Source organism: Macrobrachium rosenbergii, chromosome 15 (genome assembly GCF_040412425.1).
Source record: "Macrobrachium rosenbergii isolate ZJJX-2024 chromosome 15, ASM4041242v1, whole genome shotgun sequence".
NCBI classification, from domain to species: Eukaryota; Metazoa; Arthropoda; class Malacostraca; order Decapoda; family Palaemonidae; genus Macrobrachium; species Macrobrachium rosenbergii.
The window spans coordinates 57,939,707-58,011,795 of record NC_089755.1 but is presented as its reverse complement, the minus strand read 5'-3'; the positions used below and the strand labels follow the sequence as shown (position 1 = coordinate 58,011,795).

The 72,089-nt window shown below is 37.0% G+C and overlaps 3 protein-coding genes across 5 annotated transcripts in view; 1 reads left to right on the top strand and 2 right to left on the bottom strand.

Moving 5' to 3' along the window:
- The window catches only part of LOC136846803 (thioester-containing protein 1 allele R1-like), an 80,878-nt gene extending 68,559 nt beyond the window's left edge, over positions 1 to 12,319 (bottom strand). The window contains 1 exon segment of the mRNA XM_067118057.1: positions 12,184 to 12,319. The gene's annotated coding sequence lies outside the window, so the exon portion shown is untranslated.
- A 3,388-nt stretch (positions 12,320 to 15,707) lies between these two features.
- LOC136846802 (rab GTPase-binding effector protein 1-like) lies at positions 15,708 to 57,956 on the bottom strand. Of its 3 annotated transcripts, none has more exons than XM_067118055.1 (23): positions 57,309 to 57,956; positions 45,548 to 45,858; positions 44,097 to 44,318; positions 42,285 to 42,410; positions 40,880 to 41,083; positions 32,404 to 32,534; positions 31,675 to 31,878; positions 27,863 to 28,069; positions 27,249 to 27,392; positions 26,977 to 27,127; positions 26,624 to 26,754; positions 26,406 to 26,491; positions 25,368 to 25,558; positions 24,724 to 24,968; positions 23,931 to 24,080; positions 23,659 to 23,804; positions 22,198 to 22,291; positions 21,587 to 21,697; positions 21,256 to 21,323; positions 20,577 to 20,754; positions 19,486 to 19,638; positions 18,825 to 18,902; positions 15,708 to 18,206 (listed from the first exon to the last, which is right to left on the bottom strand). In XM_067118055.1, exons 3-23 carry the CDS (start codon positions 44,143 to 44,145, stop codon positions 18,039 to 18,041), a joined length of 3,015 nt encoding a protein of 1,004 aa, XP_066974156.1. In that variant the 5' UTR covers positions 44,146 to 44,318; positions 45,548 to 45,858; positions 57,309 to 57,956; the 3' UTR covers positions 15,708 to 18,038. The 3 variants fall into 3 exon arrangements, with proteins under 3 accessions (XP_066974156.1, XP_066974155.1, XP_066974157.1); XM_067118054.1 differs by lacking the exon at positions 57,309 to 57,956 and adding an exon at positions 45,969 to 46,270; XM_067118056.1 differs by lacking the exons at positions 40,880 to 41,083; positions 42,285 to 42,410; positions 44,097 to 44,318; positions 45,548 to 45,858; positions 57,309 to 57,956 and adding an exon at positions 37,394 to 38,261.
- A 7,872-nt stretch (positions 57,957 to 65,828) lies between these two features.
- The window catches only part of LOC136846799 (solute carrier family 23 member 1-like), a 29,554-nt gene continuing 23,293 nt past the window's right edge, over positions 65,829 to 72,089 (top strand). The window contains exon 1 of the mRNA XM_067118053.1: positions 65,829 to 66,450. Within this exon, the coding sequence (XP_066974154.1) occupies positions 66,430 to 66,450 (21 nt within the window). The 5' untranslated portion in view covers positions 65,829 to 66,429. The remainder of the gene's footprint in view (positions 66,451 to 72,089) is intronic.

Here is a 72,089-nt window from a genome sequence, read left to right as displayed (position 1 = left end):
GACTTCTAATCGTTGTTACTTCAACCAGCAACAACCTAAGTGGCCGTGTAAAATATCGTGAATGACACATTTCTGCAATATACTTCGGAACGTGACGGGGAATCACGCGTAACGTCAGTCACGAATCGAATATGTAGGAGGATGTTTACGTAACAGAGTGGATTTTTCTTCTACCGAAATAGATTTGGAATTCATTGCACTGACACATTTTTGCTCGTTGATCGGGAATCGTCACGGATGCCACGATTTTAAGAACAGCAGCCACAGAATATTAACTTTCTGTTGTTTATGCACGTCCTATGATCGTATTTATAGTGAGAAGATTACTGGAATGAAAAAGAATAAAGGAATAACAACATCAAACTAATAGAGGACATAAGGTGTCCTCATCTCATGGGAAAATTAGAAAAGAAGAAGAAGAATGTTCCCGAGGTGTTGCCGTAGAAAAAACAATTGACAGGAACTGCGTGTGTCAGTTTCCGCTCTGAATGTGTCAGGGGAGGATGTAGTTTGGGAATGAATAAAGACAAGTATTGAATGAAAGCAGGCCATAGCCAGGGAGTGCTTGGTGTTTCTCTCTCTCTCTCTCTCTCTCTCTCTCTCTCTCTCTCTCTCTCTCAATGTAAAGACACACACACACACACAGCTGTCGTGATAAAAACAAACAAATGGAAGAAATATGAAATATTTTTCAATATTTTCCACCAGAAAGTGACACTTGTGAATCGGAAAGTACTCATTGATACCTTTAAAGCAACTGCTTTCAATAAATGTATATATTTTATATATATATATATATATATATATATATATATATATATATATATATATATATATATATATATATATATATATATGCAAAACAAACTTAACCATAAAATTCACGAAAAACAAAACCATTGTGAATCACTGTGCTTTCACCATTCACGTGAATATCACTAACGCCGAATCATGACACCCCATTAAAATCACGCCATCCTCCTCTAGAGAGAAACCCAATTTCCCCATTTCCCTCCCCATTACTCGACGACAAGAACCATATGTCACCCAATTAAGACTGATTAAGCTGTAAGGAATTTCCTTGTGACGGGAAGGTAGTGAGACCTTTTCGCTCGGTGATTTTTTGTAGTGACATACTTTTTTTTATCTGAGTTCTCCATTCATCCTTATTTTTCGTTTTTACAGTGTGTTTTAGGAGCAGAAGGCCGTGCTGGCATAAGGCCCTCTTAATCTACAACAGAAACAACAGACATGCAAAAAAAATAAAGTAATAAAGTGAATCGAACAGATGGCAATAATGTAGCTTTTCCAATATGGATTATATTCACCTATATCTAGATACACTCCGCTCTAAAGCTCTACTGTACATTTCGACCGGATAAAAGAGGAGGGTTGAACGTCAGATCAACGCTTTTATCTTACGAGAAAACGTTGAAAAAGCATGCTACAAGCTCTAGGAGCTCGACGTCAGAGCAGAGAGAGAGAGAGAGAGAGAGATAGTACTTCGAACATGGAGTTACTTGCTCATGATTTCTCGCTCCAGTTCTCTACGTGTAGGCAATGTCTGACCAGGCATGGACACCTAGAGAGAGAGAGAGAGAGAGAGAGAGAGAGAGAGAGACTGAATGCTGTTGCAAGTATAGAAAGAGGTGACTGACCAGGCATGGAAACATGACATGAAATCTCTCGAGGGGAGAGAGAGAGAGAGAGAGAGAGAGAGAGAGAGAGAGAGAGAGAGAGAGAGAGAGAGAGAGAGTCCACGACAGAAGACAAAAAACAAAAGTACATGTAATTTTTAAGGCTGTAATGGTTCATCTAAATGAAATGGAAAATAGGTCGGCAAAAATAAAACGAAAAACTAGATTAAACCACGATTTTCGAAAATTTCCATACCAAAATATTCTAACTTTATCCATAATATGCCTTTTAACCTGACTGTGAATTTAGTCCAGTTATAAAATGAAATAAATTTATAATAAATGATACAAAAAACATAATAAATTAGTTGAAACTACAATAAGGCTACTGTGTAGTTCATCATTATAACTAGAATTGAACTGAATTGATATAGAATTTAGACCAAAGGCCAAGAACTAGGACCTATGAGGTCATTCAGCGCAGTAACGGAAATTGACAGTAAAAGGTTTGAAAGGTGTAACAGGAGGAAAACCTCAAAGCAGTTGCACTATGAATCAATTGTTAGGAGAGGATTGAGGAAAATAACATGGCAGAAAAAGAATATGAAAGGAGGTACAGTAAAAGAAACGAAAGGGGTTGCAGCTAGGGGCCGAAGGCACGCTGTAAAGAATCTTAAGTAATGCCTACAGTGCACCGCATGAGGTGCACTGCGGGCACTAACACCTCCTATGGTGGATATAACTATAATAGATTTACAATAATATACTAAACGAAATTTAATATACATGAAATTTTAAATGCAATAACTTATTATAAACTAAAACATAAACATCCTCTTCCAGGTCCAAAGTTCTGGCTACAAAACAGAGAAGAAGACCCAGACATTGCCCAAGTTCCAGAGAGTCAGAAGTGAAGAGAAACAGTTTTAAATTACTAAGAAGGAAATCAGAGCCCGTGGAAGGTCCAAGTGAATGAAGTAGGATGTTGACTAAGGATCACTGTATCGCGTGCAAGTGCGGAGATTTATATATTTATATATACATATCAAACTTACCAATAATCCCACTAACAACACACACACAAACGCACATGCAAGCAGAGAGAGAGACGGATGCAAGCAGAACTGCTACCCTTCCCGGTTGGGTCCCGCTAATTAATTTCAGCAGGAAAAAAAAAACAAAAAAAAACAAAAGCGAAACGAAAGCAGAGAAGAGGAATAAAAAACCGACACGAACAGAAAACAAGATAATTAGTGACACATTTAGCGCCGAGGTTTTTTTTTTTTTTTTATTTCCTGATTGGGAGAGAACTTTCATGTGGTAATGATGCTTCATACGAATGAATAAGTTCAGTCTCTGTGTATGCATTCACAAACACAAACACAAACACACACATGTATATACATACATACATACATATATATATATATATATATATATATATATATATATATATATATATATATATATATATATATATATATATATATACATATATACATATTCACATATATATATAAACATTATACATAAATGTATATTTGAATTATGATAATTTATGGACATACATACATACATACATATACAGATATATGTATATATATAAATATATATATATATATATATATATATATATATATATATATATATATTTTGTATATGTATGTATGTTTGTATGTCCACCAAATTATCATAATTCAAATATACATTTTACACAGTCATGCAGCTTAAAGAGAAGCCTTGAATACTCAAAGTTTGAAGGAAGTGCAAAGATAAGTTATATCCGCTAAGTGAAGGCTCTCAAATACTAGTAATTCTCTCTGTCTATCTGTCTGTCTGTCTGTCTCTCTCTCTCTCTCTCTCTCTCTCTCTCTCTCTCTCTTCCAAAGTTCAGACACGTCCTGATAAATCTATAAAATGATATAATAATTAAGGTGACCCTACAAAAAATAAATGAAATAATTATTTCATTTATCATATTTTAATTATGGCTATGGAAAAAATCTCTCTCCTTGCATATATCTTTAAGATAATCGAGTTGAAATCATGAACTTGATTAAAACGAAGTCAATAATTCCACAGAGTAGAATATGGAATTTAGGACAAAGGCCAAACGCTGGTACCTCTGAGGTCATTCAGCGCTGAAACAGAAATTGACAGATAAAAGGTTTGAAAGGAGTAACAGGAGGAAAATCTCGCAGTTGCACTATGAATCAATTGTTAGGAGAGGGTGGACAGTAAGATGGAAGAAAGAGAGAATGAATGGAGGTGCAGTAAAGGGAACGAAAGAGGGTCGCAGCTAGGGGCCTAATGAAGGAACGCTGCGAAGAACCTTCAGTAATGCCTACAGTGCACCGCCTGCGGTAGTAATTCCACAGAAACTAGGAAAAATTCAAACAAATCTACACAACTAATTCTCGCAGCTCAATTGCATCACCAGTACAAATCTAATTGCATTATCCCTCGCCACAGTTGCAGCAAACCGCAGTTCCTTCTTTAATGGCGTGGGAAGGTAGGGAAAAACGGAGGCGAGGCGCTGTTCAAATGACATTGAGCGGAGGTGTCTTGATCAACACGTGCAACTCGCCGGAAGTCAATTTGGCACGCATTGCGAGTAAGAGATTGAAAGAATAAATGTGGTAAGGAAATATAAAATATGAGTATATATATATATATATATATATATATATATATATATATATATATATATATATATATATATATATATATATATATATATATATATATATATATATAGATCTTGTTTTATTTATACATATATAGACTATTTCACACAGTTAATTTCTTGAAAATGAAATAGCAAAATTACCTATCTTTTTCAATTCAGCGTTTAAGATAATAATAATAATAATAATAATAATAATAATAATAATAATAATAATAATAATAGTGAGAAAAGTGATGGACTCATAAGGAGGCAGGATGCAACCCGGAACCCCACACTATAAAAGCCACGCAGTCGAATAGGATGACTGTGATAGACCAAAAAAAAAAAAAAAGAAATAATAATAATAATAGTGAAAAAACCTTTTTTAATTCGCCGTTTAAGATGGTAATAATAATATAATAATAATAATAATAATAATAATAATAATAATAATAATAATAATAATAATAATAATAATAACAATAATAATGTCATGACATTGCAAGCATCTTTTACCGAAGCTACAGTTTCATGAGTCACATCGTCTCAGTCGGTGGCACAAGTCCAGAGGTCCATACTAGAATTTTTTTCTATTTCCGACTTAAAAACTCTCGCTCTCCCAGGCCGTGGGTCACACTGGGGCCCGAGATTGCATCAGGGTAGCAGTCATTCTGTACAAATAAATCTCAGGAGATTATTTCACCCTGAGATCGTAAGAAAAATGCATTTTTCCGCTAAGAGAATAAATTACGTTTGCATGTCTGTGTGTGTTTGTATGTGCGTATTTCCGGTCTTCGATATCACACTTACAGGCACGAGGTAGGGGAGGGGGCAATGGAGGTGTCAGAGTGTGGGTGTGGGAAGGTTCTTGTGGGCGTGGGCGTGTGGGTGTTCGGTGTTGTAAAGGAAATGCTGATGGGCGTGAAGACATCAGGACGCCCGAATTGTCTTCCTCCGTGAGAGGAGAATGATAATGTCTTTTTCCTCCTCCTCCTCCTCCTCCTCCTCCTTCTTCTTCTTCTTCTTCTACAGTATTGTTCCTCTTCAGGAGTGATGACAAAAACAAACTTTTTTCCTTAAAAGTGATGAATTGTACAGCACTTTTTTCGAAGAAGTGTTGACTTACAATATGCTATATCTCTATCTCACAGGTGATGACAAGTATAGCACTTCCTTATTAGATGTGATGACTCGTAACGCTTTTCTAAAAAAAAGTGATGACGTATGCCACACTCCTGTTGCATAAGTGATGACTAGTAAACGCTTGCAGAGCACTTTATTTTCTCAAGTGATTCATTTTTACCGCACTTTTTATTCTTATGTGATGATTAAACCACATATTCCGTCGCTGGTTCGAGCCCACGGGACGACGAACTTATTATCAGCTAAAAAATTCCCCTTCGGTAACATATAGGCTATGAAAATATATTATTTCCGAGGTAGAGCGAATTGGATATTAAAGGACGTTTGTAGCTTACTGATTGTATATGAATCACGGTGATGTGATAAAAAGTCATATGTATGTATGTATGTATGTATGTATATATATATATATATATATATATATATATATATATATATATATATATATATATATATATATATATATATATATATATATTATATATATATATATATATATATATATATATATATATATATATATATATATATATACTATATATAAATTATATATAATACATACTGTATATAAATTATATTTACTTTACTTTCACATACATATATATTTATCATATCATTATTTACTTCGTGCTTCTTAAAGCATGACAGACATAAACAAACCGTTTCATTGTTTTATGAAGTGAACGTATTACCATGTTTACATATACAAACAGTTTTTCTGAAGTAATATATATATATATTTTTTATGAAAGTGAAATGTTGACAGTGGGGCTTTGTCTGTAATTATTATTATTATTATTATTATTATTATTATTATTATTATTATTATTATTATTATTATTATTATTATTATATTCAGACCACTCCTCTGTTATTATTATTCTCACACAATTTTAACCGTCCATCTGATATTATTATTATTATTATTATTATTATTATTATTATTATTATTATTATTATTATTATTATTATTATTATTATTATTATTTTTGTGATGATAATAATAATAATAATAATTATTATCATCATCACCAAAAATAAACAAATATTCACGCTGGCAAAGAGATAAAACCCACCGAGAAAAAATTATAGTTAAATGGAAGGTGACAAACCATATACCGACCTAAACAGTGATCTCTGGAACCGCGAAATTTACGCTGCCATAACAGAAAGGGCGTGTTTCATTTCCCCTATGGTAAATGAGCGTCCGCGACCTTCACACTATACTCGGTTCGATAGAAGACGCCCAGAATTTGCTGGTTTGTCCTTTGTAGCTCGAAAGTGAGTGGTGATTGGAAACTTTAGTCGGTTGGAAAGGAATGATGAAACATAACTGGAAGGAATGGGTAATAATAATAATAATAATAATAATAATAATAATAATAATAATAATAATAATAATAATAATAATAGAGAATTGGGAACTTTATTCGATCGGAAAGGAATGATGAAACAGAACCATGGAACGGATAATAATAATAATAATAATAATAATAATAATAATAATAATAATAATAATGATGAAACAGAACCATGGAATGGCTAATAATAATAATAATAATAATAATAATAATAATAATAATAATAATAAATAATAATAATAATAACAATAATAACGTGATACGTGCCAATAGACCACACGTGACGTTGATTGACAAAATCAAGAAGAAAGTTTCACTCATTGACGTCGCAAGACCATGGGACACCAGAGTAGATGAGAAAGAAAGAGAAAAACTGATAAGTATCAAGACTTGAAAATCGAAATAAGAAGGATATGGGGTATGCCAGTGAAAATTGCACCCATAATCACAGGAACATTAGGCACGATCCCAAGATCCCTGAGAAGGAATCTGGAAAAACTAGATGCCGAAGTAGTTCCAGGACTCATGCAGAAGAGTGTGCTACTAGAAACAGCGCACATAATGAGAAAAATTATGGACTCCTAAGGAGGCAGGATGCAACGCGGAACCCCACACTATAAAAACCACCCGGTCGAATAGGATGACTGTCATAGACCAAAAAAATAAATAAATATAAAATAAAATAATGATAATAATAATAATAATAATAAGATACATGATAATCATCAAAAATAGAGTTTTATCTATACATATATAAATATATAAATAAATAAATAAATAAATAAATATATGTGTGTGTGTGTATGTGTTGTAGTCATTGCTGAGTATATATATATGCATGGTTATGCATATGCATGTGCATTAAAACGTATATGTATTACATATGCAGAGCATTAAAACGTATAGAGAGAGAGAGAGAGAGAGAGAGAGAGAGAGAGAGAGAGAGAGAGAGAGAGAGAGATCACGGAGAAAACTACTTGCCCAAAGCTCACGGATGTAGGCAGCGAGGCAGTCAGCAATCATTACGAAATACGCAACCCTCCAGAGAGAGTCCACCAAATCTCTATTATAAATTCTAAAACAGCGCCCAAAGGAAGGGAGGACCTGGTGCATTACCCTTCTTTATCTGCGGTTGAAAACAGTGTTTACCACAACGAGATACGTTTAGGTTTAGGCCTTCAGCGGTAAGGTCTGCTTTCAGGGGGTAAACGATATTAAACATGCCACTTTTTGGTGGGTGTCATGATGTCACAGTGGCCAGCAACATAGGTTTTGCGTTGCTTTTAATGGAGAAATTTTTGGTATTCTTGTCCCTTGATATCTCGCCTTTTGGCTTAAGCCATATTTCATTCAATAATAATTTTCTTCAGATTGACAATAAATTTTTTTAATCTCCGATGTTCGTCAAGCGGCGACGTCTAGAAAATTGTTCACAACAAAATTCTTAAGTTTATTTGTGAAGAAAAATTTAAATGGCGTCCATCACCCTAAGGCGTCTAGAAATTTTTGGCAAAAATGGTCTCAAGATTATCTGTCAAAAAATTTTCCACTTTATGAAGTCACCGAAAAAAAAATTTTTTTATAATGTCCTTAAGGTTCGTTTCAAATACAATTTTATCTTTAAATGAAAAAACTAATTTAAATAGATAGTGAAAATTGCTCGCTTTTACGTAAAACATACACATCCACAATCTCGAAATACAGGGTCAACAAAAACTATTTTCTAAAATGATTTCAAAACTACTTTAAATTACCTTATTCACACTCTGTAACATAAGCTTGACTCCGCTCGCAGTGAAAGTTACAACTTGAAATTAAGAGAGATAACATTACGCAGAAACATAAAAACAACTGCTCTACATACGCGCGTAAAATAATTACAAGCTTTTGAGTGCTGCTGTTGCTAGTTCTGCGGCATTACGCTATAAATCCGTAAAAGAAAAAAAGGAAAGAAAATTAGACCGCCATTTAACTTTCCCTCAGATCACTACCTACGCGACGTAGAAATTACCACGAGGTCTGGTGAAGGGGAGAAAGAACTTTTCCTATAAACGTGTGTCTGAGAGAGAGAGAGAGAGAGAGAGAGAGAGAGAGAGAGAGAGAGAGAGAGATTTTCTCAAATAATCCTAAAAATCACTCTTTCGTTTCCCAAGATACCCGACCTCCAACGACAGCGGGGTATTTTCATCACGCGCCTAAGGTCGTCAAAGTAACAGGAGATATTAAGAGGTGCCTGAGATTGTGGTCGGGGGGTGGGGGAGATACCTTCCACCCCCCCCCACCCTCATGCCCACACAGGCACCATTATGTAATACAAAGCCCCTGTGGAAATTATACAAAAAAAAAGTGTAACCAGGAAGAGGACCGGAGGGGCCAAGTAACATTAAAGGAGTTCTCGCGGGGGTAGAATGTGGGCGTTCAGGCAGGGTCACTTCCCTGGCGAGAGCGCGCGCGCGCACACACAAACACACACACACAAGCACAAACAATAATTAAATATATGCAGAACATACATGCTTGTATACATACGTATACACAAACGCCACTACTGAAATGCAAGCATGAAGACCATACGTAGAAACACTCACACCAGGCGAAATGCATACACAAAACGGCATATGTATGTATGTATGTGTATATACATACATGTACATTTAATTAAATGGCAATGGTGAAATTAGTACACGAGGAAAAAACGTACAAAAACGTACACACACTGAAAAAATAAGATCTCACGTAGGGACCTCCGAATATTGCATAATAAGTACATATGCCTCACTGAGATAAGCCTTCGTTTAAAATATGGACTAGAAGATCTGTCCTATTGGGAAGACAAAATTGCACACGGACCATGAGCAGTATTTTTTATTTAGCCTTTATTAATTTATAATAATCTATGGATTTATTTATTTTATTCATGAATAAATCCATGTAAAATTCATATTTTCAGTTCAGTTACCATTCTTAACTTATTTTTTTTTCTTTTTGGGACTGGATGGGGGACGGGGTGGGGATTACTGCGATGTTATTGGGATGGAATAAGGGAGAGGGATGGGTTGATAGTATGGGATATGCAAGACTCACTTCGGGGCCTCTACAAGATGTGCTGTTAAATAAAATCCAGGCTAAATTATCCTGTTTTTTCATTTGCATTTTCTCAAATTTTAATCTCTCTCTCTCTCTCTCTCTCTCTCTCTCTCTCTCTCTCTCTCTCTCTCTGAAACGACACACTTACTCGACGTAGATATTCATCTTTTGGGTGGCCTACGATGGGTGTGGCACAGAAGTTGATGTGGGGGAGCTCATCTGAATGCTTTATCTCAGCCTAACATAATGGGATGTGAATAGCCAATGAGCCTCGACCGTGAGCGCTCTGACAAACGAGCCTCATATTCCTCGAGAGATGTAAAATTGGGTCTGTCGTCATTGGAGAGAAATCAATATTTTCACAAAGATGGCTTAAGTCTTAAGCCATCCTAGTGAGAATACAACGTAAAAAGGTAATAGAAACCTAGATCTTTAACCGCACAAGTAGAAATATTAATCTGTCTTTTATAAAAACGAAATACACAAGGCATATTTTTTGCATATGGTCAAGAATTATATTGACAGGAGAAGACAGAATTATATACCTTAAGCCGTAAGATATAATTGTCTTCTCCTGTCAATATAATCCTTGACCATATGCAAAAAATATGCCTTGTGTATTTTGTCTTCATAAAAGACAAATTAATATTTCTGCTTTTTTAAAGTTCTAGGTTTCTATTAGGTTTTTACGTTGCAAAACACAAAATTCTATTGCATATTTACATATAATATTGCTTAAATATGATCTCCGTATCAGTAAATTATACAATATGTGTAACCCTTGTTATTATTAATACTGTAATCTAAATGATTACACTAAATGCAGAGAATGCTAAATCACTCCTACTGGAAATAGTTCATACTATAAATGAATAAAAAAAATTTAGTTTTACTTGACATTCATAACAGCTAACATCACATTTCGCAACAACATGCAAAGTACTCACTGGTAATAATTGCTTGAAAGAAATCTAAAGCTTTGACTCTTTCGTACCTATGTTAAAAAACTATATAAACAATATAATTATTTTTGGTGAAAGCCGAATAATTCAAGAAAATGAAGTTAGCGAAATTATTCAGATCTAAAGGGAGTGGCAGTGAGTCACATTGAGGCCCGAGAGATGAACAGAGTTGATTAATAAATGGGCTTCTTGCAATGACAGCTCCATCTGATATCCTAAAAGCACGTCACTCTCCAAATGCATTCCATAGATCTCATAAGGATAAATGAAATGGATAATTGAATACAGCCATATTTATCCTAAAAGCACGTCATTCTTCACATGCATCCCATAGATCCCAAAGGATAAATGAAATGGATAATTGAATACGGACATATCTATCCTAAAGGCACGTCATTCTCCAAATGCATTCCGTATCCCAAAAGGATAAATGAAATGGATAATTGAATACGTACATATTTATCCTAAAAGCACGCCATTCTCCACATGCATTCCATAGATCCCAGAAGGATAAATGAAATGGGTAACTGAATACGTACATCTCAAATACACTACCAATGCAAGAGAAACTCGTTTTGCCCCGCCATAGGATGTCCACGAAGGCCAGGACCCACCCCTAAAAGAAACACAGGGTCTACTGTACCACTAAACCTTGTTTCCTAAACGTACAATTCATTCAGAAGCGTTAATGGAATCCCATAGCCATCTCTAGTAGATGTGACCACCTGGTAACTCTCTATTAGGAAAAACAGACATAAGACATTTCCTGCGGACAGACGGGATTCCTAGAACTGGCTAGGTATCCTTGGCGTCCCTGGGCATTTTATATTCACGCCCACATTACTGCCCACAGTCCCCAGGTTAAATCTTCGCCCTAACAATACGTCTCATAAGTGTCCTCCTCCTACGGGACCAAGTCCTTTTCCTAATGAGTCAACTCGTAAGGGAACTTTTATCTTAATCATGCCATACCATACCTTACCCAGGGTAAGGGCGTTGAAGGGGTATGGGGAGGGGAGGGACGGCACTCCTTGCATGCATTATTCGATGGAGGTTAGTTCATATTCTTTGAGGATACATAGAACAAAATGAGTAAGGAATAACGTCAAAATATTATGGGTTTTACGAAGACTATTGAATACCCTCTGAAATACTGCCCAACAAGGATTTACGACCAACGCAATGGGTATCGGAATTGGTGAAGAAAGTTGAAGTTCTTGAAAGTGTAGGTGTTAGCAAACTTGTTTCTCGAAAGCCCTCCAGCTTCGCGATACGGACTTCTTTCCCGCTACACCACCGATTCGCATCTTAAACGCACAACTCACCTGGATCTACGATGGTAGACGTCGATGGTCCTTATTTAATCCGTCCAAAGCACTTCTTAACGACAGGTGTTCGCCCAAGGGCCGCGCGGAGGGAAGAAACAACAACACACGTGCGGACTCGCCGCCAGCTCACGCAATACTGGTTCCCGAACTCGGTCCGAACCCCACCTTCTCTACCTGTCTCAGGTGGGAGGGATTTAAAAAGCAGGTAACCACATAGTACTGTTAGACGAGAGAGAGAGAGAAAGAGAGAGACTGCGACTCTCAATTACGGAGTTAATTGAAACATATTAAACAGAAATATTGAAAATGAAAGTGATGCAGGTTTTATATAAAGCAATAGCTTTTATAAATAATGAAGCGGATAATATTAAAATCATTATTTTCATTATAGAGTTGACACATCACAGCTCTTTTCAGCCTGATGGATTATTTCGAGACCAGAAAACCTCAAGGTCATAGGTCAGCACGAGCAAGACCTAAAGTACCGTACATTGAAAATTGCCGCCTGGTGTCCCAGTCAGGTCATATGCAAATGAGGTGTCAAAAAAAAAACTGTATTTTAACGTTTAAAATAAAACTTCAAAAAAAAAAAAACAAAATTAAAGGCGTCCCTTTATTTGCCATACTATCGAGAATGCTCTTTTTTTTTTTAATTCATTTAATTCAAGAGCAAGCATTGATAATGATTAGGGGATATTCCCTCTGAATAAAATTATAACAATACAAAAAGGTGACTGGCAACAAGTTTGGAGAATCGTTTTTAAAGTAATTAGGAAATATGCATTAATATGACTTTATAAATATACATATATATCTTTAACATAAAGCTTTTCGTATAATATATATATGGTTATATTTATAGTGTATATATATACATATATAATATATATATATATATATATATATATATATATATATATATATATATATATATATATATATATATATATATATATATATATATATATATATATATATATATATATATATATATATATATATATATATATATATATATATATATATATATATATATATATATATATATATATATTCGTATGTTTAAGATAATAAAATGAGTACCTCCTGTTGACTGACATCTCTCTCATTAATGAATACCTACTAACAAAGTAAAAAAAATAAAAACCTCGAAAATATGAGAATGCAAGAATAAAGGAATAATTCAGAGTAACTGAGGAAAGTCAAATGTATGGTAATGGCCCTGTTTTCTAAGTACAAAAAAGACAACAACGTTCAACAAACCTTGGTGGTCTATTGCGAAGGGCAATAAGTCATAGCAAGACTCAAAAAGTAAAAAATGCGCCGATGTTTCTTCGGCGCAATCTGGTTTTCTGTACAGCCGCTACAGCGTATAATCAAGGCCACCAAAAATAGATCTCTTTTTCGATGGTCTCGGTATAATGCTGTATGAGCTGCAGCCCATGAAACTTTAACCGTGGCCCGGTGGTGGCCTAGACTGTATCGTTGCCAGACGCACAATTATGGCTAAATTTACCCTTAAATAAAATAAAAACTACTGAGACTAGAGGGCTGCAATTTGGTATGTTTGATGGCTGGAGGGTGGATGATCAACATAACAATTTGCAGTCCTCTAGCCTCAGTAGTTTTTAAGATCTGAGGGCGGACAGTAAAAATGCGAAAAGACAGACAAAGCCAGCACGATAGTTTTCAGAAAACTAAAAACCTAGACAAAAATAATGGATGGTAGGTGAAATTAACCATCTTACCTTTTGTTTTTACGTCATGATGCAATCAGATACCTTATTCAGGTGCGATGGTAATTATACCACATATAGCGACGATCTTACGACATCTGGTGCATTATAAGGACAGTATACCAAGGTCACTCAGGTAATTATTGCTTCTCATTACTTCACTGTGACCCATCACCGGAATACTAGTGTTCATCCCAGCCTGCCATTTAAAGATGGTAACCTTTCCAAGTGCTGAACAGACCCAAAAGAACGCTTCAGGTTGTTCAAGATTCACACCAAGTGGCGTATGTATTATTGTAGTACGTGGAATATAGTTTTTAGGCCAAAGGCCAAGCACTGGGACCTATGAGGTCATTCAGTGCTGGAAAAGAAATTGAGAGTAGGTAGGTTTGAAAGGTGTAACAGGAGGAAAACCTCGCAGTTGCACTATGAAATAATTGTTGGAGAGGGTGGATAGCCAGGTGGAAGAAGGATATGATTGACGATACAGTAAAAGGAATGAAAGGGGTTGCATCTAGGGGCCGAAGAGACTCTGCAAAGAACCTGCAGTAATGCCTACAGTACACCACATGAGGCGCACTGATGGCACTAACCCCCTACGGGACTAGGACACAGATGACTGCATGAACTCATTTCCTCTGTGGATCACAATTCTCCTGTCATGCTTTGGAATTCTTATATTCTTCGGGTCTGGGCTATTGAAGGATATAGGCTGCTCTTAAGAAATCAGAACATAATTCCCTATAAGAAACTAAATTCTGTATACCAAACCTGAACAATTACCTCTAAGGGAGACAGTATTATGGATGTCTGACATAGCTGGAAATACCATAACACACTACTAGAGTACAGCAGGCAAATTTATGCCCCATATAGGGGTACTGCTTGCAGTAGGCCTTATGCAACACACTGCAGATATAGCCACACTTCCATGATTGACTAATGGTCTGCAATTGTTGGATGATAAGGTTATGTTATTTGATGCAACTTCTATTAATATGGGTTCATTGTTCGATATTTTTATTAAAATTAATCTATTAATGGAATTGGAATTTAAATATAAAATTTGGGCTACAGGCCAAGCGTTGGGCTTATGGGGCCATTCAGCACTGAAAATAACAAGACAATTGTTAGGAAAGGGTGGAAGGTAAGAAGGAAGAAAGAGAATGCAGGACTGTCAGGCAGGTTGCCTAAGAAATTACATAAATTTGAACACAGTCCAGGAAATTCTATTATCCAAGTTTAATTTTGATGAGAACACTTGGGCTTTTAATAAATATTAGTCAGTTCCTTTGTTGCTATTCAAGTTATTTTAGGACTGACATTATTGTTGGTTATATACTTTGTAACTTGCCATCAAGTACCTTCCTATGAACATATATGGATTTATCATTTACTTAGATTTGGAAATAAAATCATTTTTCAAATGGAACTGAACTGAACTGAATCGCCGGGGCGCTGAAATTGAAATTGACAGTAAAAGGTTTGAAAGGTGTAACATGAAGAAAACCTCGCAGTTGCACTATGAATCAATTGTTAGGAGAGGGTGGAGAGTAGGATTTTTCAAATGGAGGGGTTAAAGAGTTCTCCCTTCGACAAATTAACGAGGATAATCATATGTTAATTCCCACTCATGAAGAAAATAAGTAAAAAATGAGATTGAAATCCCCTTCAGAGTAAATACAGATTTGACGTAAATGCATTCTTAACTTGGATCCAATTTCAGCATCTCCAAGACACTGCTCAAATGAAGTAGGAGGAATTCAGAAGAACAACAACAAAGCATCAACAATATTGTTTTTATTGGATTAAAACATGAGATAAAACAAGGATTATGAAACAAAATTTTTAATCAATGAAATGGCTTCATGGCTCCAATGAAATCCTATGGTATGAAAGTTTTCTAACTTGACTCAAAAGTAATTCAAAATTAGAAAAGAGAGGAAAAAAAAGGAATGACCATAGACAAACTAAAATGATAATGAGACTCCTAAATTAAATCCAATTCAGAAGCAGCACAGTCAAAATGAAAGGGACTAAAAAAACCGAACAGTAACTGTACAAATCTAGGAACCAATTTATTATAGTATCAAATATATGGTTGGTATGCCTCTCTCACTCTCTCTCGCCGATCACACTTCTACAAATAATATCTGGAATGATTTTCCCTGGTGCATATAAATACTTAACAGACTCGTATAATGACCCTTCACTCATAAAAGCTACTAGCATGGTGTATGTATAACTATGTGTGTGTGTCTGTATATGTGTAATTATGTACATTCGTTATGTTCTTGTCACGCAACTTTTCATTTTTGCATAAAACACCTGAGTCTGTTACTAAGACTTTAAATGAAGACCATTCAATTTATATACATCACAGTACATAACAAATTTAAAAGATTATAATATCAATTATATTATTTGATCTACAAGATGTGAAAGGGAAAAGGTGCACAATAAAGAAAACAAGACGATATTCGGTAAATGTACAATGCCAGCCACGGCAACCACAGTCACCCTTACTTTAAAACACGGCGTAAATTTATACGTTATACATAAACTCTGAATGGACTCTCACCGAGTACTTTTATTTCCGTCAACAGTAACCCAAGGATAAAAACCAATTTTTCCATGCATCGTTCGCCTTTCGACTCGCAACACTTCTTCCACCATTCCACTAAGAAAAGAGTTCGCTACTACTGTCTCCTTTGGCACATGAAGCATTTTCAGTCTAGAATACAATTCCAGTCTAAAATACAATTCTAACCAATACTGAGTGATCCTCTCTAGACAATCTTCTCCTTTCTCAAATTGCCAGACAATACCTAAAAACCTTTTCTGATTGCTGCTCCTTACAAAGTGCTGAGACATGGCTAATCCCAGCACTAAGCAATCGTTTCTCAACACCCTAAAATTACCAAGTTATCAAAAAACCACTTTAAAACCTCTCCTTATACAGTACCGAGGTGTGACAAAACCCCAACACTGAGTGATCCTTTTTAAAAACATGCTCTTGCCTCTTATCCCAACTCCATCTAAAAACAATTCTGCTTGTTCCTTCAACTGAGGACTGGCAAACCCCGAATAGATTTGTCAAAAAAGCTTCAGACTCATTGCTACTTTTCCTCATATGTTTCTACGGTCATTATAGCTGGATTAGCAACATCGTTCAGACTTTCAAATGTTGGTAATCCACTATAATCTCCAAGCAGTTATTAAATACAATATTGGCAAAGCACACAAGATGCATACATTATAAAATTTCCAAGATTGCATGACAGCAATATGTTCAGACAGGCTTACAAATAGCCGTCCTTGCGGTGTACCATTTTCAAAACCGGGACCCCTATTTGTAAGCATAAACGACAATGCATAAAACATGTGAATAAAAGAAGTTCTATTTTCATATAGGCTAGTGAGGTTTTTAAAAGGGGGTTACAAATTATAACTACAAGAACAGGTCTGACTCCAAAACTCTCTTACCTACGGAAATGTACACTTTGTACACGGAGGTGGTCGACTAGCCTAGAGAAAACAAAAGCAACGATGCAATATGCCAACTTAAGAGACTACACTGTACAACAACAGATCTGTTAAATGAAAAATTTTTTAGTTTTAGTCACAGTAATGGTACCACTTCTGTTTTACCATAAATATAAATTAAAAGGTTTACATTGTATATCCCTAACAATACCCCGCGCGCAACAGCACTAGATTTACGCATGCCACTCTAAAACAAATTTCTCGATACACGAACAGTGTTCCTATGAAAATTCATTTTGTCGACCACTACATTTTGGTGAAGACTCGACAGAGAGGTATGACTTTTCAGTAACAAGCAATGGGCAGAATTTATCTCATATCATATGGTTAAAAACCTAATTTTATTGCAAAGAAACCAACCACACCACACTCTTGTAAATTCCATGGACTGGATGGAAAATGCAAGGTGGAAAAGTGCTGAAACGTACGTCCCAGCGTATTCACACACGCTCAGGGGGACGAGATTGATCCGATGGTAAAATCACCTAAAAACAAATAAATAAAAACAGATACCAATAAAATTCTGGAGTTTAAAAATCTACTTCAACTTTTTTCTCGCAGGGACTTAAGTTAGTCGGGTGAATGTGGAGGCTCAGAACTGAAGTAGGGAGTAGCATCTTGTACTAGTAAAGTGTGACAGACGTCACAGACTCTTGACATGCGTCGATTCGGACCGCTCGGCACGGTCTTGCTGACGCACTCGTTGCAGAATATTTTTCCGCAGTGTCGGCAGTGATGCTGAAGTGAAGAGACCAAGGTAATGAAAAGTATGAAAAATATAACCACTTAAGATTTATTTTTTAAATACTTATCTCTCCATTATATAGCTTTAACTACCACTGGCATGGAAGTAAAGGCTAATAATGGAGAGGTTAGGCTCATTTCAAAAACATTTACCTGACTACCTGAAAAGACAGGAAATCTAGACTATATGGGAATGATTACCTAACTTATTTAGTGATATTTTTAATTCCTTTGGAAGGCTTAAACCAAATATTCATCTGACTATAAAAAATTATAGGAAATCTAGACTCTATACAGGGATGATTACCTAACATATTTAGTGACATTTTAATTCCTTTGGAAAACTCAGCCATAAAATACTTAAAGCAATTTCTGGTAAGATAGCTACGAAAAAATTAAAATGAAATAACAAAATGAGAAACCTATCTACAAAATCATTTACAGTACAGTGTATATCCTTAAAGCAATTACAAATTAACATAACATTCAAACCACTGCTTGGTATTTGTCCACATTCCTTAACTTTTGAATTTAGGAAGCCTGGTACAACACTTAAAAACTCCTAGATTAGGGCTGCATTACCAATGAAACCGATAATATAAGATAACTTACCTTTCTTCTCCCCATAGCAGAGAATCTCTGCCTACAGCTATTACACTCGTCCTGATCTTCTTCGTGCTGCCATCGGACCTAAATGAAATGCAATGAAATCTAAATTAAGGTTCAAATGTACAGGGGTTACCTACCGGAAATTATAAGTTTCTACAACTTTATAAAGTTCTGTACTATTATGCATAAGTGAAATCAAAGGGGACCCTATTTCACCGAGCTAGTCTCTAGCCAACTTTCCTTTCTTCTCTATGGTGTCAAAACTTGTCTTGGTCTTGTATCTAACTCACCTGGGGAGCAACAAGTACTCTTAAAGACTAACTCAGGTAGATATGCTACCCAAGCACATGAATTTGAGACATGAGAAGGCTACACAATATTTTATTCTATTGCTAAACTACTGTGAATATTTTTTAGAGAAATAACAGTTGCCTCTCTATATCCAAGCCCAGTCATTGAGAAACATAAGTGGATAAAAAGTGATGCTTACGTGGTCAATAAACTTCAAAAGATCTGCGACTGCTAAACAGACTAACTTAGGCAAAACCTTTATTCGCTACATTCAAACAATTAACTAAGCTCAATATGTTTAATGTCTTGGGAAATAATCATAATAACAATGCTAAATGAGGGAAGAGTGTAACAGTAGAGAAAACGCACTCACCTCTTTATCTGACTGTCGTATTTTTTCGAGTTGAACTTGCAAAGACTGGGATAGCCTGACAAAGTCTCGCTGCACAGCTTCTGAAGTGTCAAGATCATGTTGCAATGTTGAGACTCGACCTCGCAGTTCAACTACCTCTGCTTCCAGACGAGCCTGAATGTATATGGAAGGGTCTTTAAGTCACAGTTCTAATAAATGAGAAAGTACTATAAATCATAGGTATTGCATAAGCCTCTTATACTTCTTTGTGTAAATCTTATAATAAACAGCTATTTTTGGGGGACAATTAGCATTGCCTTCTGCAAATAAACAGCTCTGGTTGATAATAACTTCTGTGAGTAACCATAATTCATTCAAGCTATCATCATAAACTATATATTGTTTACTAATTTTATAATATATATGACATCAAAATGTCTTCTGTCAAACATCACTGACACAAGCAGAATTATTCCAATATCTACAATGAAAAAAAATAATAGAAAGTCATTTGACAGGTTTGTAAATCTTATATACTGTCTAACAGACACTTCTAATCTCAGGAAATACAGCACTATCATCCTGCAAAACATTTTATTTACAAGACTATTAATCTAATGCAAATTTTTCACTAATCCTTTCGGTACATGACAAGATAGTGGTTGTAGTTACACTACCATCTGCAGTGTATGAACCCTCTCAGGGGTCATTTTATGTATTCACTGCAAAGGATCCTTTAAAATCTCATTTCTTAAAATGACATGACCCAACCAAATGGAAAAAGTTCAAGGTTTATGAATACCATGTTTGAATAAGTATACAAATATGCGACGTTAATCAAGAAAGCAAACTCAAGAGTATCTCAATGTTCTTTAGTCATTCGTTCTGCAGTAATAGACAGATAGTCTTCAATAAGCAAGTATAATGAACAAAACTCCTACATAAAGACACCTTAGTTTAAAATCCCAAGTGACACTTCATAATACTCAGAAATGAATATATCTTCAACCACATTTATTTTTCACTTGCTTGTGTCTTCAATGCTTAGGTTTCTAGGAAACAAATTAGTACAACACACCCAATGCTGTATAACTGTCGTAATTCCCACTTACCCTGGCTTGCGTTTGTTCTGCCACTTGAGTCTTCAGAGCAGAGATAATCTGCTGGCTCTTGAGTTGTGCTTCAGACTGTCTGTTTTCCAACTCCCTCAGTTGGGTGTCGGTTTCCAGACGGTTGCGCCGTTCAATTTTCATCTGACTCTCCACGCTTTCGAGCGTGGCAACTTTCTCCCTGTGGACATCAACATTAATTGTGTCAATATCTGATGAAAATAAGGCAATGCAAAAATACATACATCAGTATGGCATGAACAGTGGAATAGCTTGTGAATCTGAGGATATTCTTCTTTGAAAATTCAACTATGCATTTGCACTGCATTCCAAAATAACAAAATATTTGAAAAATAACAGCAAACATTTTAGAAGTAATGCCTCAATTTAATGGACCTCAAATTGGCAGACTTCTGTACAGTATTTATCAGCTACATTGTTATGGTTAGAGTTTGCTATGCTACCATTTTAAATGGGATACATTTTTAGATAGATCTCTTGAACTGAATTTTGTGTGTAAAGTACAGGTTAGCTTAGAAGTGCCTGTCAAGTTGAGTGTCATTTACCAGACCACAAAAAGTAGCACACACTCTGAAGATTCAGTATCACTGTGTACAACTCTACATTGCACTGACATAGTACTTCAAAAATTATATAAAATTCAAAACAAAATATTATTCACCTAAGCTGATCTATTTCAGTTGACAATCTATCCTCCATAGTATTCTTCTCATGCTGCTCAGCTAAAACCTGAAAAATAGAAAAAATCTTAAGGACAGGGATACTTACTGGTTGGTGAACAGTGAGTATACGTTATAAATTTCGTAAAGGAGCATTTATACTGCGTAGCAATTCAAAGGCCATCAGTGGAAAATGTATGGCATAAATTGCCTTTCTTTACTAAATCAAGCCTTCATTAATTTTTGTGATACACAAAAATGATCACTAAAACAAAACTACATGGCACATAAAAGAGCACTATAACATATGATGAAATTAAAGGGAAAATTTACCTGATCCTTCAAGAAAAGAATTTGAGATTTCAGAGTTTCTTCTTGATGCTCTTTTGAAACTTTAGCTGCAATAATGTCTTCTCGATACCGAAGAAGTAAGAGGTGCATGTCCTGTAGGGAGATGGAATGGAATATAGAATTTTGGCCCAAGGCCAAATGCTGCGACCTATGATGAGTTTATTCAGTGCTGAAATGGATAGTAGAAAGGTTTGAAAGGTGCAACAGGAGGAAAATCTTGCAGTTGCACTATGAACCAATTATTAGGAGAGGGTGGAAAGCAAGATGAAAGAAAGACAATATGAACAGAGGTACAGAAAAAGGAATGAAAGGGGTTGCATTTAGGAGCTGAAGGGATGCTGCAAAGAACCTTAAGTAATGCCCTACAGGTTGTAAGGGCACAGAATTAAAACAAGAGCCCTTATCTATTACAAATCAGAACTAAACTTATGGTATCAACCAAAATGACTTAATTTTAAACTGAATTCCTTCATGTTCTTTAAACTGAAACAACTTCAAATGATATTTGGAACTTGAGGACAAATAAGTACAGTAAATGTGGAATTCAATTACTTAATATTCTTCAAGATTCTGCTAAAACACTTGGAACCAACCTCCATATTATCTGGTAAATTAATAATCTCATTCTGGAGTTGTTGTGAATGTTGGCTGTGCTTGCCAACTAAATCATCATTCTCCTTCTGCAACCTGGATAGAAGTTGACTAAATTAGTAAGTTCTAAAGTAATTATGTACACCGACAGCAATAATTCATTATTTAACCCTTTGAGATTCTGATGATATCTTATTTCCAGCTGTCGGAATTTCAAACGTCAAATGACACTGTCCGTAGAACTTTGCAGCTGACTAAAGTGCAATTTTGACTTTTCTTTTCTTTTTTTTTTAATTCTGAACATACTACAATAAATAGAAGGCATTCTGATTTAAAATGACACCAAAGGAAAGCTTTGTATCATTAAAAATAGATTTATAAATTGCAATACAAGAAAAACATTTAAGTGCCCACAACAGTTAAGGGTGTAATTTTCCACTGAAGAATTTTGGAATCTGCCAAAATCTCAGAGGTTTAATGCTACTAAGTAACTGTTAATATATACATTAAATAAGTTCACTGTATGACAATTATATATACAGTATATATAGCAGATAATTCCACTGTTCATAATGGTTTCATCCATATTAAATTTGCTCTTGCATAATGATATACAATGAACAACCTTACACAATGCACACATGTAAAACTGAAATCTAACAATACTACTTTATTCATAAACACAATTTTCTGTCTAAGCTTTTCAATTATGTATTTCAGTGGCTGCTTAAATATATAAAGTAAAAACTTGCATCCATCCCACACAGAAAGGATGAAATTCTCTTTACCATCCTTATGTCTCTCATGCGTGTACAAATGTGATAAGTATATTGTAACTCACATCAAAAATATTAGTTCATATATAGCAGTTTTTCAAGACAGTTACTGTACACTTACTGTACAGTGCAAGAATAAGTTGCCTTTTCTGGACAAACGAAAATTTCTTTTTATTGATCTTCACTATCCATGTATTGGAATCTGACTCAAATTTACTTCGGAATCATATACAATGCAATACAAATAAATTTAAATGACTAAGAAACTAATGTCATAATTCAGGGGAGAGATATTCTGCTTCCAAAAATAATCACAAGTCAGCATTTCCACAGATGGTAAATAATTCTATAAAATGAAAAATGGAAAGGAAATTACTCTCATCCAGGATGTAACATTGTCAGAGAGCAATACTACTCCAATACAAATCTCTTTGTATTTTAATAATTTACTTACATTTTTGTTTATTTATTAATCAATTTACTAATTTATGTTTTCCTAAAAACTTATCTCCTCTCTGTATTTCCCATTACCTTCTGTTGCTTCGTAATGAATGAACACCATAATATTCTTTGGACAGCTTGAATTTCAAGTCAATGGGCCCTGTGGGATTGTTCCATCATCTGAATAATAATAATAATTCAAGCTTTGAGTAAAATACTGCGCACACGATCAAAACCTGAACAGACCTGGTCAACTCTTGCTGTGCTGCGTCTCTTCTCTCGGTCAACGCTCTGAGCTGGTCGTGAAGGTTGGTGACCGTTGCTCTGAATCTGGCAACAACCTCATTATGCTTACTAGTAGCACCCTCCACAATGCTTGCAACGCCTGCTACCTATGATAAAGAATTAAAATTACAGTCGCCTTGTTAGCCCCTGTGACATCTGTAAAAATATTTCAGCCAACATTCAATTAATTCAATATCTCAGATTCATAGATTTTTGTAATTTATTAACTGCACCTTCTTTTCATATTCTTGGGCCATATTCTGCCATTTCTCCTCCATGACGTGCCTGTAGCGTGCTTCGCGCTCGAGGTCGTCTTTGTAGCGCTGAAGAGCTTTTTCTAACTTCATCCTCTCCTTCTCCGTTTCACGATGGTCGCTCTGAGCCTGTGGGAAATGAACACCTGATAACATACATCCATCAATCTATTTCCTACCAATATCTATTCTCAAATACCTCAATCCCGCTGCACAAAGTAAATGATGCTTAAGATTAGTTTTTAATTTTTGCCTATTAAAAGTAGAGGAATAGTAGCCCCTAATACTGTATGTATATTTCAGTATTTGCCCCTAATACTTATGGTATATTTCCATATTTTCCCTTAATACTGTATGTATAATCAATATTTCCCCTAAAGTGTACTGTATATATATTTCAATATTTGCCCCTAATACTGTATGGACATTTCAATATTTGCCCCTAATACTGTATATTTCAGTCCTGTATTTTCCTTAATACTGCATGTATTATTCAACTGTATTTTCCTTAATGCTGCATGTATTATTCAATCTCATTACTTATTTTTTGGAGGCATAAAGTTTTAATAAAGAATTCATCACAAGTATGCTTAATGATGCTTAAGATCAGTTTTACATTTCTACCAAGTAAAAATATAGAGGATTTTTGCCCCTATACTGTATGTTTATTTCAATCTTATTACTAATTGTCTTGAGACATGAAGTTTTAAATATGAATTAAATACAAGTATGCTCATCAAGCAAACTGCTTTCCTTACAACACACTACTGACCTTCTGCAACATCGTCTGATAATTAGTGCAAAGCTGACAAGATCGTCCCATTCGTAGCCTGGCCTTTCGGATCTCCTCATTAAGCAGGTTCCACTCAGTCTCGCTCACGACACGCCTTCCCCCACCACCTCCGGAAATCATTCCTGCCCCAGACCCACCAGAGAAGTCGACCACTATGTAATCGTCGTCCTCGGGAGACACTACCTGTTCGCTCTGGGCAACGCCTTCGGAATCAGGAGTCATGTCTGAAAGAGACAACCATATCAGAAAGAGTATAACTAGTTTAAGTCGACATTTAGTTTGTATTTTTGAGGGAACAAATGGAAAGAATCAATGTGAAGACCGAGCACTAGGACTTATAATGAGGTCATTCAGCGCTGAAAGGAGAATTGAGAGTAAAAGGTTGCAAAGGTATAACAGGAGGAAAACCTTTTGCGGTTGCACCACGAAACAATTTTAAGAGGAAGGTTGAGGAAAGTAACATGGGAGAAAAAATATGAATGGAGGTACAGGAAAAAGGAATGAAAGGGGTTGGGAAGGGACGCTGCAAAGAACCTCAAGTAATGCCTACTGTGCACCACGCATGAGGTGCACTAACAGCACTAGCCCCCTACCGGGAATGTAAACATACGAACGACCTTTACCTGCCAAAGCCTTTTGTTGGTCTCTTGTTAATTGTGGCATTTTGTCAGGACTGAATCTTTCTGCCAAGGAGGTATTGGGGGCCAAGCTGTCTGTTGCCCCGCCAGGGCCTCCATCTGTGGAGTCGACCTGGTCGTTGGGGGGCTCTGCTTCGCTGCTCTGGTCATCGCTCTGCTGACTACCTGGACGTTCACTGTAAAATGAAGAGGGATTATGAAGTATTACAGAGTCATTTAACTACAAAATGAAAAGGGATGAAAAAGTATCGTTAAGTCATTTCACAAAGTTAAAAGAGTCACTTTTCAAGAAACAGAAAGCTTATCTAAAGGATTTTCTCTTCAGTAGAAGATGCGAATTGTGGCAAGGCAATGCTAAAGATGATGGACGGCAAAGTAAGAAAGGTCTAAAGGGGACAGGTCAAAGTTAGAGGCAAAAAGTAAATCACTTTGGGGTCAAAAGAATGCTACAAAGAACTTTTAGTACTGCATACATGTCCCATGCAAGACACTATAGAATACACCCCTTGAAGGAAAATGAAAAGGAATACGACATAACCAAAGAATATTGAAAAAATTGCACTGTATACATTTTGCATCATCAAAACAATAACAGTAATAATACACATCTAAACCCATGGGCAGTAATCTCAAATACATAATGTCCAATATCAAGGATGGGCTTATTTCAGCTTTGATAAAATTTACCTAAATTTGGCAGATTTATGTTTATATAAAACTAGCATACAGCACACCTATCCTATTTTGTGGTGTAGTGGTTTATGGCTACCTCAAGTTAACCGAAAATGCATTGAGTTCAAATCCCACCTAAAGAGGTTACTGCTTCTTAATAGATTTCCTGTTTGGACTCAATGTTTACATGAGTGAGCATACTCAGGAGAGTGAAGAAGTCAAAAAATTAAGACAACTTTGTTGGCTTAATAATGCTGAAAAATAAATGATAAGAAGAAGCCGAAAGATTAATGGAGTTGTCCTTAAATCAGCATGCTTCTAAAACTTCTTGACGGATTCAAACAAACTTACTCGATGCTAAGATGGGGTGTGGTGGACGTTGGTGGAATGGACTCTTCCTCTAAATCAAGGAGAACGGATGCACGGTCATCTTCTGCCTGTAATATAACAATGACAGATATGTGCAGATGTCAAATAATGTCAAACTATTCTCTCACAAACTACAAGTGTTACAAAATCATCAATACCGTGTCTTGGAAAACCAGGGGCTAAAATCTGTCATGACATACCTCCACTTCGAGCAGGGGGGAGGAAGTACGTTTTACGGAAGCCGGAGAGTGGGTGGACAGATGTGGGGACGATGGCTTTACCTCCGGTTTGATTTCGGAGACACCGCCAGCATCTTCGCTTCGCTGCAATTCTGAGAGAGATTGATATTTTAACATTATGTACAGGAGATATGTTAACATATCCATTGTGTAACTATCTAAATAATATAAATAAAATCAAGAAGTCACAAACACAACTAAAAAAAATATTAATCAGCAAATAACCACAATGCAGTATTAATCAAAACAGCAAACTAGAACCTTATACACAAATGATTCAACAACAACTTAAAACAAAAACATGCCCTAATTACCCTCTAGTTTCTTTTGCTGTTCAAATGTAAGAACAGACTGCAGTCTTCTCATGTCTGCCAGATGGAGGCGCTGAGCCTCTAAGAACTGGTCGTTCGCACGCTGCCATGTGTGCTTCAAATCTCTGTGCTGCCTTCTTTCCGTTTCGTACGACTGCAAAGGAATTTTAGGGGAAGAGATCCCTGTAATTTCTAGGGCACTTTTGCTTGTTAAATTGTAAAATAGCCAAATACCAACAAAAACCACATTGAAACTGGATGTTTATCTCACTGACCTGCCTAAGTTCTCCAAGCTGGGTCCTTAACCTGTCAACTTCATCGGTGAGAGCCGTCTTCTGCGTGTTAAGGATGGCAGTGTAAAGCTCCAGGTCGGCTCGCGATGCTTTTTCAGCCTCCAGAGTGCTGCTCACTCCTTTCAGCTACGAGAAGCATGTTACATTAATGAAGAACAGAATAGAATATAGAATTTATGCCAATGGCCAAGCACTGGACCTATGACGCCATTCAGCGCTGAAAGGGAAATTGACAGTAAGAAGGTTTGAAAGGTGTAACTGGAGGAAAACCTCACAGTTGCACTATGGAAACAATTGTCAGAGGTTGGAAAGTCAGATGGAAGAAAGACAATGTGAACGGAGGTACAGTCAAAGGAATGAAAGAGGTTGCTGCTAGGGGCTTAAGGGACACTGCAGGGACCCTTCAGTAATGCCTACATTGCACCACATGAGGTGCACTGATGGCACTACCCCCAGACAGGGGTTATAATGAAGTTCCTCAATGTTAGGCTAAGTACATGTATACAACGCAGACATGTTTCTCCTTAAGTGTCATGATGCCAGAAAATTTCATTCAGTGAGCAAATGCTAAAACTAAAAAGCCATCAAACACCTACCTTTTCATCAAGCTGCTGCACAACCTGAGCTGTGTCGGTGCCCTGCAGAAGAGGCGCAACGACATCAGCTGTATGCAGAGCGGCTGCTTGCTGCGCCTCGTGGGCCCTGAGCTGGGCATCCTGGGCACGAATCTTCTCCTTCAGGGCATTAATCTCCTCCTCCAGTGGCTCCACCAAGGACCGCAAGAGAGCAGCATCCTCTTGGGCCTGGGAGATACAAGGAAGTCGTGATGTGAGTTGGTATCGTCCACCAAAGACAAAAAATAAGAAACGCAAACAGCCGGACAAGAAGTCACTGTTAATTCTTCCACATTCCATTTTACATTTGTGTTTGCTTCTCATGACTGCTATCAATAACTGCTGAACCCAGATGATTTCCCTTTTAATAATAATGACAATGGCACTGACACAAACAAAAACACATTCAATTTCAGGTTTCAAAGTCTCGTAACAGCCTCTAAATGTAGGACAAACCTTAGGACATTTCTGAGAGCCTCTGAGCTTTCTTTCAATACCCTGTTATGAAAGCAATCTGCCTTTCAAAGCAAGCTAATTTTTTACTTTCAACTGAAATTGCAAAACAAGCAACAGTAAGACTCTTTGCAGATGTTTAAAACTCAAAATGAAATCCTGTCTTAGATTAATATGGCCATAAAGGATCATGGAAGCTTGAGGCTAGATGACTGAAATAAGCTAATTAATAAATTACAGACCATTTTAATGAAAACGAAAGCATTTTATTCAAATACATGTCACTGGGTGTATTTGTTTTAAGGAGGTTATTATTCTTTGTTTAAAGATGCAATAAAAAAAGGATGCAAAAGCTAACTTAACAAGAGTTAACCAAATTCCATACAGTAATCAATACATATACAGTCAAAGCTGTATCTTAATTCAATGTCTCAACTTGGTATGTAAATAAACATCCAAATCATATCTGGTAACGACAGCACGCTCCATTATTTACCCTTGAACCTAAAATTATTTCTGCCACTACCATCTTTTTATCGTGTCCATAAAGCATGCTTCAGAGTACATGGCATCTCCAGGGCTGGCTTGCCTTCCCAAGACATCGGACACACAAACGGTTCAGACACGTTCTCTCGTATTCTACGACATGGCAAACCCAAAACGGCAAAATGCAGAGTTAGAAACGTTCTGTAGTTTTCTACCAAACTTTCTAAGACATCATACGAGTCCTATAATGCGATAAGGTATGACAATGCAAAAACTATGCTGATATATCAACACCCAAAAGGTTCTCTACTGCAAAAGCTTGGCATGCTCTGGGATAAGGAGACACCTAGTGATGCAACATCAACATTTCAAACGTACTACAAGCCATAACACCAGCCAAGTTCTTTACCAGAAGGTAACGAATCAAGAAAAGTAAAGTATAGGGATTTTATTTCAAGCAAAGAAGGGCAGTTTCACAAAAGTCACATCATCAGTACCCCTATCGGGAGAACAAATCCCATCCGGCAAACTAAAAAAGAGGCACAGGTACTTTTAGAAGCAAGTCCAAAGATCACGGGATCAACCAGAGGCGTTATTGAAAAAAACCTTCTAAGAAAATGAGGAGAAACTATGTAAAAAGAAAAATTAGGAGAAGAACATCACCCACCCTTTTCATAGCTTGGTAGAAGTCTTTCTGAAGTTTCTCATCAATGAAGAATGGTCAGTACATGAGAAAGGAGGGGGTCATGTTTAGGGATTACGAAAAGAGGAATAATCTCGACAGGGATGCACAGCAAGTCAAGTTGAATCTGGGGCGACCGTGAGCAGGTTCTCATCCCTGGCATGCAGTCTAGTGTCTTTTTTTCTTTAGCTTTTAAGTGAAAACTGCAGGACAACGAAAGCTACTTTCAAAACCTTAGCCAGTTTTTAATTTTAACCCCCGCGTGAAAAGTAGTGGGATGCATGCTATAAGAAATGTATCGACAATTCTGGTAGACTGACAGAATGTTTTTAGACATAAAAATTACATATTACATAAGTGCATTAATTCTGAATATATACAACTAAATCCCCTAGATGATTATATACCTTTTCATATTGTACAAAGTCAATAACTGTGAGAGCAAACTGAATTAGCTCTGGTTAAACTACTTAATAATATTAACATAAACACTTGATTATGTCCACCTGTGAGGGTCACTCAAATTTAGGAAGTAAAGTGAAAATATATGAAAGAAAATACCCAGAGTGGGTTTGGTGTTTTGTCTATCTGCAACTTTGGCGACACAAATCAACATCAGGGTTCCAACTTAGAATATAACTTTACTTATGTGAAAGAAACCATTTATCCAGATTATCATGAGATATATCCCATCATCAACTACTCACGGCACCTGGCAAAACGCATTAAGCAATAGAACCAGAAAACTTGGGGAGCTCATAAACAATGAATGACCTATAAAGTGTCTAACATATAATGCAAGAAAAACCATTTAAAAAATCAACAGGATATATCTAGTCAATTCTTGATGACAAACTTGAATTTTTCACATCACGAACACCTGTAATACAATACATTCGCAGTGTTTTCATAATTGGACTTTCTCACAAGTTGATAAGTTGTTACTTTCCACGTCTGTTATTCATATTCTTCACCCTGCTGGCCTCATAAAGTGGTGTGATGTTTTGTTGGTGGTTACAAAAGGGTTTTTGCAACATCCCTTCATATAATCCAATTGCATTGCTTTCTGCCCTTTTACTTTTCATCCTTTCCCTTTAGTCTAATCCTAATTGGTTATCCTACTTCTTTAACACTTCATTATCCTTTGTTACTTGCATTAAGTACTGAGTCTAAATATCAAATTTTTTTTTAAAACGTTTATGGGACTATCCAGATCGAGAATCTTCTACATACCTTCAAAAAGTGGATGATCGTAACAAAATGACAGGACCTGAGATCAGTGAACAAAATGACTGCATAACAAAGATGCTTACCAAAGAGAATTTGTTTACAGTGAACCGCCCGTATTCGCGGGGGATGCGTCCCACACCCCCCCCCCGCAAATAGCCAAAATCCGCGAATTACTTAAAACCCCTCTAAAATCACTTAGAACTGCCCATTTTGATAGTTTAAACACAGAAAAACCCTGTAAAAATGAAATGCATATACCTAAGTATTTTAATAGTTTTATCACAAAAAGTGCATTTATTCATGAAAATTATATGAAAATACAGTAACTAGTGAACATTTCTCAGCGAAAAATACCGCGAATGGGCGAATAATGGCTAGATATGTTACACAGAGAAACCCGCGAATGCGTGAGTCCGCGAATCACGAGAACGTGAATACGGGGGGTTTACTGTATATACAAAAACAGATCAAAATCTGTGGTACTGATGACAGAAATAGTTTGAGATTTACTGTGCACGAGTTAATGTACAATTTAATCTGACACTACTTCTCAGTATTCAGTATTGGTAATGTTTATCCTCTCCACTTACCCATAAATAAGCATTTATTTATGGACTGGTTATTTAAGAAATGCAGTATATACAGTGTTATTAAAATCCTTTTTTTTGTGTGATTATTAAACTAAATATATACCTTTGTGACAAGTAACCTCCAGATCGTTATATTTGATTTTAATTTATGTATGATTTGATTTTCCCATGGTTCAAATGATATAATTTGTCTCTTTCAATGACATAAATACACCCTGGTGCTTAAATCATTTTCTCACCCTCCAAGAAGGTAACAAAACATTCCTAGTTTGATTGTTCGAGAAGACCCACCAAAATCAAGTTCATCTCTTCGTACTCTCAAGTTCCCTACAAATCTAAACACAGTTCCTCACCCTTTTCATACTGTCTTCCAAGTTTTCAGCATCAATTCCAGACCCAGCAGCTGCTGGTGTAGACGAAGTGTTGCCACTTGTCTTTTCTGGAGTGCTGAGCGCCGATGGACTGAGGCTCGGTACTCTCTTGGCTAGGGACTTGGTTACGGCCGACAGAACCCCGGGACTCAACAAGCTGTCACCCTTTGTACGATTGTCGGAATCCTGCAAACAGATGATCTTGTTAGCAATGAATTCTATTGATATTTAATTCACATGATACTAGAAAAATGACTGATCTTTAGCTCATGATACTAGAAAATCATGAACAATATTTTAGCCTAAAAAACACCATATTCTTTGGAAGCTTGAATTTCAAGTCAATGGCCACTGTGGGCTTGTTCCATATGAATAGGTTTCATCTTCTGAATAATAATAATAATAATAATAATAATAATAATAATAATAATAATAATAATAATAATAATAATAATAATGTATATCAGGTCCACAATAATATCCATTGGTGAATATGTTGATTTTATAAAAACGTTACAAAGGCTTTCGAACCTAGAATGGGGTTCGAAAGCTTTTGTAACGTTTTTATAAAACTGACATAATTCACCATCAAATATTATTGTGAATCTGATATACAGCATATCCTGTCCTCGATCAAGAGGAGAAAGACCTACTAATAATCAATATAATATTAATAATAACAGAAAGGTTTCAATATAACGATAGACTTACTTCCAACTGACGCTCATATAGACGACGATAATGCTGCTTCTCCGCTTCGAGTCTCTCTGTTAACTTCTTCAGTCTCTTGATTTCCAGCTCATAACGACCTCCCGTTTGTCCCACTGCATTTGCTACTTCCTCTGCGGAAAAAGGCATAAAACCACGTCACTAAGAATTGATAACTAAGAAATATGAAACCATGTCACCAAGAATTGATAACTAAGAAATAAGGACAGTAAGTGATAGAGCACCAATTTCATCGATACCCACTCTAGCTCATCAACTGTAGGGGTGTCTGTAAGTTGGGCAAGAGTCACCTCCTTATTCTATTCAAATCACACAACACTTAGGCCTAATCCAGGAGCGTAAAAGTTAAGTATACCTTAGCTTAACCAGACCACTGAGCTGATGAACAGCTCTCCTAGGGCTGGCCTGAAGGATTAGACTTATTTTACGTGGCTAAGAACCAATTGGTTACCTAGCAACGGGACCTACAGCTTACTGTGGAATCCAAAACACATTATACCAAGAAATGAACTTCTATCACCAGAAATAAATTCCTCTAATTCTTTCGGAATGGCTGGGCCAACAGCGGAGGATCAACCCCGCCAAAGAACTAACGGGGCCTGGAGAGAAATGAATTTCTATCACCAGATATAAATTCCTCTAATTCTTCACTGGCCGGCCGGAGAATCGAACAAGGGGCCTAGGAGAGTGCTAGCCGAGTTCGATATCGACCCATCCAATGAGGAACTTCCAGGGGCGTAGACTCACATACAACCAGCCCAGCCAAAACCACCCATGAGGAAGGGGATCACCTGGTAAATATTGTCAAATTGGTCTGCAAAAATCTTTGTTAACTTAGGAAATAAAGTTAGATACAGATCCTTCTAAACAGAAGTTATGAGGAAAAATAGGCTCAAAAATTTCCACTAACAAATGGAATTATCAAACCAAAGAGTAATTTCCACAGCTGAGGAAATAAAAACATATAAATACATCAGACTAATAAATCATATTGCTTTCATTCAATCCAAAATACAGAATCTTTGCTTATGCTAAAGTAGCACAATTGCAACTCATATTAACAGCACTAAAATTAAACACATAACACACAACTTCGCTCTTGTTATGCCACTCTTGACATAATCCAATCAATCACTGTTTTTTTTTTTGGTTACTTGCCAAGCACAAACGAACAAGCCACTCTGACATAATTCAATAAATCAACCAAACACTATCTGGTTACTTATCAAGCACAAATAAACAAATTATAGATCTGCTATGCTTGTTTCAATTGTGTCAGTACAATTACAATACTCTGCAATTTACTTAACGAGAGAGAGAGAGAGAGAGAGAGAGAGAGAGAGAGAGAGAGAGAGAGATTGTGCAAATGTTATACATGCACACCAGCAATATTTAGACGTTACTACCTGTCCACGAATACTTAAGTTCGTCTGTTCAACAGAGAGAGAGAGAGAGAGAGAGAGAGAGAGAGAGAGAGAGAGAGAGACTGCTACATCAATCCTTAACACACACGTGCAGCCTCAAAATTTTCCAACTGCCACACGTCAAGAATATCACTATCAATTCACGTGCAGGTGTTCTTGCAAGCCGTTTAACGAGAGAGAGAGAGAGAGAGAGAGAGAGAGAGAGAGAGAGAGAGAGAGAGAGAGAGAGGGGAGGGGGGAAGAAGGTGTACAGCACAGCTGATGGATGAATACGGACAGGAAACACATGTTGCGCTCCAGTGACACCAAGCTTACCAACCGTCCCAATTTTATGCAAATTACACCGTTCATCAGCGACTAGTTCCGGCTGCGTTGCATCCCATCTGCAGTGCCAAAACTTCTGGCGACTTTTTCACGTCACAGAAAAACTTCAAAACGCGACAATTTTAGAATATTGACGTCTGTATTTGGGCGCTTACACACGCATAGCCAGAAAGGTCAACGTAACTTACCACTCTTAAGTTAAAAGTCAAGAAATGCGCTGACGTCAGACGTCCCTGAATTCGGCGACGTTAATTTTCAGCGTGATAACTTCTTCGTTAAGTTAACTTCAACGGAAGTCAGTCTGGCAAAAGGGGAAGCTGCTTCTGCAGCCAACTTGGCGCCTACAATGCCGACACAGCTGCACTCGTTGGAAGCACCAAGGTAATATATCCACTCTGTACTAGCGACCACCATTATTTATTTATATTGCTGCGCCGTCGCCCGGTCTCCGTACGTCAACTCTCTCTCTCTCTCGGCAGTCCTTTGCGTTATTTGGTTTGTATTGTCGTTATTTAAGAGGAAAAACAAACTAATATAACGAAAACTTTAGCGTTGGTGGTAAAAGATTGACGCTGGTTTCCCCACGGCCGCTGGGGTCGGGTGAAAACGCCCTTTCTCGAAACGACTATAAAAACGCCTTTCAATGTAATATTTGAAACATCTTAATCGGTATCCCACATTTAAAACAACTCTAAATCTCGCACTTAAAATAAATACAATGTGGCGAGTGATTTAACAGCAATATATATCACACTTCTCACTCCATTCCTACGACAGATTTCTACGATCGATTTATCCGACATTGAAAACGATGTCATTCCTTGAGCTTATCTCCGAGTCCATACATTCTCTCAAACCGTAAACGACTTAATAAAACACCCCGATATATCGCCCGAAAGTCGCTGAAACTCTCTCCCCAAAACGCAGACACATTTAGGCTCCAGCCTCACTTATAAAAATGTCTGTCTTGTGTCTAGTTCAAACACATTTAGACCCAATCAATATTGCCAACTCCGGCTCGCATTGAGTATCGATGTCAGTGTTGCCAACACCGAGTTGTGACGAAACTTTCGGCTGCCGGGTGACAGCCTCTTGATGACTTTTACGTTAATTACGTTGAATTACGTTAAATCTAATGTTTCGAAACATTCTCAGTGTAATTTAATAATAAATATACATAGTTTTCTGATTTAAAATGCATTTTCCAACCCGTAAACGGCTCTACAATTCATTGTTGAGTCCCAAGGTTGGTGGTTAACCGCATACGGGGAAACGTCAAACTTGAGAGAGAGAGAGAGAGAGAGAGAGAGAGAGAGAGAGAGAGAGAGAGAGAGAGAGAGGGGAGTTATCCGCATGACAGTCAAGGACTTTATGACATGAACGCACCGACAGGTTTGCTAAAAAAAACTGTGGTATCGTAAACACCCCCACAATAATAATAATAATAATAATAATAATAATAATAATAATAATAATAAGAATAATAAATATTATTATTATTATCATTATTATTGCATTATATCTTGTCACGACTGCCAACAAATCATTGATCCATTTATTACATTTCCACGCAAACACATAAGTCACCATTGCAATTGGTCCGGCTTCCCTCCTGCCGCTGAGAGAGAGAGAGAGAGAGAGAGAGAGAGAGAGAGAGAGAGAGAGAGAGAGAGAGAGAGAGAGCGTGAAGCAGCACGTATTCCATATGGTTTGGATAATGCATGTATAAGTTTACGAAACTAATTTATCCTGAGAACTGCTCTATTCATTTCTGAAATCTTAGGCCTATACTGAGGTTACAGAGTTTGGTAAGCTTTCTTATGAGTCTAATTTAACAGAAGTAATAACATTAACAGTAAAATTAACCTTACACTATCACCACTTAAGATCCATTGGTGTATTTTCCGTTTATCAAATTTTTTTGTAATCTCGGCCACTGACCTTGAAACTTTGGTCACGTGTATCGATAAAAGGGGTCATACTCGGAGCACAAATTAGTAATGAAAAAGAACCAAACTTAGCCCTTTAAAAGACGATTAAATGGCAACCTTTTTCATGGAAAACATACAAATTTAATTTTGCATATATGAAATGAGTCTAGTTTCAATTTAGAACTCCAAGGCTGATTCACTGAACAAACATCAATTACTGACTGTGATGCACATTATTTTACCAGTTATCAAACTGGTAAAATGATTACCAGGGTATGTAACCATTCCAAAATCTTGCTAAGATGATAAGAACACACTATTTATCTGTTCAAGCAAACACACCCAAAGTTACACATCATAGGCCTAAATTTTGTTCGTGAAGAAATCCAAAGGACTAATCTACTTTTAACTGTCTTCCCTTTTTTAACCAAAGGCAACTACTATATTTTCATCTTCAACTCTGGATATCCTCACTTTCAAGCTAACATTGTAGTGTTCTTATTGAAAATAAACATATTTTTATGATTCAGTCTATTTCTAAATCTAGCTTCCACTATGATCTTGATTCAGTCTGTAGAGTAACCAAGTTTGCTATGACAATAAGACATGACATCATTCTAACATCCCAATTGATTTTCAGACTAACAACATCATCAACATCATTGCAATATAAGGAAACCACAACCTGTCTTCCCTATAGATTTCAGTTTTGGTAACATTGATATCAAGTGCATGGCTGTATACAGCATCACTTCTCATATACAATCATGATACACATTTCATGTGCAATCATAAATCATTCCTTCATCACTTTTTACTTTCCTTCAAAACAGAACTTACAGCATCCCTACGTCCTTTGAGGCTCACCTGAAGTTGGCATGCTTAATACCCAATTAACATAGGCCTAATTACTGTTGAAATTCCTTGGCAAGCTTGATATCTAATTAATATAAGCCTAGTTGCTCTTTAAATCTATCTCCTTTCCTTTTCATTTACTTTCCAAATAAATACATTGCTTAACATAGGCCTAATTACTGCTTAAATACATTGGCAAGCTTAATATCCAATTACTATAGGCCTAATTACTTTTTAAATGCAACTCTTTTCCTTTTCATTTCCCTTCCCAAATACCATAAATTCACTGCTCAACATTAACACAGGCCTAAATACTGTTTAAAATACACTGGCAAGCTTGATATCTAAATAACATAGGCCTAATGATTGTTTAAAATACATCTCTTTTTCCTTCATATTTCCCTTCACAAATAAATCATTGCTGGACGTAAGTCTTACCTCCATCGCTGCTTGCACCGCCATCGTCCGGAGAGAAAAGGCGGGTAAATTTTCGCGTAACGCTCTTCAAGAGCTCGCTGTTGCTCTGAATCTCCATGGTAACTGTTCACTTTCATTTGAAGTTACGTTTTAACGATTTCTACTCATGCAGGGATATTTTTCATTCCCACAACTCTATTCCACTCAACACACGTTTTCATACTGAATGCAGTGCGGCAGTAATGACGAAGTGTACCAGTAAATGAGGCTTCATGTTACCAATTCTATACACGTATTGCATAAATAGAAGAGGAACTTTTCGGAATTTAAAAGAAAGCACTGTTTATTGAAGAGATGCTTCAATCCTATCAGTTTTACAAAAAGAAAAGAAGAGGAAGCAATATATATACAAAATAAGTATACAAAAGAAAGTAGCTTCTGGAAGTAAACTATTAACTAAAACATCATTGATGACCTGCTTATAAAAATCAATGAACAGAAAAACATAGGCAGAATCATCTATCATTTTCATTAATTAAAAATAAACTTCAGTACACAGTATACAGATATACCTATGTACTGCACAAGTAAAATCTCATTTGAAACAATTACTGCTCCTTCAATCTTGCCAAGATAAAATAAAATCGTGCCAATTTATTATCATAAATCTTTTGAAGCAACAAGATGCCTACTGTAACTTTGAGCTATACAATAACAACACATTGGGTAGTGATTCCAATCTTTCTCTTTTCCAAATAAATACATCTAAACTTCTTCTTTGGGAAGGAAAGCTTGAAGTCACTACTAATGTCCCTCAGGACATAAAATAATACGGTCACCAAGAACAGAGGGTCTTCCAACTACCCTCAAATTAATGCAAGTGTAACTTAAAAGCCTCTGAACCTATCTCGTGCTATCTCATTATCACGAGTAACCTTGGTGCTATCACTCCAACTATCAGCACGTTTGCTGATAACTCGACAGTTTAAAAGCAACTAGTCATTTACAATGATAGATTTAGGTACATTTTACGAGAACAATTACATATATGTCGTGAGGTTCCTGCTTATGCCACAACACAGTGCATGCTTACTGTCTACCCCAACTGCAAGGTGAACTAGGACTACTCTGTGTAATCTTTTGCAGTGATCCGATACTGGATCAAAGTGCAAGGTTTAAAGACAGTATATATATATCTCTCTCATAATGATAAACTGTACATGGTGACTTTAAAGACAGTATATATATATCTCTCTCAAAATGATAAACTGTACATGGTGACTATCTTACTCATCATTTATACAGACATCACTTCATCACAGCACAATGTAATCTTTCTTCCTTATCTGTCAACTAGTAAAGGGTCCTAACAGGGGGAATAGAATCTGAGTTCAATTCCACTAAGGTTTCATTTAGCAGAATACTCTAAAAGGTAGAAGGTAGTTCTACAGTTAATAACTGTATATGTACCGAAGCTGAAATCATGACCACTAATTATCAAAAATGATTAACACAATCATTATAGACAGCCATTAAAAGAATCAATGAAGGAAAAATTTGTAAAAACAAAATAATCACAAATACAATTGATACATCTTAACCCTAAATGTATCTATTATCTACATTAAATTCTAATACAAGGAATAAAATCTGTATGAGAGAGAGAGAGAGCCTTTTTCTTATGCTAATTTCCCATGCATTTTGTTAAGGCGCATAAAAGCATTTAAGAGTTAAAAGTTCAGAACAAATCACATTAAAAACTCGAGATTCTGTACCCTCTTAAAATTCCTATGGCTTTGTCATGAACTCCTACTTATCAAGTGCACACAAAGACTACAGTAATACACTTTATTTGCTAATGATACCAACGAATTTCACATTGGTTCTTTATACCACAGACATTTTCAAAGTTTGCAGAAACACCTAAGGTAAGTGATTTCTCAAATACTGAAAATCTGCTTCCAAAATACTTTGAGAAAATTACACTACATTTTTAGACAAGGCTTTTAAATGTTCTACATATATAACACCAAGAGAGATTTGCTTTACCCAAATGTATGATAAAAAGTATTCTCCCTGCAAGAAAAATGCAACAAATTGCCTTTCTAGCCTGAGACACATGCTGTAATATATTTCATACTTTCCATTTCCTTTTGACAATAATTTTAGAGGGACTTCATTGACTAAGAAAAATTCTCTTATTTCTATCTAATAACTTTAATACAGAAGAATTCTATGTTAAAGAATTCTGTTACAGTACTGTATAAAGAAGAACTCTACAACTCAACATCAATATTGACGGATTTCCTTTGTGATGGCAATGTGATGTTTACTAAAACATGAAATCGTAAAGACAAGACACTCAACAAAAAGAAAGTCTCGTACACATGCACTTTTTAACTTCCCAAGCAAACTGCTAACTGCTACTAAGGAACTTTCTTTTCCTATACCTTGACAGAACAGTCTTGCCCTACAATGGAAGACCTCAGTATCTGCAAAAATGCAAAACTGAGAAAAATGGTCAGTACTGCAGTTTTCCCTGGCCTTACTACGATTTTGCAGATACTGCAAATGGGACCCCCTAAAAACTTGTGGAAAGCATTGATGAATCATTCTGAAACTGCAGTAACTTGTGTAGTTTGTGTTTCACGAGCCCAATGGGTAGCATGTCTCAATTTCGAAAATTTTGCAGATACTAGAGTTTTCCATTTTAGGGAAGAGTTATCCAACTCCTTCAACATTTAAATGCTTCTATTTCCAACTATATTCCAAGAACACATTCTTCAGACGGCCCAAAATGAGTTCAGACCTTTAGCTTACTGATCCTGATTGAAATAATCTATTACAAGACGAACTGTGTTGAAAGAAAGGAAATCAAAGTAACACTTCTACTTAACAGACCTCAGTTTCCAAACTTTTGTACTTTACTAAATTATGATTATTTTTAGCTACGCTGCCATTTTAGATGTAACATATTTTCAAATGAATCTCTTCAACCCTTTCGCTTATGACTCTTATGAAAATTACGTCTGAGGGTAGAGGCAGTGACTTTATTTGTTCAAAGATGCATATCTCCGACAGTTTTCAAGGTAGACCTCTCAATTTTGTTTCATTTTGCAGCTGATTACACATTCTATAAGTAATCTTTTTTTTTGACGTTTGGAGAAGTCATCAGTAAGGCAAGGACTTAAATTTGGATGACATTCATATACATCATCGGTAAGCAAAAGGGTTAACTGAATGTAAAGTGTAAAGCTCAAGTGAGTTTAGGTTGGGAACTGCTGTGTGGAACTACTGTTAGCTGTAAGATATCTGGAAACTCTTCAAGTGCACGGTGCCACCTAAGGTCTTTGCTTAATAGAATTCACTGCTTATATGACAGCCAGACCCCCAAAAGTGTCTGTTGAGTTGAAGTGATACCTGCAAGGTGAAAAAGGTTTGCCAAACTAGAAAAGATCACTATAGCATGACAACCACATCTATACTGTCAAGTTATCTGAGTCTCACCTTTCATAAGCTGTTGGACTGTAGCGATCTCTTCCTGGCATTTACGCTGCTCAACGGCGATGTCATTCTCAGCCGTGCACTGAGCGATGGTGACAGCGCTGCGAGCTTCCTCCAACTCTTCCTGCAACTGCCTGCACTGAGCTCGCAGCAGTTCGAGTTCTGTCTCCGTTGTACTGCTTTGTTCATTTTTAATTCGTAGCTCTTCTGCAAAATTAAACAAGTTTTAGTTGAGCTCTGCTTTGTCACAATGCAGAGAGAAATCTAAAGCAGTGACCACATAGGCTATAACCCACTGACGTTATTGGGACAAACGCATGGTGTAACATCTGGAAATGTTATAATTTTATCTCTATCACTTCAGTCTTAATAGATAATACTGAAGAGCACAGAGAACTAAATTTATTTTCTCTTAAAAGCGAAATATGTTACTGTGTATACAAATGTTATATACAGCTTCTAAATTTAAATCTTATTCCTTACCAAACTATTGTGCCAGACGCCATCTGGTGGCAGCATTTAAATTATATCAGTTACACAGCCCTAAGCTTATCAGGTGCCTTTGATGCCTGGCATCCTAATAAGCTGTAAAATCTGATGATTAACTAAGATCCCACTGATGTACTAATTAATAAGTAACATCTAAGGTTGTAAAAATGGTGGACCCATATATAAAAATGAAGTAAAATCTGAAATCTAACCATAAAAGGTATATTTCACAAGGGAGCCTCTGCTACCATCTTTTGTACCTCTCCCTGTGGATTTAGTAATTTGCCAAGCATCAGCATTCTAAATCTGCTGAAGAGACACAATGCCATAATGAAAAGCAACCAGTCATCTTTTTATCACTTTAATTGCTAAATTGTTGAACAGTCCCCACTGTTGTAATAAGGATATCGTGCTGATGCTAACCACCATTTTCAAAAAGCAGGATACATGTCTATTATAGACACCTCTCCATCTTTTCCAGTATTTTCCTTATAAGTTGCTTTCATCAGTAATTCAAGTTAGGTTTGGCACCCACAAAACAATGAAGAATTTATTATTTTATTTTATGATCTTATCATCCAATTAAATTAACCAACAAACTCTCAGCAAGTACTTGAGGCCCATTACTCTTTAAGCTTTAAAAGTATTGAGAAGAATGAAGAAAAGTTTGTGAACCATCCAACGACCACAAGGCTCCAAGAGTCAAGAGGAACCTCTTGGCAATGGCTAGGAACTTAATGACAAACAATCCTTGGCATACTCATGGCCAGACAATTGCCACACTGGGGAACAAACTACACACAAGCTTTTTTATCCTTAATTATTTAACTCAAAATCTTTCTCCCACTCCTCACTGTGGGCCCAAATGTCAAGTTTAAAACAACAGTTGGAAAATTCCAGTTCCTATGGATGCACTAACCTTCCTTCTGCAAATAGAGCTCCTTGAGCTTTGCACGACGATGACCGAAGTCTTCTTGGAGACGATTCTGTTCCTCCACCAACTGCTTTTCTCGTTCTTCTAGCTGCTTTATTCTTTCGAGCAATTCTGTGGGAAAAAACATAACTGTCAGTAATGAACTTAAGGTGAGTAAAGTACTTTGCGATAAAAAAAATTCAACATAACGACACAATTCGAACCATGTATTAAGCACAATATTTCCATGTGAAATGCAATACTTGAAGCCTCTCTCTCTCTGAACACCGTCACAGTAACACCTATTACAATAATATACACATTTGTCTGCCTTTCGTGCGTTGAAAGTAATGAACATGTACTGAATTTTCTATTATGGTGTTATTTCAAGTACTGTGCATATAAAAATACATCAGTTTCATATACACAAAGCCAATTATGCTCTAAAACAACTTTATATTTCTTCATTTCAGTCATAATTCTCCAATTTGCCCTTGAGTAAGAGCCATCAGGTAATGGCATCTTACATCAGGTCATGTAAGTTAAAATAATGAAATGTACTGAATTTTCTATTATTGTTATTTTAAGTTATTTCACATCAAGTACTCTATATACAAAAATACATCAGTTTCATACACACAAAGCCAATTATGCTCTAAAACAACTTTATATTTCTTCATTTCAGTCATAATCCTCCAATTTGCCCTTGAGTAAGATCCATCAGGTAATGGCATCTTACATCAGGTTACGTAAGTTAAAATGGTCTTTGGGAGTATGTCATTAGTGCCCTACCTACAAGGGCCTATAATCAGATACTGGACAATCACTCCAAGAGAAACTAGATTATAGCCTGCTGATGTATGAATAAAATCTTACTCTCTAACTTACAACTGAGGGGGAAAAAAATGAGGTTCAAGTATCAAATATCTATAGTTAACTGTTACCTGGGTCAAGAATTTATGCATCGCAAAGTAATGAATAATGAAAATTTTGACTTAAGGTAGGTGACACCAAAACATTTAGGTAACCAAAATATAATTCTAAATTGAGGTGGCTATAACACACGATCAAGTCTTATTCTCTGACATTAAATAGCTTAGAATTGAACAGGAGGGACTAGTCAGCGAAGCAATAAGTATCATACTACATACAAGAGGTTAAGTTAGGTTAAGTTCAAGACTGGCATAGGCTACCTTTAGCCTAATTGTCCATTTAAGCCTTTATTGTGTTGGACATGAATAAAGATTTCTGTCTTAAAAATGAAGCCTTTATTGTGTTGGACATGAATAAAGATTTCTGTCTTAAAAATGAAGATAAAACACACATCAACAGCAGTATAGTACGTTTAGGCCGCTGAAATAAAACAGGTTACCTGAGCAAAACCTACCAGTGGGCCGCCTTAAGGTTAAGAGTGAGAACCAGTCGTCAGCACTGGGCCACACAACCAAACTATCTTTGAAGCCAAGCTATAAGCAAAGAATGTCTCGGAAAATACAAAAACAAATAAATAAGACATTACGATATAACCTAGGGTAGCCTAATCTAACCTTAGTGGGTCAGCCAGGCCCCGTAGGTATGGAGGTTAGGCTAGCCTCCCCACATGCTATGGAACACGGCAGAAACGATGTCACCAACCATACGCCACCCAATGCCTCCGAAAATACGTTACAAAACCCAACCAATATCCGAAACTGTCAACCAAAACAATATACGGGTTTAGGTTGGGCTGCCGTGTCCCATACGGTTGCCATAGGGTGGCATACTACTTCCCACCGCCTAACCTACCGTAGGCTCTTGAACTCGTACGTTAAAACTTGCCTTCCATATTCCCCGTTTCTCTCGGGACGCCCCCTTCTTCTTCCGCCATGGGTGTGACCTGTTCCTGCGCGAATTCAGACGCCCTCGAATATTCGCATGGGGTTCATAAAGTCGAGTTTCGTTGGGCCTGTCATCGGTTGTTGATCAGCTGCTTCTTCTTCAAGGAATTGCCATAAGTACTGGAACTTGTTTACATACGAGGCGTTCGTTTTGGATCTGAGTCTGAAATTATCGATAAATTACGTATTTATCTTTAATTTATCAGTATTCCTATATTTAATATATTAAATAATTACATTAATTTATTTTATAAAATATTTTAGTACCTTATTTCTTGCTTATTCTAAAATAAACAGCAACGGAACATTTATGCCTTCGTAATGAACATCTCTTTTGACAGACCCACACTTGCGTATTTACTCCTCTCGGCCAGTTACGAGTCTCAAGGAACCTGTTCCTTGCTTATTTGGTGAAGTTGGATCGACCAATCAGAACATCGCATTTACTCAAACCCGTTTTTGATTGGTCGGAACTCGAGAGTACAGCATCCGTGTAAGTATTTCCGAAGGATATTGATTGTGTGCGATATTTCCTCTGTTTACATTACGGCCGTTTTTAGGGTAATGTCGTTGATGATTATGATTTCAACCGTTTCCCGATTAAATGGCTGTTATAAAGACGTACAGTTCCGTACAGAATAAACCTGTTAATCAATGAAATGTTAATCTACGAGGCCTCGCCCTCCCCCCGCCTCAAATTAGCCGTTTTCAAGCATCCAAACGGCAGTTACAAACGTGTTCCCTTCAACGTTACTCAAGTTATTGCCATTTCCAGGAAATTACATCATTTAATAATTTGCATATCTCACTCCTCGAGTTAAATATCAGGCACTAACACGTTTATGACTGGTTATGGCGTGATTTGCTTAGTCAGATCAAACAGCATTACAATGATTCAATACGGAAAGGAAGATATTAACAAATATAACCCGTTATATTCAAAGATTTTTTTTCTTCCATCAAATTGAAAAGGTATTTATCAGTTTCATGATGGACAACATACCCAATGTGAGCACAGCAGGAACTAGAAAAGTTACATTAAACATTACTAATATATGTAGCTTTACACAGCCGCCCAAATATTATTATTATTATATTATACTACAAACATTTACCCAAGAAGGGTCTTTATGTCTCCAGCATTTACCAGTACGTGATATTATTATTATTATTATTATTATTATTATTATTATTATTATTATTATTATTATTATTATTATGAAGAGAAAGACCAGTAAAGAGAAGTTTGTGTTATTGTTTTCTTCTTGTTATATATACATTTTCACATATTCAGAAGATGAACCCTATTCATATGGAACAAACCCACAGGGGCCATTACTTGAAATTCAAGCTTCCAAAGAATATGCACAATTGACGGTTTACTGTTCTTACCTTACTAAGCTTGCGAAATCATCTTCAGGGTGTCTTTGTAATATGATTGTGATGCGAGTGACTTCCTGTTTATAGGCCTATAAATGCATAAGTGGCAAGAAGACAATTGGAGCAACAGTTTAATCGGTCCCTTTCTCCAGTTATCAAGTGGAGTGGCATTCTTCGTCGAATTGTTTTAATTGTACTTGTTATGACAGCTACGTGCTTTAGTTAGGCCATTATAGGTCTGTCGCTACCTCTTCTTAATGCTGACTCATCATTGCAAAGTCTCAGACAGATTAGGCCTACATAAGACACACGGGTTTCCAATACTGAAATATATAAATTTATTATTATTACTTGTCATTAACATTTACAATAGTTACTTGTAACATATTAAAGAAACAAAAGATATAGCATTGAAAATTTAAACTATATATACCTTAACTGACTGCCAGAAGTTGTTTGATGTCATTGTCCAGACTTCGGATGCTAAAAACAAACCGACTGGGAAAATGGCTAACGTTCCCCATGCAATTGAAATCTAGAGGTACTCATGTACTCCTGGTGTTAAGGCTACTTAGACTTATCTATTTGTCGCCTATTGTATATATTTCCAAAAGGATACCTGTTAACATAAGAGAGGTGTTTATATATTTTGACAGACGCCCTCAGATGTGAATCTGGAGGTCAGATCATGTCAGTTACTCCTCACCCACTTCTATATGGTCTAGCTCTTACCCAGGTAACCAGCCTCTGTTATCGTCACCCCCCACACAAAAACAAATTCTTTAGACCAACTAGACTACTTATTATTATTTCTAATAATGATAATAATATTGCAAGTTATTCTACTGCTTTCATTGCCATCTCTACTACACGAAATCCTCTACGGCTAAAATAGCTTTATAATGATCACGCCGAGGGCGCGTTCTATCTCGACCACCAGAGAAGGAGAGGGATTGCCGAGACTATTCTACCGAAGGTCACCTCTTCTCCCCCAACCCCCAACAAAGCAACGATCGCATCATCGTCCGTAATGCCCATATGGGCGGTACCATCACGATTCGTGAAAGACCGTCTCATCTTTCGTGAGACAAAGAACTCTTCATCCTCTTTTGCCTGGGAGCCACTATCTACGTGATCTCCTACTTATTATTTTCCCCTTTCTGTGGCGAACAATAGCGCCAAAAGAAGATGCTGCATGAGACTACAAAGGTAGACAAGCATTAGGAGCTGCGGGGAGGGAGGGAGGGGAGAGCCGATTGCAAAGGTAAAAGCTAAAAGGAATTGTCTCATTGACGTCACTCTATTACATGAACTCTGCACGAGGCGTAGATTGTTCTGTTTCAGTTATAATGCCTCGTTTTTTTTTTTTCGTAATGCACTTATTCATACTCGAGGTCAATGAACGGTCATGTTAGAAGGTTTATTGGGTGTTGTTAGAGCTATCTGTAATAATAATAGATAATGTATAGGCTACTTACATAAAATGGAAAACTTCAATACGTAGGGGAGTTGCAGAGCTTACAGACAGACCCATATCTTGGGATTCCAGTTCACAGCAAGAACACCTAGGCGTAGGGCAAAGACTTCTTTATTATTCCTATTGCCAGAAGAAAATACCCCTCTGGCAATAGGAATAATAAAGACTTACAGGATTTAAACAATGATTGACCTTGTCATACAGTTATAAATTACAGAGGCCCTAGGCCTACTTCTCAGACAGTTACAACCCCTGTATCTGTCAGATGATATTCAGCACTTACAGGATTTAAACAAAGATCAACCTCTATATTCTCTCACGACTTATAGGATCTAAGCAATGCTTAACCTCGCCACAGGATTACAAAGACCCTAGGCCTACCTCTCCAATAGCTAAAACTCCTGTCTCCTTTCATTTGGCGGAGGTGTGCACTTTTTGCGTGCCTTGAAACTCGTATTTCTGCAAGTTCTCCAAAAATTCTTCTAATTATTTCCATGAGATAGGTCAAATATTTTCTTCACTATATGGATGAATTTCCATTTATATAAAATTCAAAGTGAACGGATCTTAAGAGGAGAATTTACAAGGTTGTGATAAAGTGCGAAAGGGATTATGAGGCCTCGTGTAGCCCTCACGACTCTGCCCAACCAACAGGAGACCCAGATTCGCCAAACAGGAAGACTGTTATTCATAGTCATGTCTTTTCACGTCTGATCATTTCTAAAAATATATATATAGAAATTACAATAGTCCCGCCCGCTGTCCCAAGACGTGATTACTTTATAAAACCCATGTCTTAATAAAACTGCAAAGACAATGAACCGAATAGCGAAAAAAAGTTAATAACTGATGCCTAAGATAAAGCACGTGTTTTTTTTGTGGGGGGGGGCGGGGTCGGTGGCCTGGTTTTACATATATTAACTCTTAAGATTCATTTGTAGAGATTTTGTCCTCGAGATATGGAACGAAATAGTTAAAAGGGATTTTTTTTCTCTCTGCTAAAACTAAGGCCTGTAGCAATTAAGATAAAAATCATTGGGTAATGGAAAAACAGAGCAGGTTTAATGCTTATGGCGAAGTATAGAATACATTATCATTGTTGGTGGAAGGCTCTGCCCTTAGTGAATATAACGATGTGCCCTGAAGCTGTCTGTGGCCACGTCCAAAGATGTCTCTCTCTAATATCTACCCAGTGTGTAGACTCAGAAGTCTCACGTAGACTCTGATAGTCTACGTGACTAGCCTAGGCTAGAACCGGGTACAGAGGTCCACAACTGGCTTAATACATCCTCTAACACTCTAACAAAGCGGACCTGTCTGTCTGTTCGTGGAAGAATGCCTAGAATTCTCCGAAGAAGAAGAGTAATTCTTCGTTGACGACAAACATTGTTTACTAGGCGACAGCGCGGGTAACCAACCCATCCGTGAGAGATCATGAAAAACAGCCTAAAATATTTTAACCTCGTCATGAATTCCACGGCACAATTGAGGCTTCCTTTAGACTCCACCAAATTATTTGGCTTCGTTTTGTGACAAATGGCGGTAATGACTTTGAATTTTGTCTTTCATTTTTGGCGGGACAAAGGTCTTCCTCTTCTTTGTGGATTCACCAAGACTTCAGGGCTCGAGATGGGTTTTGAGTCCAATAAAATAGAATTTTATGCTTTTTTTTTTTTTACCAACCAGGGGACTTTTTTAAGACTTTCACCAGAGGAAACTTTCCGACGTCATAAATATTCGATTAGCTTTCCAGGCCTTATTGTGACTCACTGGGGATACTGTGCTAGCCTTCCAAAAGCTACCAGAAGTTTGGATGGTTATTGTTGGTCACCCAGCCAAGAATTGACTAAACTCAGTTATCAAACTTCACTTAATGGATGACCAGGGGTAAAACGAACGTGTGACTGATTTTGCTCTGCACTTACTGTGCAATTCAATCAGTCAATCATTCGGTCAGACGACATAGGCCTATAATAATTTCTTAAGTGCATAGATCAAACTCAGAAAAGAAAGTGTCCTAACCTAGCCTAGGCTGGGAGAAATTAAAATTAGGGGGGTGGGCATGTATGAGTGTGCGTGTGTGTGTACGTGGCATTAGGAAGGGGGTCGAGAGAGGGGGGGTATCTTAGCCCCAAAGGAGAATCAATTCCACCCTTTGACAATAGACGCTCATTCTTATACACAGTCAATCAAAGTGAGAAATGATTCAGAGAACGAAATGATTGGCGTATTTAGCTGACTGTCAGTCAGGAATCGAGTCCGCGCCACTTCCGGGTTTCTCTTTAATTCTCTTTAATTTTATCTAATTTTCTGAGGCACTTAAACGTATCCTAGACGGTGCACAGCGAAGCTGACAGATGGTTTATGACGCAGGAGTTTCATCCTGGTTCTAAGGCAATTCTCTCCGTACTTTTAATGATTTATTTACGTTTTTATATTTTCATCTATTGATTTATTAATTTATCTTTTTTTAATAACTGATATCTTTCTGTACTTCCTACAGTCTCCTGTATCTTATTTCAAATGAACACCATATTTTTTTGAAGCTTGAATTTCAAGTCAATGGCCCCTGTAGGCCTGTTCCGTATGAATAGGGTTCATCTGAATAATAATAATAATAATAATAATAATAATAATAATAATAATAATAATAATAATAATAATAATAATAATAATTTATACAGGTTGCTGATGGAAAATACACAATCCTTTTGAAGCTGTCGTCCATTTCAAGTGGGATAAACACGCACGAATATCAAAAAGCGATTAACCTCGCCTAAAATAAACACCAAGAGTCTTAAAGACATCCGGCTACTGATAAAAATATCGAATTCTCAGGCCCTTGAGCCAAAACAACAACAAGAAATCCTGCTTAGGTCATTTTTTTTCCGCAGTGACGTTCAGAGGAGCTGGGCAACACGATCAAACCCACAGCAATGACATTCCTCGCATTCACAACAGTGTCCAGAGGAACTGCGGAACTCATGTTTGTGTAGGAGTACAGCCACAAATCCAGCAGGTATCGAAAACCGTCGTGGTTATTGTATTCTCTAAGATTACACCTGTACGCATTAACTAAGTGAGATATTCTTCTTATACTAAAAAAAATTGGGACGCAGGGCTTGAACGGACTCTGTAACCTTTACGTTAGACGTGTTTGCACACCAGAATCAAAATAACAGCAGAGGAGAAAGGTTTGACAAAGTACATCAAGATTATGAGCAATCAGCACATGTGAAAGTGAAATTAGCGTTCTTCTCCGACAAATTAAACAGAAAATGGCTGACTTTTGCCAAACAATAACATTGGAGGTATGTTGTCATAGCCAGTCATCTTCGTTTTCATATTATCTTTGAATTTGTTTTTACACTGAAAACCTTGAATCCAGAAGGAAATCAAAGAAGATATTCTCGTTCGCCAGTGGGATTTCAACCCTCCTTCCTTACAATACTCAAGTTATTGGTGAATATTTCATCTCTGAATTTTTGCCAAAATTTTGTCTAAAAGTGACTCTCCTCCCCAGGAAGAAGTGATTAGCTTCTGGGAAAGTTCCGGAGCTGGATATGGGACCCATAAGGTGTGGGAAATGAATCATCCGGCCTTGGCGGATGTTTACGGATGAGGTCCGATCACCACCTCTGATCTCCAAACATCATCCATCATCCATACGTCTGGATTAATTATTATTGAGGTTTTTGACAAAAATGACAGATTATCCAGCGTTTGTCATTTTCCTGACTTCCAGACCTCATAATGATTACACATTATCGCTAGCCTCAGGAGAGAGAGAGAGAGAGAGAGAGAGAGAGAGAGAGAGAGAGAGAGGTAATTGAGTGGCTAGTACCTATAACCAGAAAAAAGGGTTTATTTGAAGTCAGTTACCTGAAGGATCCGTGTCATACCCAAATACCCTTCTCTGGCGTCGAGGAAGTGGCGGACATGCTTGAGTGAACACGAAAGCAGCAGACATCCGTTCTTCTTGTTCTTGTTCTCTTCCTCTTCCTTCTTCTCCTTCTTCTTCTTCTTCTCCTTCTCCTGCTCTTCCTCCTTCTTCTTCTTTTTCTTCTTCTTCTTCTTCTTTTTCTTCTTCTTCTTCTTCTTGTCCTACTCTTCTTCCGTCTTCTTCTTCTTCTTCTTCCTCTTCTTCTTCTTCTTCTTTTCCTCCTCCTCCTTCCTCCACCTCCTCCTCCTCCTCCTCCTCCTCCTCCTTCTTCTTCTTCTTCTTCTTCTTCTTCTTCTTCTTCTTCTTCTCCTGCTCTTCCTCCTCCTCCTCCTCCTCCTCCTCCTCCTTCTTCTTCTTCTTCTTCTTCTTCTTCTTCTTCTTCTTCTTCTTCTTCTTCTCCTGCTATTCCTTCTTCTTTTTCTTCTTCTTCTTCTCCTACCCTTCTTCTTCTTCTTCTTCTGCTCTTCCTTCTTCTTCTTCTTCTTCTTCTTCTTCTTCTTCTTCTTCTTCTTCTTCTTCTCTTGACATTTTTCTGTCCAGGACTTTCTCCAAAAGAGAGCCGAACCTTACTGGGAGAATAATACGGAAATCTCGTTCCAGTTCACGAAGAATTTTCCTTTTTAACTTTGCAAATGTCAGAGCTTTCATTAGCCACTTGACTTCAGTTTATGCCACTTGCCCCTCAGTTTATGTCGGAGAACATTAATGAAAACTAAAGTTTTTTTAATTTCTCAGATGATTTAATCGTCGTTTAACACTGCAATATTTTACTTGCAACAAGTGTCTCTACTGATTACTGAGTAGGCCTGTAGACCACATATCAGAAAGGGAGTGAGGAATCTGACAACATAAAAGTCCAGTTTACCAAACTTTATATTCAATACATCGCAATAAGCATTCGGAGTTCTCAACCCAAACAGGTATGACTATATTCGACCATATTTGATTATATTAAATGACCTCCCAGGAGAAAAGTACTTGGTCAAAAATCACTCGCAATCACTCGAGTCGTCAGTGCTAATCACAGAGGTAGGTTTCGCTCAGGTGTTGCTAATTAGCAAAGCAAGGGTATTCTGGAATCCTGTCAGTCAAGTTATTGTTTCAAGGCGATTTGGATCCAGTTCTGACATCTGCGGTTATTTTAGGCAAATATCTGGGTATATTGACACTTCTGGGCGATGCTAAGATGGTGGACGTCTCCGGCATTATTCAATGGTCACCTGCCCAGGAATTGAGCAGAGTTCATTCTACTTAATGGAGAATAGAGGACATGCCCCTACCTGCCATTCACTGCTGGTCACCCATCCATCTATCGTAAGATGTCAGAGATGTTTGGCCTTTGAACTTTCATTCATAAACGCCATATGTCTAGTGGCAGCATAGTTATGAAGCTCGCAATCTCACCCTGAAAATTAATACTCAGAAACTTATCAAATACACGTAAAAAAATTGAACGTCCTGATGTCAGTGGTAATGGGTCTTGATGGGACCTAACACCCAAAAGGATTAAATACGAAAGGAATTAAATGAACGGACACGTGTCTTAAGTGACAATAGGAATTATAATTTTGACGTAAGCTAAATAACTGGTGACCTTCACTCCTAGAAAGATTATTCACTGGTGCAGTCATCAGTTCAGGCAACGAGGCAGGTTACTTTGCTTTGAAAAGCGAAATGATACCCTGCTTTTAGCAAAAGCACATACAAAAAAGCAAGTATACTTCAATAACCTTCAATCTTTTGCACTGCTTTTTCGTACCTTAGCTGAGTTCTTCACTTTTAATTTTTCAGCATCAGTTTTCCGTGATCTCTCTCTCTCTCTCTCTCTTTCTCTCTCTCTCTTTCTCTCTCTCTCTCTCTCTTTTTAAGTAGGATAATGATAATGATGCTGATGATGACGTAAAATCCCAAAAGGGGAAGAATGGACACATCTTTTGTTCCCCCATAATTCCTCAGGCGGTTGTTCTTGCCCTTGAACTTTCGAGAAACGGAACAAGAAGAAGAAGAAGAAGAAGAAGAAGAAGAAGAAGAAGAAGAAGAAGAAGAAGGAGAGAGAGAGAGAGAGAGAGAGAGAGAAGGATAACTAGTATGATGATGATGATGATGATGGTGAGTATGTAGAGAGAGAGAGAGAGAGAGAGAGAGAGAGAGAGAGAGAGAGAGACAGAGAGAGAGAGAGACGGAAGGATAACTAGTATGATGGTGATGATGGTGAATATGTAGAGAGAGAGAGAGAGAGAGAGAGAGAGAGAGAGAGAGAGAGAGAGAGAGACAGGGAAGGATAACTAGTATGATGATGATGATGGTGAATATGAGAGAGAGAGAGAGAGAGAGAGAGAGAGAGAGAGAGAGAGAGAGAGAGTGAGAGGATAATTAGTATGATGATGATGATGGTGAATATGTAAAAACAGAGGGAGAGAGAGAAAGAGAGAGGAAAGGATAATTAGTATGATGATGGTGAAGACATAAAGAGAGAGAGAGAGAGAGAGAGAGAGAGAAGATAGCTAGCATGACGATGATGGTAAAGATTGCAAAGAGAGAGAGAGAGAGAGAGAGGAAAGGGTAACTAGTATGATGATGATGATGGTGAAGAGAGAGAGAGAGAGAGAGAGAGAGAGAGAGAGAGAGAGAGAGAGAGAGAGAGAGAGAGAGAGAGAAAAAAATAACTGGTATGATGATGATGATGGTAAAGATTGCAAAGGAAAAGAGAGAGAGAGAGAGAGAGAGAGAGAGAGAGAGAGAGAGAATCTAAGCACAAGTCGTTTTATATAACGCCATTCTAAAAAGGCAAAAAAAAAAAAAAGGAATGAGAAATCCTGGAACAAAGGGGATTTTTATTCGAAGTTCTCAGTGAGTTGCAACTCTGTTCTTTTGCAAGGGTAAAAGATATATGAGCTAATTTACAAAAGGCGTTTTTTGTTTATGTCGACTGCCAAAGTAAATCCTGGTTGAATGCGATGTTATCCTGATATTTCACTTGTCGTCACACACACAAACGCAACAAACACACACACACACACACCTGTTCATACAAACTGTAGTTTTATTCTGTAATCGCCACTGTACCAACAAAAAACTGAAGCAGTAAATCAATATACGGTTTAAATAAAAGTCCTGTACACTGGTCTTATAATAATTCAGTCTGTCTTTCTGTAACCTGATGAATCCTATATCTCTTTTATTTTCATCTATTTCTTGACTACTTTCTAACCTCCCTTTTAGTTTTCTGAAAAGAAAACTATTGTGCCGGCTTTGTCTGTCAGTCCGCAATTTTTTCTGTCCGCCCTCAGATCTTAAAAACTACTGAGGCTAGAGGTCTGCAAATTGGTATGTTGATCACCCACCCTCCAATCATCAAACTTATCAAACTGCAGCCCTCTAGCCTCAGTAGTTTTTATTTTATTTAAGATTAAAGTTAGCCCTAATTGTGCTTCTGGCAACGATATAGGATATGCCACTACAGGGACGTGGTTAAAGTTTCATGAGCCTCGGCTCATATAACATTATACTGAGACCACCGAAAAATAGAACTATTTTCGGTGGCCTTGATTATACGCTGTAACGGCTGTACAGAAAACTCGATTATGCCGATCGAGCTTCCTGTACAGCTGCTACAGCGTATATATGCTGTATGAGCAGCGGCCCCTGAAACTTTAAACACTGCCCTGTGTTGGCCTATCCTATAGCGGTGCCAGACGCATGATCATGGCTAACCTTAACCTTAAATAAAATAAAAGCTTCTGAGGCTAGAGGGCTGCAATTTGGTATGTTTGATGACTGGAGGGTGGATGAGCAGCATACCAATTTGCAGCCCTCTAGCCTCAGTAGTTTCTAAGATCTAAGGGCGGGCAAAAAAAAAAAGTGCGGACGGACAGACATAGCCGGCACAATAGTTTGCGTTTACAGAAAACTAAAATGTCCTCTTCACCGTTTTGACATTTTGGTAGAAACCGGTTCAGTTAGTTTTCTGATAATTCTTAACAACCAGAATCCAATTACCTTTATGATTAAGCTGGCTTTATGCCAGCACGGGCTCTTGCTCATAAAGCCCAAGATACCCAAAGTCCCAGTGACCACTTTACAAAAAACAATCAAAACATGTGATAGTGTAACCCAGTCTTACGTCAGTGATGAAACTTGCCCATACCAGATTCTGGCGGGACTGGTCCTAGTTGCTGACCTTCAAAAGTTTAAGGTCACTGACCTTTTTTTTGTCGATGAATAGCTCCCTTGAGTTATGACTCCTTCGACTTGTAGGCCTATGAAGCTTACACTGAATATTAGATGGATATAATGTTAGATTATTTTGATTCAAAACGGGTCTACAGTAGATTTCGTAGACATGTTTAAATTGTCAAGATTTTAATATGCAATATTTCATTAAAACCATTCTCTCTCTCTCTCTCTCTCTCTCTCTCTCTCTCTCTCTCTCTCTCTCTCTCTCTCTCTCTCTCTTCCCAGAGACTTCAATACACCTTCGTCAATCATCTGTATAACTCAGGGATATGGAATACATCTTGTGAAGTTCTTGAGTACTCTCTCTCTCTCTCTCTCTCTCTCTCTCTCTCTCTCTCTCTCACACACATCATATTTTATTGTCAGCCACTGACTAAAAATTTAACAAGTCATGCTTTCACAAGAAGCAATAGTCCCATCATGCAGAGAGAGAGAGAGAGAGAGAGAGAGAGAGAGAGAGAGAGAGAGAGAGAGATTTTTAATCCGAGTAGACTCTCACAATGCCACGAACCAACTGTGTTTCACATGACCCACATCTGCCCCTATTATTTTATTCATCTTTCTTTCTGCTAAGTTTCTTTGACTTGAGAAGAAATATATAAATATATTCTCTTCACGTCCCTGATTCACGCCCCCGATTCGTGTCCCTGATTCACGCCCCTGACTCGCGTCCCTAGATCATGTCCCTAGACTAGGCCTAATGGCTAAGCGATCTGTCACCCTGCGTAGCACGGCTGGCTTCTGGGTTCCTCTCTGTTTTAGAAAATGGTTTACCAACCTTTTTCTTTTTATTGTAATTACAATCATTTATTGTAGTTTTCATAAAAAAAGAGATTACATGTAGTATCTTTTTTACGTAGATACGTGAATAAATTGTTTACATACTCGTTTCATAACAACATGTAGGCCTTAGGCCTACTCGTGGATGCTAGCGTGTGATTTTGAAGCTGACAACATAAACATGTGCTGTACTTTTGCAATGGATAATCTGTAAATAAACGCAGTAGTTCCGTAGCTTCGATATCCTCTTTGAAAAAAAAAACAAATGATTAGATAAATAAAAGAAAATCAGCAATGTCAAAATTCAGTAAGATTATTACTCTAGCGTCTAGAGCTCTGTAGCTATGGACTGAATAGGGCAGACGCTCCCTAGTCTGAAGACTGTAAGAAGGATGACCTTCCCTGCTGAACCTGTGGGCTATGTCAGACTTCCTAAGCAGACAAAGAGAACTTTGAAACTGATTCTTCTACTTAGGCCTATCAGAACGGTCTAATTTCATGCCTTCTTCATTACTTGAAACTGATTCTCCTACTTAGGCCTATCAGAGCGATCTGATTTCATGTCCTTTTCATTACTGTTGAATAGAAACTCTGCCTGAGACTTGATATATTCATACCATTCCAAAACCTGGATAAGATTTGGAACCAAGTCCTGACAAGCAAGGAATTAATTTTCAGGATAAGTCAATATAAATGCTTAGTTATAACAAAAGTGAAAAACACAGGACTAATTGGCCCCAGATTTGCATATTAATGGTATATAAAAAGACTGTTTCCAGGAGTATCCTTGAACCTGCATTAACACACCTGACAAAGGAGAATGATATTAATTTTTGCCAAGTTCTGTTCACTCTCGACCCCGTCTGGCATAAGATGTTCGAAGGACATCTAAACAAGAAATCAAAATAAAAAAAGAAATGCCAGTAATGGTGGATAATGCCAATTGCCTCAACTTGTTTCACCCCAGTACCTTAGAAGTGAGAGAGAGAGAGAGAGAGAGAGAGAGAGAGAGAGAGAGAGAGAGAGAGAGAGAGAGAGATGTGCAACACATGTGTCAGATCCAACAGCTGTTTGAAAAAAATGTGCGATATTGAATTGTACGAACCAATTTCTCTGTTCTGAATAATGATTTTTCGACCTTAAATGCACTTTCAGTTACATTATTCCTTACAATGAATGACTTATGAATGATATATGAATGACGATGAGGTAAATATGAGAAGTCGCATTTCCTTAGAAATAAATAAACTATAGATTTGGAATAAGACAACACAAACATCAGTGTTACGAGGGAAAATATATATAAAAATATTCTTATGAATTGCTTCAATACTCACCATAAACCGGGGAAGACGAAGGCACTCCTTCAGTGTATAGGCCTAGTGCCATACGAATTTCCTCTTCTTCTTGCAAAGTTGTGTAGGTCTTATGAGATGCAAAACAAGGATCTTGGAGACCAGAATTGAATCTTCTTCTTCTCGCAAAGATGTAAGGGTCTTCTAAGAGGAAAAAGAAGGATTTCTGGACCATAACTGGTTTGTTAAAAAGATCTGTCATCAATGATTATCGTCAGTGTTTGGCTTAACAGAAGAAAAACCGACGATAAGCGTCTGTTTTTGGGTGACCAAAAGCAGAACAGACACAAATACCTCGATATCAACCTACATGACATAAACATTTCTAAAACTATGTTAAAATGTACATTAATCTTTATCAAACGGAGCCAACCTGTTTTCCTTTGCCAAATTAGCCAGAATTCGTTAACATTCGACTCCTAGTCTCACTCTAACACCTCCTTTAGGTTTTTCCTTCATTTTTCAAACAATTAATCGAATATCACAAGGACAAACGAGTTCTCCACAACACAACAGCACTACCGGGTCCAGTGGAAAACTACCTAGTCTTCTAAGATCACTTTTCCTGGTAAACAATTCGGGAAACCAGTCATCAATGTTTGGTGTCGATAAACAGCCATTTTGCAAAACGAAGACCTGTTTGAAAGTCACCAAATCAGGGTGACTGTAGTCTAGGCCTATAAAACAGCTTAACACGGTTGTATACCATTTTGAGACTTGAAATAATTGAGGTCAAAGCACCAATTAGCCTGGTCATTACTTAGATAGGTGATCAACAAGGGATGCCAGAAGCCGTCTGTATATAGGTCAACAGGCACGGTGAGATGCCATTGATTTAGGCCTAGCAGCTCCACCCTGAAACAGACGTTTTCGAAGCCGGCCGTATAAGGGAAAGGTAAATATATATGTTGCACTAACTTCAGACAATTTATATACAATTCAAGTACTGAAAGTTGTTTAATTTGTTTTAAGAAGCTCATCTGTTATAAATGCAATTAGACCTATACAACCATTTCTCCCACGTTTTGTGATAAATGAATACTTCTTCATCGCACTAGATAATTAATAAATAGTTACTATTCTACTTGGCAATTTGTAGAAATGAAATGTATTGTATTTCTTGCCCCTTATTCTATTGATGCATCATTTACGAATTTCCTTTTTGAATAAAAACTGGATATAGACTCATGTGAGCTGAATTGCAAAGATATTTTTGTGTCATTCATAATCATTCTTATTTCTGTTACCGCTACCAAAAATGCACAGCTGTTATTATTGTTACTGAGAACATAATGAGAGAGAGAGAGAGAGAGAGAGAGAGAGAGAGAGAGAGAGAGAGAGAGAGAGAGAGAGAATCTGCTGCTGATAAGAGTTCAGTCACCATCTTCGATAACGCTATGACTTTCATGTATATCATAAAGGGAACTCCTTCTGAGAGAGAGAGAGAGAGAGAGAGAGAGAGAGAGAGAGAGAGAGAGAGAACCTTCCACTGCGAGTTAAGTCATTGCAAACGCCAGTAATCTAGTTTGTGCAGAGGAGTCTAAAAGCAGACAACATTACCACTGAGAGAGAGAGAGAGAGAGAGAGAGAGAGAGAGAGAGAGAGAGAGAGATTGACAAGGCAGAATTAATAATCTCCCAAAGCAAGTGAAGTCATTACAAGCCTTTCCCTTCAGGAGAAAGAGAGCGCATGTCTGGTTCTAAACCAACTGGATTAAGTTCACCCGAACAAAAGCGTAGACTCACAATTCTCCTCCGAGTCTTCTGGAGGGGATACAAGCATACATACGAACGCACTGCCCTTGCTAACAGGCAAAAAACAAGCATTTGGTCATGAGTAAGACTGTATCATGCTTCTTCAGCTGGAAATATTCATTTTACCGAAAGTATTTAAAGTAAAATAGCTATATAAGAAGAACTGTGAGCTATCGGTGAGCTATCTTAGGCGTATACGTTCCTCAAACATCGATATTTTTAGTCTTAATTCTCCCGAATCACTCTCAAAAATAACTAGCTGTTACTGTAACTACTATATCTCGTAATAGACTTCTTCTTCTTCACCCTGGGACCGAACCGGGAACGTCGAGTGAAGGCATGGGCGCAACCAACTGAGCTACAGTGCTCAGGAAAGAAATTGGAAGCTACCTGCTCAGCCTGGGGCACCTTGCATAACAGTTAGCCTAGCGGAACTTCCCAACCCGTCCCGCCAGGATAATTCTACGCGAATTATCCCTTCCGAGTGATTGTGGATGCTAGGAGAGATGCCCATTTTCTTTCTCTCTTTCTTCCTCATTTTCTTTCTTGTTTTAAATCTCTAACTGATAACCCTTGCGGATAGAGCCAGGAGAATATAATAAACTCAAGGTAGCTCCAGAGAAAAACTCGCTTAAAGATTTGGAGCTAGGACCATTCCACATCCTATATATGAGGTCTGTAACCTGCCCAGGTAAATCCTGGGGCATTACTTAATCAATTAGGATATCATTTCATTACTTCAGGACCCAGCCTTGGTTCCTGAGTGGGAATCAACTTGTGTTTCATCAGAGAATCTTGGGTTTGATACTGAGGCTAGGTATAAATTCCCTTTTATTCCAAACGCGATTGTGTGTTGATTCCCGATAACTGGTTCGAGTTCCCGACGGTACTTGACGTCTTTAGGTGTGGGACTTAGTCTCGATCCTATCTTATGTTACCCACTCAGCCCAAAAAAGAAAAGACGTAATACTTTACGTAAGTGACAAGATAAACACGATTATTTTGGAATACAATGGAGATTTTCCAGACGTGTTAAGACTTTATATTGGAGGATTATCATTTTAGATTAGGAGAAAGATTTCAGGTGCTTAGAAAAATTGCCTTTTTTAGTAATCGAGAGAGAGAGAGAGAGAGAGAGAGAGAGAGAGAGAGAGAGAGAGAGAGAGAGAGAGAGAGAACGAATCCAACAGAAAACAATTTGATGTTTCTGTTTCTCATTTCCTAGGAGTCAACGGAACAAACACTTCAACTATCTCTCTCTCTCTCTCTCTCTCTCTCTCTCTCTCTCTCTCTCTCTCTCAAACAAAGTCTTAGGCTTTCCGAGGTCAAACAAACTACTTATACACGGATGTACCAGACACCTCAGAAGGCTGTCGATGACGTCAGAGTATAACCTTATGACATCTGGGTATAAGATTCATCTCTCTCTCTCTCTCTCTCTCTCTCTCTCTCTCTCTCTCCACGCTAACACCCACCTATCATGAATAATGAGTAATTATGAATCCAGTTACCAGCGGGCTGAAGCAATCTATTCATGCAGTCAGACTAATGTTGGGTAGATTAGCCATTTCTCGACCAGGGCAATGGATCACAATAAGGCCTGAGGGGCCAGCATAATAGACAATTAAATGGGCCAAAAGTAGGCCTATTAAATTTACTGATAACTGAAAGGCCTATAAAGCCAATAAGTAAAGAACTACGCTTGCGTACTGGAGATTGCAGAGTTGGGGTACCCGCTTCTCTCTTTGACTTCTTCTTCTTCTTCTTCTTCTTCTGTCAGGGAACCGGAAATCTCTGAATGAGACTTACTTCCAGCTTCCCATTAGAGAGAGAGAGAGAGAGAGAGAGAGAGAGAGAGAGAGAGAGAGAGAGAGAGAGAGAGAGCTAGTAGGAAAGTGCTGGTTTCCTGAATCGACTCTTAGGGAAGAAGAACGCGGAAATATTGAATGTTGATTTTTGTTTCCTGATTATGTAAGGTAACGGAAACGCTCGCATGGATCTTGCTTAGAATATTGACTGTAAACTGTAATTATTATTATTATTATTATTATTATTATTATTATTATTATTATTATTATTCAGAAGATGAACCCTGTTCACACGAGACAGTCAGTCCCACAAGGGCCACTGGCTTGAAATTCAAGAATCTCCCAAAGAATATTATGCTGTTCATTTGTAAAAGGTTACAGGAGGTAATAGGAAATACAAAAAGACGAGATCAGTAATTAGAAAATAAAAAAAAAATAAATTGACAGATAAACAGAGAAAAATGAAAGTCAATTTTAAAAATAAAAGTTGAACTGATTAAGGCCAGCAACGCATTGCACCTTCTGTTCAGAGTGTCAGCGGCCATAATTTTGTGACGTAAATAAAATGACACAGAGAACCATTAATAAATAGGACAGAAAAGAAGAAATGAAACGAATCGTTGAACAATGTTAGTTAAAATCAGAGTATTGCAGATCCGTGCCCCTGGGATAACGATGTTTGTGCTTTCAGCTCACAGGTGGCACCACAGGGAAGACGATTATCAGAGTCCATGGGAAACAGGATGTACAGAACTGGCGTGGCCAATTTTGCCAAATTTTTCCCCGGTGATTCATTGGAAAACTATGGAATTTAAGCAGGTATAGTCACGCCAAGAAGTGTGCAATCAGTCAATTCTGTCAAGATGATAAGGATAATCCTTCAAAGAGGAATGAAGTTTTGGGTAGGAATTAGACAAATCTTACAACAGAGATTCGTCGTTCTCAGAATGTAGTAGAAAGTCCCGACGCGTCCTTCAGGCTGTGACGTAAAACTTCCAGAGGACCCGCCTGGGTCCTAGGGGCCCATGACACCTGAGGAAGGTATGTATGTGTGTGTGCAGAGTCTCACGTACGCATTTGGCCGGGTAGGTCAACGGGGAATGATTGCGTATTCTTGCAAGCGCGCCTTTGTAGGAAACAATGTCTAGTTTTTTTTTCTTTTTTTTTTTACTCTTGTAAATGTATCTGTGTCCTGTTTGCTTTTTTCTGATGCTACTGTATTCTGTATTCTGTATTTTTCGTGTGTTATTGTATCTATTTTCTGATTTTTTTGGTGTTATTGTAACTTTTCTTTTTTTTTCTGCTGTTACTGTTTCTGTAATCTGTACTTTCTTCTGTTACAGTATTTGTATTCTGTTTTTTTTCTGTTACCGTACCTGTATTCTGTTTTTTTTCTACTGTTACTGTATCTATACTCTGTTTTTTCTGTTACTGTACCTGTATTCTGTTTTCTGTTTTTTTTTCTGGTGTTACTGTATCTATACTCTGTTTTTTCTGTTACTGTACCTGTATTCTGTTTTTTTTCTGGTGTTACTGTATCTATACTCTGTTTTTTCTGTTACTGTACCTGTATTTTGTTTTTTTTCTGGTGTTATTGTATCTATACTCTGTTTTTTGTTACTGTACCTGTAATCTCTTTTTTCTGCTGTTACTGTGCTTGTACTCTGTTATTTTCTGCTGTTGCTGTATCTATTATTTCTGCTGTTACTGTATCTGTATTGTGTTTTCTCTGATGTTATCGCATCTTTTTTTTTTGCAGTTACTGTACTTGTACTCTCTCTTCTTCTGCTGTTACTGTAACTGTAATCATGATGCAGCATAAATTGTTTTCATTTTGAATTCTGGGGTTACAGTCGTGTTTACGGGAGGTCCTGTAATCAATTTTGTTCGTCCGTTTGAAATTAACTTTGTTTTTTTGTTCACAAAATGAAAAAAAAAAAATTATAACTGGATTGTAATGACATTTTTATGAATTTTGTCCTGTATGTATGTATGTATGTATGTATGTATGTATGTATGTATGTATGTATGTATGTATGTATGTATGTATATCCTTGATCTTGATGTTTTGGGGAAAAAGTAAAACTGAATGATGCAATGAACCACCCTCTCTCTCTCTCTCTCTCTCTCTCTCTCTCTCTCTCTCTCTCTCTCTCTCTCTCTCTCTCTCTCTCTCACACACACACACACACAAATGTGAATTAGGAAACATTAGTGGAATGAAGTAATGATAATTACGCCTAGAAAATAAGGAAGCAGTTAAAGACCTTGGTGTGATGCTGAATAGGAATATGTTATGCAATGATCAAATAGCAATACTATTGGCAAAATGCAAAGCAAAAATGGGAATGTTGTTCCGGCGCTTCAAAACAAGAAAAGCCGAACACATGATTATGCTTTATAAAACGTACGTGCGTAGTCCACTTGAATATTGCAATATAATATGGTACCCACACTACCAAAAGGATATTGCACAAATAGAGAGTGTACAAAGGTCCTTTACAGCTAGAATGGAAGAAGTTAAGGACCTTGACTACTGGGAAAGACTACATTTCTTAAATCTATATAATCTTGAAAGGAGAAGAGAACGCTACATGATAATCCAGGCATGGAAACATAGAAGGAATTACCGAAAACATCATGGAGCTAAAAATATCAGAAAGATCAAGCAGAGGTAGATTAATGGTGCCCAGAACTATACCAGGAAAACTAAGGAAAGCACACAGGACATTAATCCACCACGCACCAGCATCGATAATGCAGCGTCTATTCAATGAGCTACCAGCTCATCTGAGAAACATATCAAGAGTGAGCGTAGATGTGTTTAAGAATAAGCTCGACAAATATTTAAGATGCATCCCAGACCATACAAGATTGGAAGATGCAAAATATACGGGAAGATGCATTAGCAATTCTCTGGTAGACATCAGAGGTGCCTCAAACTGAGGGACCTGGGGCAACCCGAACGAACTGTAAGGTCTGCAGGGTAAGGTAAGGCTTCTCTCTTTCCCAAAACTTCCCGTTTGCCTAATCCCAAATTATTAAGACCTTCGTTGGAACCTTCTTGTGAAATCTCTTCTAAGAAGCGATTAAATAGCCAATGTATTTATTGCTACTCATTTTCTAGTGAATAACCTTTCAAAATTTTCATACATTATTATTTCCAACTTTCTTTTTTATTTAGTCTTATTCCAATTTGTGTTTTGGAAGTAAAGACGTATGCCAGTAGAGAGTTAATTTACTTTACATTCTCATAAATATTTCTTTTAAAGTCGAACACGTATTAGAGAGATATTACATTGCTATTAACATTAATGTTAGGAGTGAACTCAGATTAGAATTGTACTGTTATGTATGAAACATTACAACTGACGTCCAGTGTAAAATTAAAACGAAGAATAGCTTTAGCAAACAATACAAGAATGAATATAAATGGTAAGTGTGAAATAAGGAAAAGATTGAAGCATTATGATTATATATATATATATATATATATATATATATATATATATATATATATAACTTTACACATACACAATTGTTTTGTGCATTAGTAGAATTACTAGCAGGACCTCATTCAAACTGGATGGTAACGGATATTTGATAATGAGGACTGTTTGTCCAAGAAAGCTTGTAACTTTTCTGAATAAATACTCCATTAGATACCATCCAGTTTGAATGAGGTCCTGTTAGTAATATATATATATATATATATATATATATATATATATATATATATATATATATATATATATATATATATATATATATATATATATAGGGATATTTGAAATAAATGTGAAATAGGAAACATTAGAGGAATGAAGTAATGATAATTACGCCTAGAAAAATATTTAATACGAGATTAGTAGGCTCGAAAAACTTTCTGTGAATCATCTTGTAGGCCTATATTTTGAAAAAAAAAATTCACTGTGAATGTCACCGTAAATTTGTTGCATCATTTTTTGCACACAAGAACAGAAAGAACAGCAAAGTAAACAGCAACGATTGTAATAATAATAACAATCTTTCATATTGTATTTTATCGCACGCAGCAACACAAAGAACGACACAGAAAGTAGCAAAAATATAGTAATAGTAATAATAACAATCTCCTACATCTTTGGACTGGCAGTGCCGTTCATCTTGAGCCACAGATCTGTGACTGTGAAACCTAGACTGCGATTATGTTGACACAAAGGTAAATCACCTGTGAAGGCCATGTGTACACTCCGCTATTGAAAACAAACAAAAGGTGTTTCAAAAGCTTTAAACAACGAGCCAAAAACTATTCTTAATGAAAAGTTATGCTAATTTATAGAATATTTCATATAGACTTAGTGAGTTCTAACTTCGCATTAGAGTGTTTTGTTTGCTTAGACTCATTCAAGGTTGATACCTTAAGAAATTATTTTATGCTTTGTTTGAAATATTCAGCTTAAATTTCCTGTTATTTGGGATTAACTATTCAAATGGGATTCAAGGTAGTGTTTAGATAAACCTTAATTTAGATATAATATATATATATATATACCCCATTTTAAGAGCTATATATATATATATATATATATATATATATATATATATATATATATATATATATATATATATATATATGTAATGATTTTAGCTCTCTCAAAACTGATACCTTAAAACACCAGCAAGTCATTGTAAGCTACATTACCTTCGTCATCAAATTAAATTACCGTAATTAATGTCATAAATTACGTAAACCAACTATAGAATTCGAGAACCAAATTTCACGTGACTTGAAAACAATATAATCTAGTCTACCAAAACATCACCTGAGATTGAAATCAGTTAACCCCATGACGCTGCCGGGATTAAGTGACATCTGGGAAAAAGTATCGTACCGCATATTCACTGAAGAACCTTCCCTGGAAAAAGTGCTATTGCTGGTTGGTGTAACTTGGTGGCGCTGGCTACCTACGAAGTACACCTGACAGAAAGGAGGTAGCGGCAGCAGTAGTTAGTAGTTACCGACGACAACCCCTAGTCGTAGGTTGACTCCGTTTCACCAGTCGACCGTCAGTCCAGACACCTGCGAGATGCGGTAGCGTTAACTTGGCTTGGCCACAAACCTTAGTCCGACTCCAGTCACCATTGAAAGCTCAAATCATCTTTTTATTTATTTATTTTTTTTTTTTTGGGTGTTGCATTTCTCGCCAATAGAAAGGCATGTCCGTTACAATGTTCTTCATGGAATCGAGTGATCTTTAGTGTGAGGCCACAAGCGCAGACGAACCCTGAGCAGGCGAAGGAACAACAGTTTTTTGAATCTTTGGGTAACATTGACACCACTCGGAAAATCGTCTCGGGTTTAAAAGCACGCAACCACGTGAATATGATTCAGCAATCGAGATCGCTACCGCTGAAAGACTGAACGGAGAGAGGAAACCACCACCAGCAGCAGCAAGGCTCGATCAAAGAGAGAGAGAGAGAGTTTACAAAAATCTCAGCCTTATTTGCTACGTAAAGGTTTTTGTTGGTGTTCAAGAGAATTAGCAAGTGCCTTCAAAGATGCATTTAACTGCTTTAGAGGTAAGGCAGTGTTTTTAAAAGTCACAAGTGTGTTTTCAAACGTGTTTTGATTCAAGTGAGTTAACATTTCATCCCATTCTTGGTCAACTTTCTATCCTGACGACATTCAGCCAAACTGGAAAGCACTCTGCGACTTAAAAGAAAGCCACGGTCAATTTTCTATTTCCTGAAAGTAGCCTGACGCGACATTAAAAGTATCACTGCACCTGGCGTTCATTTCTTCTTCTTCACTATTTTTGATCTATGAATTTATCTATAATTTTGCCACATCACAAGAGTGAATTATTTGAATCTGACTCTGATTTTCATTTAGATTACAGAAAGTTCGTCTTGAAATCGGAGATTTAAGATGTAAACTGAACTAGGTCGAGATGTTGGATAAAAGTAAGCTCGGTAAATTTGCATAACAATAGCGTAGACACGAAGGGAATCTATAGTTCAGGCAGAGAGAGCAAGATTAAAAATTCTATATATTTTTGTGAATTCTTTTGAGTAACTTAAAAAATTCGATATAGTTTTTCTTTTTCTTTTTTTAGCTAATTTTTTTTTTTTTTTGCTGCAGTGGCTTTTTCTCATTTTATTTTTTATGAGGTTCTGTGAAAATTCTATACCCTTTTTATTTTTAGAAACTGTGAAATGATTTTCATAAAATTTGAAAGTTTTATACACACACACACACACACACACACACACACACACACACACACACACACACACACACACACACATATATATATATATATATATATATATATATATATATATATATATATATATATATATATATATATATATATTATTTTGGAAATGTGGACATTCCATACTCATTTTCAAAGAATGTTTCTGAGGCCATTGTCAATTTTATAGAACTTTCATTTTCTTAACAAATGCGAAACTTACTGGTATAATTTAGCAATTGTGCAAAGCCACATATAAAAAAATTCTATATATTTGGATGTTTCTGAGATCTGTGAACGCTTCATACTTTATTTATGACTGACAGCATAAATTAAATATAAATTTTTAATTTTGTATACAACTCAGTTACCTGTTACCCCGTAGGGGGTTAGTGCCGTCAGTGCAACTTATGCGGTGCACTGTGGGCATTACTTAAGGTTCTTTGCAGCGTGCCTTCTTTAGACCCCTAGCTGCAACCCCCTTTCGTTCCTTTTACTGTACCTCCTTTCATATTCTCTCTCTTCCTTCTTACTTTCCTCGACCCTCTCCTGACAATTGATTCGTATTGCAACTGCTTCGAGGTTTTCCTCCTGTTACACCTTTCAAACCTTTTGCTGTCAATTTCCGTTTCAGCGCTGAATGACCTCGTAGGTCCCAACCGCACCTGGTTAGATGCATAATTACACCTGGTTAGATGTATGATAATATTATACTTGGTTAGATGCATAATTACACCTGGTTAGATAGAGGCACAGTCACACCTGGTTAGATGCATAATTGCACTGGTTAGATGCATAATTACACCTGGTTAGATGCATGATTACACCTGGTTAGATGCACAGTTACACCTGGTTAGATGCATAATTGCACTGGTTAGATGCATAATTACACCCAGTAGATGCATAATTACACCCGGTTAGATGCATAATTACACCCGTTTACATGCATAATTACACCCGGTTAGATGCATAATTACACCTGGTTAGATGCACAATTACACCTGGTTAGCTAAAGTTAGATTTGTCGCACCACAAGAAGAGTTAATTTTAGCCCCCATGAATTATTTTAACCATATTTCATCAGTTAAATTTATCTTGATGAAAAAAAAAATTTTTTTTAAAGGATTAGCATATTCGCCGGGGTCATCAGTGAGATTGGATTTTGAAATGCTTTCGGAGGCTAATATGGTCGAACTGCCTAATTCAGATAATCTGATGATATGCCTGTCTATAATTACGTGTTTCTGACAGGATTCGGTTGTATTTTGTTATTCTTTTATTTTCTTATCTTTAAGTTTTATACCTCTTCCTGACTATTGATTTTAGTGTAGTGCCTCCACACTTATTGTATTATTTATGTACTTTCAAATTTTTCTATTTATAGTTACTTACGAAATAACCTAATGTTGTATTTATGATATATATATATATATATATATATATATATATATATATATATATATATATATATATATATATATATGAGTGATGTCACTAATATATTGAGAATTTGAGAATTTTTATCTTATTTTTTAATTCGACTTTTTACTAAGCCCTTTCGACTTTCAATTCAGGCGTAAAAACTTGATTCTCTCTCTCTCTCTCTCTCTCTCTCTCTCTCTCTCTCTCTCTCTCTCTCTCTCTCTCTCTCTCTCTCAACCCTTTTAAAGTTCAAGCCAATGAAGACACACTTCCTTATCTTGATAAGGTGAGGGTAACATGTCAGTACCTCCATAGAGGTCCTGAAATTCCAAACTGTTCTGTGGTTGCTATGAAAGATACAATTGGTGCGTTAGCTCGAATTGGTCTGACCTATTTCCATGCTTTGTTTGTTACTTTGTTTGTTAGGGAGATCTGTTTCTTTGTCAAAGTTTGTTTATTTTCTTGTTTTTCTTTTTTTCTTTTGTTTCTGTTAGCAGCGAGGCAATACAATTGTCTAATTCTAGATCTAGATTGTATCTTCTGGTAGTGAAGTTGATTCTTTTTGTTGAGAATAGGTAGACATATGGTGCTGGCTATTTTGTGGGGGGATAGAGAGAGAGAGAGAGAGAGAGAGAGAGAGAGAGAGAGAGAGAGAGAGAGAGAGAGAGAGAGAAGGGGTTGGAACGTGCACTGTAACTGAATTTTATTGCAACCAGTCCCAAGCTTAGTTGATAGTCATAAAAATTGCAATATTTTGTCTGTTTTTGACATAAATGAAGAAAGTATCATAGAAATTACAAAGAGAGAGAGAGAGAGAGAGAGAGAGAGAGAGAGAGAGAGAGAGAGAGAGAGAGAGAGAGAGAGAGAGAGAAGGGGTTGGAACGTGCACTGTAACTGAATTTTATTGCAACCAGTCCCAAGCTTAGTTGATACTCATAAAAAATTGCAATATTTTGTCTGTTTTTGACATAAATGAAGAAAGTATCATAGAAATTACTTTACAGAGAGAGAGAGAGAGAGAGAGAGAGAGAGAGAGAGAGAAGGGGTTGGAACGTGCACTGTAACTGAATTTTATTGCAACCAGTCCCAAGTTTAGTTGGTAATTATAAAAAATTGCAATATTTTGTCTGTTTTTGACAAAAGTATAGAAAATAAAAGAAAAATTACTTGACAACAAATAACGTAATGTAACCTCAATCACACCCTCTTCCAGTATCGACCTTTGCGATCCAGGTGACTGAAATCCAAGTGACTGAATATCAGTCAACTGACACAGTTCCGTCGATATGTCACTCCGCCCATTGCCAAGTTTTGGAAGCCTCTATCTTCTTCTGTACTTCCTTAATTTCATAAACCTTTTTCCTTTCTCCTTTTTGGTTTTCATGTTTTCTCCAGGCCTGGGCTAGAAAAGGGTATGAGGGTGCATGCACAATTGGTCTCTGCTTGCGGGAAATAACAAGAATATTAAGTATATCAATATTAGTCGCTTTGTTTCCTCGCAACTCACGATAGCTCACGCTCCCAGGAACAAAAGGTTCCTACTGGCTATATTGCTGGGTTCTCATGACCGCCAATTTCTCAGGGTTTTCCAGGGGAAAAAACCCTCTATTCCCATATGCAAGCCTTCGTGACGCCGTGACGTCACTGTTTCTCGGAACTGGCGCGAGGCGGAATCGCCCGTCACGTACCCACGCTGTAATTTTGAATAATTCAGTAGTAATTCATTTTCTCGGGAATTCTCTGAGGTGTACCTGTATTTATTCCAAGACCGGATTTAGGAGACGGATTTGACCCGTGACGAAAACCAAGCCCTGAGGCTGGGTTACACAGAGCACTGACGCCACAGGCCTCAGTGTGACTCACTCTCAGCCGAGAGATCTTGGTATCAAGATCTGTTTACAAAGCGTGGCTAGGTTAAACCGGAATGCTGGAATCGTGAGTGATAAAAACCACTCCCAGTTCTTGTTGTCGCAGCTCTCTCTCTCTCTCTCTCTCTCTCTCTCTCTCTCTCTCTCTCTCTCTCTCTCTCTCTCTTGTGGCCAGACTGAAGAAAAGCTGACGTCAGCGTCGCAAAATAGAATGAAATGGAATACTGTCTTGCGCGGATTTAATCGCAAAATTGACAAAAATATGAATACCATACAATACCATACTCATACAAGGAATACATCATATATATATATATATATATATATATATATATATATATATATATATATATATATATATATATATATATATATATATATATATACATATGAGAGAGAGAGAGAAGTGAAGGAGGTATTTCTGCCAGCATGATAAAGCACTTTCAATCCTATTGTTCAGAAAGTTCTCCCTGTGGCTATTTCAGGACCGGATTTTGTTATTATCGTAATTTGCCTTCTTGGTCCAGTAGTTAGGAAGCTTATTGGCTAAAAGGTGGAACTGGGAGGAAACCTCACAGAGAGGCTGGACAGCAAGGGTGAAGAAAGGAAGAGGGAATAGAGGTATAGTAAATTGTTAAAAAAAAGTGGGTGCAGCTACGGGCCGAAGGAACGCCGCAAACACCAGGGTGTGTACATACGTTACCAAACCCCTAAAGTGAAGTTAGTGGTGTTGGAAATATAGTTTCACCTGGGCTACAACAACACCTAAGTTCCCAAACTGTTTCTCGACGGAAATGAACTTGATCTTGAATAACAGCTACCAATACCGGCCTTCAGTTTTCCTAGGCAGGTTTCGGACGTCCTTTGATAAACGAGACCAAGAATATTCTACACACATCTTCAGTGCAATTGTTCCACCTTCAATTTAAAGTTTGATGGTCGAGGAAATTTGTGACGGATAACTTTTTCAGGTACATTTTTGAAAATGGATATTTTGTGGGTCCTATTTTAATCGAAACTGCAAGCATAATACCGTGTTTTGACATAGCCTAAGTAAGCATATGAAATGAAGGAATTAAACGAGATCATTTTCGACAGAGGATCTTGGCCGATTGTAATTTAGTGACTTTGCTCTGACTGCGCATTAATACGAAGCCAAATCAATTTATGAATGAAAGGTATTGCTCTGACTGCGCATGCGCCTACACACTCCGGTGTTTTCCAACTCCCTTGCGAGAATTTCAGGTCAGTTTCTTCATGGCCGACTAATCCTTTCCATGTTTTTTTTTTCTTGCTATTATTTGAAAAGCTGAATTATTGACAAATAACCTCGCTTGCATTTTTGAAAATGGATATTTTGTGGGTCCTATTTTAATCGAAACTGCAAGCATAATACCGTGTTTTGACATAAGCAAGCATAAAAATTGAAGGAATTAAACGAGATCATTTTCGACTGAAGATCTTGGCCGATTGTAATTTAGTGACATTGCTCTGACTGCGCATTAATACGAAGCTAAATCAATTTATGAATGAAAAGTATTGCTCTGACTGCGCATGCGCCTACACACTCCGATGTTTTCCAACTCCCATGCGAGAATTTCAGGTCAGTTTCTTCATTATTATTTTTTTTTTTTTTGCTTGCCATTCTTTGTAAAGCTGAATTATTGATAAA

Bases quoted from the DNA above. Each gene is read 5' to 3' on its own strand.
- LOC136846802 (XM_067118055.1), bottom strand. From the start codon at position 44,145: ATGGCGGAAGAAGAAGGGGGCGTCCCGAGAGAAACGGGGAATATGGAA. The intron at 19,639-20,576 runs GTAAGTGGGAAT...ATATACATTCAG, and splicing joins CAGAACAAACGCAAGCCAGG to GCTCGTCTGGAAGCAGAGGT. The intron at 18,903-19,485 runs GTGAGTGCGTTT...CATTTCATTTAG, and splicing joins TACGACAGTCAGATAAAGAG to GTCCGATGGCAGCACGAAGA.